Raw genomic sequence first — 72,089 nt, forward strand, 5'->3', positions numbered from 1 at the left:
AGTCTATACTGAGACCATAGCAGGTGGGCACTCCGTACAGATGTTATGATTGATCATCGTAGTAAAAAACTGTAATAGAGAACGTAAAAGCAACATCAACATGGCACTTTGTACATTAGCAATATTTACACAACATAATAAACAAAATACAAGTGCGCACAAAAATGGCAAGTTTAACAATAAGGCCGCTTACATGGCTGCTTACAGAACATACAAGTGGTACATATTGGTTTCATTACCATTGTCACTGGGTGTTAAAGAAGCTAAGAATTGTTTTCGATTTCTGATTCAAACTAAGACAGTGACTCAGTGTTGATTGATGATTGATATTTGGGGTTTAAGGCCCCAAAACAACCATAAGATTGTGAGAGACGCCGTAGTGGAGGGCTCCGGAAATTTGGACCACCTGCGGTCCTTTAACGTGCACCCAAATCTGAGCACACGGGCCTACAACATTTCCGCCTCCATCGAAAATGCTGCCGCCGCAGCCGGGATTCGATCCAGCGACCTGCGGGTCAGCAGCTGAGTACCTTAGCCACTAGACCACCGCGGCGGGGCAGTGACTCAGTGTTGGTGATGTGAGGGGCTAACATGTTCAATCCGCGAATAGCAACCGAAAAAAAAAAGAATATTTAAACACATCAGTGTTGCATTTGTATTGTACTAATGTCTGTGTATGTTTGTGTCTTGTGGATCGGGTTTGTGAATAAGACACGTAATTTCAAATGTTTACTTTAAAGTATTTGTGCAGGAGTCGGTAAAGAAATTTTAGGCGTGCCTGTTCTGCTCGTACTTCTAGTGTAGGAAGTTCAGAAAAAGTTAGCAGACTAGTGGGCGAGTGTTCACGTTTATATTTGTTCTGGAATAATCTTGTGGCTTTCCTTTCTACTGCTTCAATTTTCGTTATGCTTGTGCGGGTGTGAGGAAACCACACTGTACTTCCGTATTTGAGGTAGTCCTTACCAATGATTGGTAGGTTAGGAGTTTTGTTGGCAATGTTGCCATTTTAAGTGATCTGCGAAGAAAAAATAATTTTTGCATGGCAGATGAAGTAATGTTTCTAATGTGCTCGTCCCACCTTAAGTCGGACGTAATTGTTAAGCCTAGGTAATTATGTTTGTGTCAGAGCAGTGCCATTTATAGTGTAGCAAAAGTTTGATGGCTCTCTCTTCCTCGTTATCGTCATGCAAGCTGATTTTTTTTTTACAGTGATTGTCATCTGCCAGTTTGAACACCATTGAGAAATAGCAGAGAGTGATTTGTTGAGCGAATAGTGATCTTGGTCATTTCTAGTTTCTCTATAGATGATACAGTCATCCGCGAATAACTTTATTTTACAGTCGATATTAGGAGATATTTCATTGATATACACGAGAAATAACAAGGGCCCGAGCACGGAACCCTGGGGCACTCTTGACGTAACCAGTACAATATTTGATGCAATGTTTCGACAACAACAAACTGAGACATATTAGACAAAAACTCGCGCACCCAAGCAACAATTTCTCCGTCCCCGATAATGTTTTGTAGTTAAGCGATTAGCTTGGTGTGATCAACGCAATCAAACGCTTTTGAAAAGTCAAGTAAGATTATGTCCGTTTAGCTGCGATTGTCAATACCTAGCGCAAGATGGTGTATGACCCCAGTCAGCTGTGTTGTGGTCGATAAACCTCATACGAAATCCATGCTGGTTGGGGGACGGGATGCCCTCGTTTTCGGAAAAAAAAATTGGTAAATGTTTTAAGACTATATGCTCGAGTAGTTTGCATACCATGCTCGTTAAAGAAATCGGTCTGAAATTGGATTCAATGAATTTATCTCTCGTTCTATAAATTGGAATAATTTTAGCTATTTTCAATCTTCTGGTAGTTTTGATGTTGAAAGTGATTTACGGAAAATACTGCTGAGATATCTGCTACACCATTTTGCGTACCTCTTCAGAAATTGGTTAGGTATATTACCCGCACCACACCCTTTCATAGTATCTAGAGGAAGCAGAAGATTAAGAACACTAGTGTCTGTGATAACGAAAGGGTCCATCACAGACACCGCGCGTTGAACCGATTCCGGCTTGACGCCATTATCTCTTGTAAAAACTGGAGGAAAGATATGGTTATATCTGTTGGCTTTATCAAAGTTTTCAAGCGACGATAGTTTACGGTGAGCGTGTTCTTTCGGCGAAAGTGGTTCCAAAAGTTTTGTGGTTTACTTTTGAGAAAGCTAAGGAGTACAGTATTGAAATAGTGTTGCTTTGCTTCCTTGGATTTTTGTTTAAAGTTTCACGTAAACTATCACATAAACTGTGACACATTGGCACGTAAGCTTAACTGTACCTAAATCAGAGTTACCATGCGCAACCATGTGTTTGAATTTAAGAACGATCTAAAGAGCCCAGACATTGAAAGTCTATTCAGGTGGCATGCCCTATATATATTGTCATATAACTTCACTAACATTTCATATTTTTTACATTGTTTTCAGCGTTTGTGTGGCATTTTTAGTAACCTACGGAAAGCAGAAGCTATTTTTGTCTGAAAAAAAAAACATGCCTGTCCCATTAACCAGGCCTTTGTTGTAGCACTGTCATGAACGGAATCTATTGATGAAAGCTTTGTGCTGAACTTTTATATAAGATTTTCACTGATGCAAGAACATGTGCGTACAAGTGGTAAACGCAGTTTAGTGCAAAGCGCCATTAGTCACTAAGCTTTCCTGACTAGACTTATCGACTGTCGCATACTTCATGGTGAAAAGAATGAGAAAAAAATCATGCGTATAAGGTGTGAATGGTGGTACTGAATTAAGTGCACAGATATGCGGGCTTTCTACGATCTTTCTTTCTGTCTTTTTTGTAGTATTCAGACGAAAAAGATGTAAATAAGTAGTTCAGTCATACTGCCGCACTTCGTAGCAGGCGGAACACAAGCTAACCACGTACAAACAACACAGCAAAGGCGTGTTTTAGTGTGAATTCCTATGGCAGGGCAAGAATCCCTATGAAAGGCAGAATGCGGTTTACTCGCAGGTAATGTTAAGGTTGAAAAGGCGTCGTGCATCGTTTCAGTAGAGAAGAGCACAGCTATTAACAGTAAACTGTAGTCAAAGCATTTTATCTGCCATTAATCAACTCGACGGCACGCAACGAAGCGCCGCTGCGTGTTTTTGTATACGTGCCGCCGACTGCTGATCCGCACTTTCGCGGGGGACGGTGCTGCCACCAATTCGCAATGCCCAAGGCCTATATGTGGCGCGCCGTGCAATAAAAGATGGCTGTGGAAGGGTGATCAACCCATGAACTCGCATAGAAAAAGATAAGACGCACGGACGTACTCCCCGAGCCGCTTTCACTGGATTAACGCTTGATCGTCAAATGAATGTATATTGAAGCGAAGTACTTTCCCGACCAATAGGAACTGCTGAATGTTCGCTACCTCGATTCTCGCCGCAGTGCAAAGGGTGGCGATGTCAGCTGATAGAACGTGTATACACGATGCTGTGCGTAATCCTGGGCGTGCTACAGAAAACTGCCTGAACCAGAATTCATGTATGAACTGAATGACACTCCGAGATCATTTGTGCGAGCCTGTCTGGTGGGTTCGCCACAGTAGTAGGCCGCTAGCGAATAGGGTTTAACGTAGCGATGGTTTACAAATATATTACGCCATTGCTACCAGCACTGTAAGCATGATGTAGCTGCTTCTTCAACGGAACACAGGCATTCAACTTCCCATTGAGTAGCACTTCTGCCACAGCCATGATCAGACTTTGATAGTGCGCAATTCCCTGCACCTAGATGTTGCAGGTTTCATCAGCGCGATGGAAACAAGGATATCGACACGAATACACGCGTACGCTTTCGCAACGTCGAAATTGCGAAAATTGGTCGAACAACAACGTCGTTCGGACGGCACCAGTGAAGTGCAGGAGAAGTAACGTGGACTGTAGTTGTAACTGCATATTTCAGTGCTCTAACCATTTCGCTTCGCTGGTCGAGCTCGAGCATGTTGACGGCATGCGGCGCTTTGTAATATCCACTGTAACTGGGATACATTGAATGCGCAAAAAAAATATGCTTTTATTTTGAGCTCACTGAAAGACTTTATACAATAAATACAATCACAGTGACTTACGAGCGCGAAAAACATTAATGCTTGACGGGACGTGAAGTACAACTCTCTGCTCGTGAGCCCGCAGTTGATTGTTCATCTTTACTGTCACTCTCAGCGCGTTGACAACCACGTACGTCCAGTGTAAAATCCTTGATGTCAAGGCGGGTTTTTTTCAACATCACTGCTGAAAGTAATCTCAGGAATTCTTTCCGTCAAACGACTTCGATAGCACCAACTACGCGTCATTCGCCACGCACAACACTCCCACGGCGTCACTGACCACGTTTATCTGGGGATGCGGAGAGTTCATTTCGCTCCCAGAACCGGCCAGTAAGGAATCGCTTGCAGTAGGCTGGTATCTATCAACGAATGTAAAAAAAAACAAATACAAACGCTGCAGCGTAGGCCAAAGTTTGGAAGCGCAAATCGCGTGCCTGCGCTACTTTCCGCGTACATTGAATGTTATGAGGTTCATGCGCTACAAAAGCATTGACGAAAGCTATACACACGTAAAACAAGGCACGTTTTAACTGAAATAGTTATGTGTTAGCATTTACCTATCAAAAGTGACTGCAGAAAATATAGCGAAGCTGATATGTAAACTTTGCGGGCGATAATCGAAAGCACGTGTTGCCACGTATTGTCACGAAAACTTCGCGTCTCGCAAGAACGAATCAGGTTTATCGTGCCACAGACGGTCCGGTATATTCACCGACACACAAAACATACGAAGTGGGTTGTGTTCGTTTCTTGCTAACACGTTAACACTGAGGCTAGCACCGCCCAGCAAGGCAGTATTGGGAGGGTCACATACTAATCATCCATGAGAGGACACTCCTGAATTCCGCTAGGCGGCGCGACAGTCTATGAAAATTGCGAATAGCCCGATCTCGCAGTGAAAAGAGTGCTCGTGCTTTGCTAGCGTGGCGTCGCTGCACCTGGCGTGCTTGCGCGTCAACGTTATGTCGGAGTATATTGGGCTCTTCATAATGCACTCGGCACCATTTCTTTAGCTTCACATATACCAAATTTGGTATTACGGGACGTGAATGGACGACTAAGATATGCAACTGGTGCAAACATGATAATCATGAGACGCTTGTCGTGTAACAAAATGACCACATGGCACGCTCATGATGCTCTCGCGGTTGATTTGCTGGCTTCACAAATACCAACTTTGGTGTTACTTGATGTCAATGAATGACGAAGATACAAGTCTAGTGCAAACATGATAATCACAACATGCATGACAACATACCACGCTCGTGATGCGCGCTCGCGACCGTTTTGCTAGCTTCACATATACCAAATTCGTGATTCGACGACGAATCTAAATGACTAGTCTAAATACGATAATAATCTTATGCGTGTCATGTAAAACATGAATACATGCTACGCTCATAGCAAGCTCGCGGCCGTTTTGCTAGCTCAACATATACCAAATTTCGTATTACGTGACATGAGTAGACGACGAAGGTAAATGACACGTCCAAACATGATAATCATGGCATTCGTGTTATGTAAAACTTGACTACATACTACGCTCATAACACGCTCGTGGCCGTTTCACCAACTTCACATGTACCAAATTTGGTATCAGGTGACGGGAATAACTGACGAAGGTAAACTTAACGTCGAAACATAATAACCGTGGCATGAAAGTCATGTACAGTATAATTTACCGACGCTTCATAACGTTGTGCTCATTTTAAATTTACATACTAATCTTCCTCATTCGTGCTTCGCATAGCATCGATTCTCTCTATACGTGGTATCTGCCAATTTTTTTATCCCTCACCTCTACACCTTACCAGGCAACTGTAAGTTCAATAGATCACCTAACTGGACTAATATTTAGTTCTTGCATTTACATCTAATCGAACAACTGTTAGTCCCTGCAGCTGCACCTCACAGTACGAACGGCGAGTCCATACAAATGCTTCATTCATACGAGTGTTTTTTTTATCTCAAGTTTTTCGTTAATCCCTATGGATGATTTTTGTAGTTAGTCTCCGCAAAGCTATATACCTCTTCGCGGGGCTTTTCTTCCGTAGTCAGCAACAAATGCCCCTGAAAAGAACATACAAAAAATATGCAATCAGGCGCGTGTGTCCCAGCTTTCGAAGTCCATGCGACGAAGAAAGAAAAGCGAGACACTCAAACTCACTTTTTTCACAGCAGTTTCTTTCTTTCAACAAATTCACTGTTAAATAGGGGTTCAGCCACGTTGACCCATCTTGTGTAGTTCCTTTTTTCATCTGAAGCTGCTTCAAATGGAGTGGTATATGACTGGCACTGCATGATTCAGTGCACACAGCATTTTGCGCTGCGCACAACGGCTCCGTTCTGGAAATCACAAACATATTGTAAATAGTTAGTCAACTATGAAAGGTGAGAAAGACGCACGCACATGGCAAATACGAGCAACGTGAAGGGGAAACACACGTCTAAATCACGGCAGGTAAATAATTTCATCGTTAAGTCATACATCATCAAAGGCGCACTTCGACCCACATAACATGAGCGCTCAAGTAAGGAAGCAGCTGTCATCATGCCGAGGCGCCGCCAACGAGTCGGCGAGGTTTCTGCGAGTGACGTAGTACAACTCGAGCAGGCCCGTCAGCCATTCCTGGCGACAGCGAACCTCGAGCAGAAGAGCGAACGAACGCGGGGCCGCTGCCACGAACGCGCCAAGCTCTTTGTGAGTGAGTGACGAAAAAGCCGACAGTAATTGTGGCCAATTTTCCCAGAGTTCTGAACCACAGCTATACGGCAACTTAAAGCCCCCACCAGCCCATGCTGGTGCACTTCAAGCGCATGACATAAAAGTGTGTCCGTGGTGGGCCACAGCAATGCGTTCTGGACGAGCCGCAGCGTAGCACAGTCCTCTTCCCAATATCATGAGCCCAAAGCTGTTCATCGTGGCCAACACACAGAAAACGAGCGTCTGAGCGGCCGATGGCCATGACGGCAAATTTTTAGGGGGTCACAAAGCACAGGTTAGCTGACGCCTATGCCAGCCTTCACGGTTCATTTCGTGCGTGCTATATATACAACGAGATCGAAGCCGTTCTCGGCAAGCGCGACGTGTTTCTCGCACGTGGCAGTTGCGGCAAAATTAAGACTGAACACTTACTTGTGGATTGAGCGCCGATTTCTTTCCGTAGTCGCATGGAAACTATGCATCAGGCAGGGCAACAGTCTTATCGGCCATTATTCCCAGCAGGTGGTAAAGCAGTCCCCGGGACAAGGCCAATGATACACAGCATGACGTCCCGACGTGTTGACACCATCTCAACCCAACATGGGTGCACGAAACGAGAAAGTAGCGTCAAAATGTATTCGATTCATACGTGTATTTAGATAAAAGGCACCGCAGCGTAGTTCTTATATCGTCTAACTCTCAGAGTGCACCACAACTATCAACACACCGTCGTGAGCACAAGTGGATAGACTGACCTAAGTGCGAGGAGGATGGTTAGTTTCCTTGACTATGGTTTACAGATAGAACACATCTCTGCACACGGTTTCCATTTATCTCCCAGTTTATCCCTTCACATACAAACTGGTCTGCATATGTCACGCAGCCCTCAGTCGTTACTTCTTCAACGGCCGATGCGTTCATCGCTCGCGCAAAATTGGGATCCGTTACGCCGATCTCGCGTAATTTGGCCTGAGTGTGTTTACAAGTTTCCTTTGCCAGTCTTGACAGTCCATTCGCTTTTCTCAACTGAGTTGTTGGGTGCGCACAAAGGTGTCCATGTATTCAAAGGTTACGAAAGTGGCTATTCGTAGCTCTCGAGGTACACCATAAAGCACCCAAAAAAGAGCTCGATAAAAGCGCTCTACAGTGATCGTTCCAGAGCTGCTAAAGCCCAAAAATGGTCGCCCGGGCCAGACTGATAAGCACACAACTACGTGTGTATCGGGCGGTCGTATTGCAGGATCAGTAGTAATGATACAGGTATAGAGACCAGAGTCGGACGAGAAGGTGGCGTGCGTCATGAGGCAGCCGGGATAATTGATGAGGCCCATGAAACGCCTGTGAAGAGTCATGTCTTCCGACCAAGTTGAGGCGCCGTCACGGCGGTACAGTAGCCACGAATTGCCTTGGGCATTTTGCGGAATCAACCAGGCGTACAGGCAGGCCAATTTCTGCAGGAACTCGCCCTCCCTGTTGATATTGCAGCGATAAATAGACTCGCAGATGGCAGTAGCCAACTGTTCTGGTGCGGTGCATTCTAGCCGAGGAAGCCACGGAAGGTCAAAATCATCGAGAGAACGTAGTTGTGTCACTGAAAGTCCACACAGAAGTTGATGCAACGCCCTTGGTTCGGTGTTGGCCATCGCAAAGCCTGCCAAGACACACAGTCGAAAGAACACTGCATGGACGCTGATCGGTTGACCGGTGCTTAGTAAACGCTGCTCAGCGTCAATGGCAGAGCTGCTGCTCGTCTGGAAGAAATAAGCATACTCGCTTGAGGCATTGATACATCCTCCCAGAGGCTGCTTTGGCCACCGGTACAGGTAGAAAGTAAATGCAGCCAAGCAACAGAGTCAGCCAGATTTCTTCGCTGCACCGTTGCAAGTTCAAGCTGCCTTCCGTTAGAAAGACCATCTGCTTATTAGTAAAGCACATACAAGATACAGCACCTTTTTGCCGACAACCAAAGCAATTCTTTACGATTAAAGCAGGCTTATCAATCGCTTGATGCTATATTCTTCAGAAGAAAACAGTAAAATGAGCTCGACGGAAAAATATGACACAGAAAAAAAATTGCATGCGCGAATGCGCGTTCCCAGGGAACGCTTTGGTACAGCGAAGCTGCGACAGAATATTCCTGAAAGTAACACCGCATGATGAATACATACCTAGCAGATAATAATGCATGGCTGATCATAATCCATACCCTCGCTGATATTTACAGTGCTAAATTCGGCAGCTGCCACGCACCTTGATAATCGACGGTTTGTGAAGCATGCAGAGGCATGTGACTGTGTTGTATTTAGCTAAATAATATGAAACACGCCAAATATACGTTAAACTGTACGCACAGACAAGTGTTGTATACGTTTTAGTTGCATATGTTTTATGCAACAAGATGTTTACACTTGCGTAGTGATGCAAACAGCAACATGACTGTTAACAACGTCAGAAGCTCTAAGCTGACTTTTAACGCTTGTGCTCGCGATGATACTGGTCCTGGACAATGCTTTAAACCAACTTTAGTGAATGGCGATTGCCGAAAATTCACGTCAGCTTGTCGAAGAAGTTATATTATCGGGTTACATATGTATCGGTTATAAAATTAGATAGTCCTGCTGACCCGCAGGTCACGGGAACAAACCCTGGCTTTGGCAGCTTGATTTTCGATGGAGGTGAAGATGCCGTAGCCCCGTGTGCTCAGATTTTGGTGCACGTTAAAGAACCCAAGGTGTTTGTAATTTCTGCAGCCCTCCATTGCGGCGTTTCTCATAATTATATGGCAGTTTGGGACGTGAAACCCCACATATAAATCATCAAATAAAATTGCATAGTCAGAACTGCAACCGAAGTTATTGTGTCCCCGACACTACGCCTGATTGTGTCTTACACCACTGAAGTCATACAGATGAAGAGCACAATACGCGAATAGGCTTCAGCTGTAACCAAAGATCCAGGAGCACTAGTGGAGATAGCCATGCATTTAGCCATACGTAATACAAAGTTTACGCACTTCGACAGTGACTCCCGTGCAGAAAACAGGGCCTGCTCCACAAAATTTCTATTCGAAAAAGCATGAAGGCTAATCAACAACGTATAGATACCAACTCTGTAGAGATCAAATGGTCTCCAACATATACAGGCGGAAATGTAGGCGTACCATGCAACTTCGTCTCTCAAACATCTTCAAAAATTTACCGTATTATCAACTTGTATTATTAAACTCAGCTGGAAACTTGAAATCTCATTGAGGTAGCACGTAGAGAAGCGCGAGGATTAGCCAGGTGCACCCCCGAACACAACTATGTCCTTATGCCTATGAATTTGGGGATCATCTCCTTATATACAATGAACTTTGCCAACGAACTGTTTCTATTGGCCGCGGTAACGCTTTCGCCCCTGCCACACTGTGAGCTCAGTTTATAACTCTAAAGCTATTAGAAAGACACTCGTACCGCTAACCCGTACTATGTAATAAGTTGAGTCCAGGCTATGGCATAGAATTCGAACGCCTCACATAAGGTGATTTGATATCCTTATAGCATATGTTACGGCGTTGCAGATTAGAACACAGGGACTTCACCAAAGAAGAAATAGGATGAGAAACACTACACAGCAACTCATTGAAAGTCAACTCAAGAAAATCTCGTGGACCCACGACGTGTTTGTTGAGATTAGCCTACCTGTCTCAGAACGGGAAGGACCCGAATCAATCCTTGGTTGAGCCTCAGGGCCGAATAAAGTTTCACCATACCATACCACATAAATTGTATGGGAATAAAAACGAGGGTGCGGGTTGAGTGTGACCATTAGTAAGAATAACGGCCAGGGTTGACTAAACAAACGATAATGTGGAATTGTGTTGGCTAAACTATAGCTATTGTCAGCATAAATTATTTATGAGCTAGGGTTGTCGTATGTCTTTTCAGTGATGCAGTAACAAAACGTTTCGTGTAGAATAGCCGTAAAAATTGTAGACGTTCACTGAAAGTTGTATGCTTCATTCGAACATTGTTTTCGCGCCGCACGTGTATGGCGTCTTTCATCTTCTTTCTAGCACTCTATAGCGTCTCGTACGGCGCTATGGCAAGTAAACTACACCACCAGATAAATGTTTTATTTCCCTTGAGGTTTTCGCGAAATATTGCTATTAAAAGTAACTTGAAGTGTGCAGTAAAATTAAAGAAATTTTACAGTGAGTGTAAGTAATCGTAGCGCCACCACACGGCATTCAACAAAAACGTGAAGTACGGCCTGCAACATATTCGCGAACATAATCATTCGAAAGGAGGTTTCACATTTTACGTTAGTTGATATAGGTAGCAGTTGAGGCTAGTTTTAGGAAATAAATAAAAACAGTTTATTTATTTCAAGCGCACGAGAATGGAATAAAACCCGCCATTAATAGGTGTGAATCGAACCCCGGCATTTTAAAGTTTAAATCGGACATTCTGCCACTGCACTACTTTGATGGAACTGCGCGCAAGTCTTAAATGACGACACAAATATCAGGCTACCAATAGCACCACTCCAAGTGGCTTGATGTTTTCTGCCTTTGCTTTTTGTACAATGTTCTGCGGCCGTTACAAGCACTCCCTTTTCCTTACACTCTAGTCAGAGGAAGTAGGTCTGTTTCAATGTCACTACTTTTATGAACTAACGTGTCGAGCTATCAGTATACACTATACCTAGTGCTATTGAAATAATAAAAAACTATTCATAATAAGTTACAAAAAATTACGTTAACATGAGTGACCTAAGGTAGACCGGTATAGATGAATATACACGTTTCAAATTTTTCTTTGTTAGTACGCCTTTAGCAGTGAGCCGAAGACACTTTTAATAGGGGGAAACGCACAGGCAAAGCCGACCAGCTGTCAAGCGGAGTGAGCACGAGCAGCAACAACACTCTTCCTTCTCTTCTTTCACTGGAACTCCTGCCTGTGCTATATATCAATGCTGCAAATCACTCCCCCCCCCCCCCCCCCACCCCTACAAAAAGGAGCCATCCTGGCGACCTATGGACCGCGTTGTATGGGTGGGTTGTAGTGTGGTTTCAATCGATTGACATTAACAGTCTCGCGACCATGACGGCGCCGGTCTGTCAATAGTTGAACTGGCTCAACTATATAGTTAACCGGTGAGGACTGACGTAGGACTCGGTAGGGACCTTCGTACTTCGGCAGTAGCTTGGTGGAAAGACCAGGAGCAGATGAAAGAACGCAAAGCCATACCAACGTGCCAGGCGAATATGACTGGGGAGGCAGGTTTTCCTCGTGACCGTCCTTCCGGTGCGCTTGATCTTGTGTGGTTAAGGAGTGTGCGAGTTGCCTGCAATCTTCCGCATAGTGGCGCCTTCGGATAGAGATGTGCATTCTGAAGCGTCAGGATGGTACAAGAGAATGGTGTCCATGAATGAGGAAGGTTCGCGCCCGTAGACGAGGAAGAACAGAGAGAATCCTGTCGTAGACTGAGAGGCGCTATTGTAAGCGTAAGTAACAAAGGGGAGTATGCAGTCCCAGTTGGTGTGGTCAGCGGACACGTACATGGACAGCATGTCGCCCAGTGTGCGGTTAAACCGTTCGGTCATTCCATACGTTTGCAGATGGTACGTGCTGGTTGTCCGATGCCCAACGTTGCATTCACGAAGAAGGGCTTGTACGACTTCGGAAAAAAACGTACGCCCGCGGTCGCTGAGTAGCTCACGAGGCGCGCCATGGCGAAGAACAAGATTGTGAAGGATAAACAAGCCAACTTCACGTGATGTGGCCTCTGGCAGGGCAGCAGTTTCAGCATAGCATGTCAAGTGATCGATAGCGACAACCACCCAGCGGTTCCCGTCAGGAGTGTAGAAAAGGGGATCGTACAAGTCGATGCCGATGCGGTCAAGAGGTCGGGATGGGCAAGGCAATGGCTGCAGTTGTCCATTGGCTATGTTCAGTGGGCTTTTTCGGCGTTGAAATTTGGAACACGAGCGGACGTACTGTCGGATAAATCAATACATTCCGCGTCAATAGTACCGCAGTCGGAGGCGTGCATACGTTTTTATCACACCGGCGTGGCCAAATTGAGGATCCGCGTGAAAGGAGTCACAAATAGCAGCACGTAGGTAGCGAGGAATCGATTGATATGTTGGGTTTAACGTCCCAAAACCACCATATGATTATGAGAGATGCCGTAGTGGAGGGCTCCGGAAATTTCGACCACCTGAGGTTCTTTAACGTGCACCCAAATCTGATCACATGGACTACAACATTTCCGCCTCCATCGGAAATGCAGCCGCCGCCGACGGGTTTCGAATCCGCGACATGCGGGTCAGCAGCCAAGTGCCTTAGCCAATAGACCACCGCGGCGGGGCAGGTAGCGAGGAATCACAAGCAACCACTTGCGGCCGTCGGAAAGGTAGTTGCGACGGTACAGGAGTCCATCGCGGATGGCGAAATGTCGAGCTGTACGTCGTAGTGAACTATTGGCGGTACCTTGGGGCAACTGAGACAGTACCTCTATCATAGAGATTATCCAAGCGTCTTGCCGCTGCTCGGAGTGCACGTCAGTGAACGAAAGTGCCACAGCATCGAGACTGGAAACAGACGCACTTCTATGTTCAAGGGGAAATGGAGAGCGGGAAAGAGCGTCAGCATCTGAATGTATGTGGCCCGACCTGTAGACGACATGAATGTCATAGTCTTGGAGACGCAATGCCCAACGAACCAGACAGCCAGACGGGTCTTTTAGTGATGATAACCTGCAGAGGGCGTGTTGATCAGTCACGACGTCAAACGGACGGCCATAGACGTAGGGTCAAAATTTTGTGATTGCCCAAACGATAACCAGACATTCCTTTTCTGTGACCGAATAATTCTCTTCAGCCCTAGTAGGAGTGCGACTGGCATAAGAAACCACGTACTCGTCGAAGGCAGACTTGCGTTGAGCAAGATTAGCGCAAGGGCGACTCCACTAGCGTCGGTGTGGATTTCAGTAGGGGCATTTGGGTCAAAGTGACGGAGAATCAATGGAGATGTCAGCAAATGACGTAGTTTCACAAATGCGTCATCGTAAGCGGAATACCACGCCGAAATTTCTTCAATGTCAGAAAGTAGCCGTGTTAAAGGGGCTATTACAGTTGCGAAATTACGGACGAATGGACGAAAGTATGAACATAAGCCGATAAAGCTCCGGAGTTTCTTTAGTATCGACGGCTTAGGAAACTGGGCGACAGCACGGAGTTTCGCAGTGTCAGGTAGAACACCATCCTTGCTTACAACATGCCCTAAGATGGGGAGCTTCCGGGCGGCGAAATGGCACTTTTGCAAATTTAGTTGGAGGCCAGCATGTGTGAGGCATTCCGGGACACTTGCGAGGCGCAGGAAATGGGTATCAAAGTCTTTTGAAAAAATGACGACGTCTTCTATAAAGCAAAATTACGTCTGCCATTTGAGGCCTCGAAGTATGTTGTCCATCCGACACTCGAAGGTGGCAGGGGTGTTGCAAAGACCGAACGACATCACGTTGAACTCGTAACTGCCGTCCGGAGTTACAAATGCAGTCTTGGCGCGGTCAGATTCATCCATGGGTACTTGCCAGTATCCTGATCGAAGATCCAGTGAGGAAAAGAACTCTGCTTCTTGCAAACAGTCGAGAGCGTCGTCAATTCTTGCCTCCCGAAGTTCTTGCCTCTGGAACTGCGATGGTCAGTTTTCCGTTTGGGCAGGTGTTGCATGCCGAAGCATCGGTGAAGGCGAATGTCGGCGTGGGGAGGGTGATCGGTGCTGGTTGAAGGCATGGCGGCTCGGTGGAGGGGTATCCGAAGCAGCATCGAAAGGCAGCGTCTGTGGTGGCTCTTTGTGGGTGTAGCCGTAGGTTTCATCAAAGGTAACTGGATGAGGAACGTGCCGGCGACAGAACTGCTCTATATGGCTAGGCAGACGACAGTAGTAGCAGATGGGTCTGTTATCCGGTGTGCGCCAAGGATTGTTGGAAGCGTTGAACGACGGTGGGAAAGGGGAACATGCGAACCTGCCGGTACGCGTGTTCCGTAGAAGGCGTTCATGTGGTGGGCAGAGTTGACGACGTTTGACGGCGCATGTGCTGGCCTTCGCGCGATGTCAGCGTAAGTCAGGGGAGCGGACACAGTCAGTGGCTGGTACGTGGGCGGGAGTGCCTCGCAGACTTGTTTGGCACAGCGACGAGGTCAGCCCGTGAGTTTTGCTGGGAAGCAAGGGCGCTAGAGACAACTGGCGAGCCACTTCCTTTAGGATGAATTGTTGATTTTGCGGCGTCAATACCGTCTGTTCTGGTGAAATTGCACCAACGGTCATTGGTGAAGTGGTGGTCATGTCGAAAGTAGGGCGTCACGTTGAAATGCGCTGTCTTCGCAACTCATCGTAGTTTTGACAGTGCTGAATAACTTCCGCAACTGTTCGCGGGTCTTTCGCCACCAGCATGTGGAAGGCATCATCTTCGATACCCTTCATAATATGTTGGCAGTTTCAGACATGTCGGCATTGTAGCGACGTCAGAGGCCCACAAATTCTTCGAGGTAGGACGTGAAACCCTCTCCAGACAGTTGGGCGCGATCTTGCAAGCGCTGTTCTACGGGGAGCTTGTGCACTGTTGGTCGGCCAAACCCGTCCGCGATGTCTTGAAAGTGGCCTGTCGGTAAGCTCAGCTTCATGGTTTTTGAACCAGAGAATTCAACTGGTCCAACTTGCCATCTTGCTCCGCTACTCCTCTCAGGTAAAAGTGGACGCGGCCAAGTTTGTCGTTTTTGTCCCACCTATTATTGACGCTTACTCTCTCGTACGAAGACAAACAGTCCTTGACGTCCTGCTCATCGGTGCCGCTGAACATGACTGAGTCTCGCTCTTTCGGGACACCGGGACAGCGGTCAGGGGGAGATGTAGGAATGGTCTGCTGTGCAACGTCGGTGGACATCGTTGACGGTGAAGGTAGAGTTCGGTTGCGGAGTTCCAGGATGGGAAATGGATCCAGCACCTCCAGCACTTGTTAGTACGCCTTCAGCAGTGAGTCGAAGACACTTTCGTTGGGGGAAACGCAGAGGTAAAGTCAACCAGCTGTCAAGCGGAGCGAGCGTGAGCAAAAAATAAACACTGTTCCTTCTCTTCTTTCACTGGCGCTCCTGCCTGTGCCATATATCAATGCTACAACCTTCAATACTTTTGCAATTTCCTTACAGCATGCGAATGTTGCAGCTGTGCTAGCAACTTGTGCGCGCCGTGTAAAGTTTTTCAGAGTGGGAGTGATAGTAGAGTGTGTTCTTTTTTTAGCTGCCTTTATTGGATAGTTTGTTGTACAAACAACGGCTGTATTGAGCCTTGAACGTAGGTGATTGAGCTGGCTAGGTTTTCTGTTCTCCCTGCTGTCGTACTCCGCCACATGTATATGTTACGTCCCCGTGCACCTGTTTGTGGTCGCATCGTTTCACAGGACTCGCACATGCAGAGACGTGCGTCAGACCATTAGTAACATGGGCTTTTACCATGACGCATCGATGCACGAATGAGTATCTTTCACTCAGCCGCACTTGCCAAGGAGTTGCGTACTGCCCACAGACCGGTGTTCACCGTTTACGCTAAGCTGCAGGAGCTCAAGCTGCCACGAGGCCAGAAATGGAGACCTGGAAGTGTTTTAAGCTGCGACAACATGGCCCATGCCTGTAGCATTTACGTATTTAGGCATCACACACTACGCAGCAGTTAAGGCTGCGTTGTGTGTGGTGCTTGGTTTCTCTTTAGCCTATACACTCTAACACAGCGTCGCATTGAGTAATAAAAAAATCCCGTGGAATCCAGCCCACAGTGTACATTGATGGCAGTGCGATCAATAGCTAACGGTAAGCGTCCAACGTAGTTTGTCGACTTCTGAATGACTGTTGTTCAGCGCCGTACGCATTCTTCTTCAGTGTTGCGAGACTGAAGGTAGCGCAAGAATATAAATTGATTGATTGATATGCGGGTTTTAACATCCCAAAACCACTATATGATTATGAGAGACGCTGTAGGGGAGTGCTCCGGAAATTCAGAACACCTGGAGTTCTTTAACATGCACCAAAATCTGAGCACACGGCCCTACAACATTTCCGCCTCCATCGGAAATGCAGCCGCAGCCGCCGGGATTCGATCCCACGACTTGCGGGTCAGCAGCCGAGTACCTCAGCCACTAGACCACCACGGCGGGGCGCAAGAATATAAAGCGATTAGCCTAAAGCTTGCCTTTCCATTCGTTGCAGGCATGCAGCTTCAAGTTAAAGGGGCTGGCTTTCTCAACGCTATAAAAAGAAAGGCTGTATTTTGGTAGTATTCCTGGCGCACAACTATAATCTATGTCAAGGGTTGGCAACCCACGACCGACAAGCTACATAAGGCCCTCGGCATGACGTATGTATTCCCCCTCCTCTCAACCCATGAGTAACCGATGACCACCTTTAGGGCTTCCTACATCTGTCCGTGAAAAATCTTAATTTGCGAAATAAATACGAGTGTTCAGCACTTAAAGTCGGATTTAAATAACTTCCTTTTTTTGCTGTCACGTGTAACCTCTTTTCACATCGTTTCCATTACAGTTTCGTAGAACATTCTTGTCTATTAGCCGAACTTTTTTCTCTTTGCCCGCAAAGCCCCCCTTCATTCTGATTGATCGTGCTGGCCAACGCTGTGTCGGCTTCATGCAACTCGACGCCTGACTGAAAAGGTTGCCGACCCTGATCTATGTCAAGTGTCTCTCTTTGCGTTATCGGGCCATGGCCTGAAACATCAGCATTACGAACGGCCCGTGCGCTGTTAGCGTGGCACAGCACACTTCTTTGGTGATAGCGTGAAGTTTTGAACAAAACCAACACAACTGCGTAAGATCCTGTTTATTGTGTGATGGGAAAGAAAGAAAAAAAAGACGCCTTCCCAAACAGTGCAAACTGTCCGTCAAGTAAGCGCACGAAAAAGGGAATGCTAACGGCGCAAATTGTTTTTTTTTTCAGTGAAGTAGTAACGCAACGTTACTGCACCACTGAAAGGAGTGGGGTGGATGAGTGATTCGTCGTCGCCGTCTGGGCGTTTATCACTGGACATTTTTTTTTTACCTCCCTAAAAATACGAGATGACTCATTGGCTATGATTGTATAAGCCTGATGTAATTGTGACACGATTGATTGAACCTGCATGATGGGAGGTGAAAATGTATACAGTCGAATTCTTTTGAAGAGCGAACACGGAAGCGTGTGTCTTTCACAGCTCCCAGCGCTGCTTAGCGGTGGCCGCGAGAAGCATCACTCATGCGCAGTGCGGCCGGCCTGCCGAATTTTGCCGTCGCGCGCGCGCAAAAGTAGGGAAGCCGCTTGCTTCAAAGTGGCAACCATGTCGAACTTTCAATTACGTTCCACACGATTCACGAATAAACTTTAAAATATGTTATGTTTTGAAGAAAATTGTTCACTTGAGTTTTCGCCGACGCACATTTTGTGTTTTAGTATGACGTGGCGCCGGCTCACACTGCACAAGTTATGAACAGGCACATAGAAAATCGCCGGATCGCAGTGCTCTTCTAGCAAGCATGATCACTTGTGGAAATAAGTGAGAATACGCGCAAATCCGCCATCGTACGACTCCCCGTTTAAGCGGTGACTCAAGGTTCGCCAATAGTGGCAGAATCTTGATTGATATGGGGGGTTTAGCATCCCATAACCATCATATGAGTATGAGAGACGCCGTAGTGAAGGGTCTGGAAATTTCGAACAGCTGGTGTTTTTTATAGTGCCCCTAAATTTGAGCACACGGGCATATAGCATTTTCGCCTCCATCGAAAATACAGCGGCTGCTGCCGATATAGATTCCGCGACCTGTGGTTCAGCAGCCGAATATCTTAGCCACTAGACCACCGGGGCGGGGCCTGGCAGAATCTTCGAGCATTTCACAACATTGTTGTGGCGCTGTATTCCTCACTACTTTCCAGAATGGCAGCAGTGATTTTCGTTTTAAATGTGGTCATGTCAATAAACTAATGTAACATCGAGCAAAACTATTCCACATGACTGGTACAGCTTCCTTAAACGTATCAGTCTTTTATAAAACGCGCACTAAATAACAGTTTGGGTGCTGTGTTCCTTTGCCTGTTCGTTGTACGACTGCACCGACGTAGAAAGAAAAGACGAAAACGAAGTGACACGGCAGGCATAACAGACACGCCATTTGAACTGAAAGCACCGAAATTTTAGTTGTCATTATAATACGATCCCCATGGATGCTGAAATGGAGCTAGCAGACGACACACAAGCACCACGGTGACGTGTTATGCGCGAAGGGAAGCTACCCGTCTCTCGCATGTGCGCAGATACTGTGACGTATTGGGTAACGACGCTAGCAGTAGCAAAAGCCTCGCTCTGCTGTGCTCACTCTCAAAAAGACTGCGGCTATAAGTATCAATGAACTGGTCCCTGACCGTTACGAAGTGTGGCCTACGAAACCCACTTGGGCTTCCGCAGTGGACCACACAGTCGTCAGCTGTGTTTAGGTATACGTGAGCTAACCGAGCCATTAACCCGTGAAGAGTATAGCGCCCCTATTAAGTAGTGGTAGTTGTACTACGACAAGCGCACGGGGGTCGCTATCCCTTGTGCGATAACAAGCACTACTAAAGCAAACGCAACGAAAGCAAGCTGTCCGTTATCAAGCTGGCGTTCCTTCCTCTTGGGTTGCTTTATTTCATTTTGTTTTTGTGTTTTACCTTACTTCTCAGTGCTTATCGCATACTTTATCGAAGGGAGAAGAAAAACATGCTCTCTGGGGCGAGTTCATTCCATGTGTTGGTCGTAAAGACGCAGGACTCGGCACCTCTAGCGCGCCAACGCAGTCTCGCTCGCCTGCGCAGAATAATGGTGGGGCCGTACACTTCACGTCGGTCGCCCGTACTTTCCCTGGGTGGCGGAGCTAGTACAGACGATCCACTTGCCACCGCTGCAGCCATCGGTAAGCGCATTCCCCAAACTCATTGCTAAGAGAGGATTTCGCTAAATCATCTGCTCATGAAGCCGTATGCCTGGATGACTCTAATTGTAAAGCTGAGGTATCCATGCAGTCGTCCGTGCGTGGCTTCGTTCTTATCCGTGCGTGGCTTCGACTAGCATGAACTGAGGTCAGTGCCACCAAGCGTTGAAAATGATATGGGCGCTCCAGATAGAGATAGACGTAGCACGCGTCGGGTTCAGTAGTAAATTTGTGTTTCCAGTCTGCCTGACGGGCGGGTCGAATTCGCTCACTTCAGATCCCGTTTTCGGCACGTTTCGCTTGTGGCTACGTTATCGCGCACACCCATGGCGTTTGTTGTTGTATACTTATCTAGACAATGGACTATTTTTGCGTGTCACAGCTTACGCACCTTATGAGCTTAAATTCGCAGGTGCTGGTGAAGACGAATCGTATGTATGAAAAGCCGAGCAAATGTACGTTCATAACGTTTGTAAATTTTCAAAATAGATCTCAAATTCAGTGGTGTTGTTAATCTTCGTATTTTCAATAATTTTCAGAGAGTGCAAATTGAATGGTGTTCGGGGATCGAATCCTGGCTGCGGCGGCTGCATTTCCTATGGAGGCGGAAATGTTGTAGGCCCGTGTGCTCTGAATTGGGTGCACGTTAAAGGACCCCAGGTGGTCGAAAGTTCCGGAGTTCTCCACTACGGTTTCTCTCATAATCATATGGTGCTTTTGGGACGTTAAACCCCACATATCAATCATCATCATCACTTGAATGGTTCTAGCAATTTATAGTCTGCCTTTATGCTCAGTTCGCGCTGCACATATGATGCGATGTAGGAGAGCAACATTAGGGCGGGTAATAATATTTGGGGTTTAACGTTCCAGATGTCAGATTCATTTATGGAATGAGATGCACTTCAAGCTTTTAGGTGATAACTACGCACACAAATTGCTTTGTCTGCGTTGCATTGATGTGTCTTTCTTGCTGAAAACACGCACAAACATTGCGTTCCAAGATATGTTCTGTGCAGCGTGTATCGAACATAAATGCACACTTCAAATTGTAAAAACAGTTCTAATCACGCTGTCTTAAAATTATTCAATCAGAACATGAACAATGCCACCGAATTTCAGATTTGCATTTTTGATGGAGGCAAGAATGCTGTAGGCCTGTGTGCTCAGGTTCGGGTGCACATTAAAAAATCACAGGTGGTCGATAGTTCCGGTGCCCTCCACTACAGCAGCTCTCATAATCAGGTTATGCTTTTTTAATGTTTAATTTCACATATCAATCCATTGCATTTCAGATTTATTTATTGTACGACTTTTACAAACGCCATGAACGTGCGTTTGCTCTGCTTTTTATACATGTGATTCTTTGCTGGGAGGTGGTCGAAATTTCCGGAGCCCTCCCCTACGGCGTCTCTCATAATAATATGGTGCTTTTGGCACGTTAAGCCCCACGTATCAATCAATTCTTGCTGGGAATTCAAACTCGCGAGGTGCGTAAGCTGCCGCACGTAATGGTTCATTGTCGATGCAAGTATCGAACAACAAACGCCATGGGCGCATGCGATAACGTAGCCACGAACGGAACAAGGCGAAAGCGGCATGCGAAGTGAGTGCATTCGAACTACCGGTCCGGCAGACTGGAAACCGAAATTTACTAGTGAAACAGACGCACGTTACATCTATTGGTAACTGGTGCAGGTACAATATTTTCAACACTTGGCTCCACTTCCGTCCAAGTGAGTCGAAGCCACGCATCGGAGCGTTCGAGTTTACGGTTCTCACGGCTGGACGTGGTGTCTTCGACTTGTGCGACCGAGGAGGGTCCGTGACGTGCATATGTATTTTGACAGCGCGCCGATACTACGGCAAGGGGCACCGAGGACTTCAGCTCTTGAAACTATTAAATGCGCCGTTCGCAGCAGTTGTGAATGATTCTTTGGGGAGAAATGTTGGTTGGGAATTTCGCTGTCGTGGTCGTTTGTTTTCTGATATGTGGCTGCCAAAAAGTGTTTCTTTCTTCGTTGCATTTACATCTTGTAATGTTGTCTTTCTCACTCAAAAAAAAAAGCAATTCCTCAGGGAGGACAGCTGCAGCAATCAAAACAAGAATCAGATATTCGAGTCCCCGTCTGTTTACAAGTATCAGCGTGAAAGAGCGCGCGAAAACGTTTCTGCGCGTTCTTTCACGCTGAGATATGAACAGCCACCCATAACTTCAACTATGATAGCCTGCGCACGAACAAAGTTGCAGTTAAAGGAAGTCGCAAAAAAATTACTTTTTGGGGAATTCGCTTGTCGTCATTTAGTTTTTTTCTTTAGAAATTAATTCTTTCATATGGTGAGAACACAGAAACATTGCCTCTCACGCACGCTAGTAATAGATTTGGGCGATAGTATCCACTACCGCATCTACAGTCATTGTTGAAGACTATGGTTGTAGACACGCCAAAGACCTGACTTCAGCCGAAGAAAGGCGTAAAATTTCTTGGCGTAAAATATTTCAGTTTTTTTTTCACCGTAGCATTCAATAATAGAACAATCTGCCTCGTGCAGTGGTGTCGACTGATGATACAGAGCTGACAAGTGTGCTATGACAGCATACTTGTGCTTGCACCTGGTATATATTGTGATGTGCTGAATTATACATACTCCTGCAGTGATCACTCCTCGCGTCTTTATTATTGGTATGCTTATTTTTAGTCTGATAAGGTTTTGCTAATATTTTTGCAATAATATCTACTATGGTTTTGTTGGCTCTTCACACGTTTGGATTGCAATCTTTAATGGTGTTTTTTTCTCTGCCAATTCCCACTAGAAAAGATACTTCAGGCGATTGTAGCATCATAATAAACAAACCGAATAACAAATAAACAAAAGATAATACAAACAGTGACATGACGATGAAAAGGACCTACCAACTAAAGTATATGCTGTAGCGTACGCATGTAAGTAATCCATTTTCGAGTAAAATTAAGTTATAAACAGGATACGGTGTACCATTTATGACAACCGATGATGTTAGAAATGTCATACGAGATATGCCGCAAAAAACGCGTGAATACGACGGAATAAAAGGAAATTTTGTGAACAATAGCGGAGAATTCAAATTCAACAAGTTTGCCACTGCTTCCATGCCATGTCCTAAGACTAATCGAATGTGCTGTTGACTGAAAAAAAAACGCTAATGTTATATTACTAGAAATGAACTAACACCTCAGAAAAAATGAAACGCATAAGATTACTTTCAGTATTCCCTAAAATAATCGCAACGCGCCGTTCACATGTGCGGCGGCACCATGAGGGTCCACTGCAGTATAGGTGAAAATCGAACAGGGGCTCGCCATCGACTTAAGCCAACGTCGATGGACAGGCTGGTACTGAAGAAGCACGCACTGACGCTTCACAACCCTTGCATCTTGTTCTTATTCTTTTTCACGTCGATTTCAGGCGTAGCTCACTGGCTAATTTTCTTAGTGGTGGTCCACGCCGAGAACTATTGGCCAGAGGTAATTTAAGCCGTTTTCTACCAAATCGTTCTGTTGTTCTCATACTGTCTGTAGTGCATCACAGGCTTATGTTACATGATTCACTGCAACAAGTTACGACATAGCGCATTGACTGCTCACCATTTCCGCCACCTTGAAGCCTTCGTTCGTGCTAGTTGGTGTACGCAACGCATGCCCCTTGCAAGAGAGGCATGGTTTGTGTGCACAGGAATATCGGAAGAATATGGGGAAACGGTATGTATATTAAAATAAGCCATGTATTTTCTGCAGTTGGGCAGCATTAATAATTGCGAACAAAGCACTGGAATAATGAAAACGAGCTGTTTACGAACCAAAGGCTTCCCGGAAATATCAAGCAATGAACTGGGTGCGACCACATGTGATGCACAGTGTCCTTTTTGTCGCAGAGGTGCTGACCCGCGGTGGCAACGCAGCCGATGCGGCAGTGGCAGCTGCGGCCGCGCTCCAGGTGATCAAGCCGTACGCGACGGGCATCGGAGGTGACTGCTTCGCCCTCTTCTACGACGCCAACACGCGCACTGTGCGCTGCATCGACGGAAGGTGAGCGCAGGCCACGATATTTCTTACACAAGAACACTGCTCATGTACGGCAGCACTTGAAACATCTTGAAATGTTGCTCTGTATTATTTCTCGGGGCTGCCTATACGCGCAACGCCCAGCGTTGCTAGCGCAATATTAACAAGTAACGAGCTCGTATGTTTATCCATCTTTTGTGCTCTTCAAGTGTCGTCTTTTTATACGGAGTCATGAAGGTTAATAGGGGTGTAGAAATATTTTCTTCTCCTTAACCTCCCATCGTTCTCGCGATTAGGCGTTCTGCCTATTGAAGTGTGTATCCCTATATAAGGAGGGGCCAAGCCTGTCTCCCATTCGTGGGACCCATGTAAAGTTATCTCCCTTAAAATCAAGTGGTCAATACTGGCCTACTACAAATCTAAAAGCACTCAAGACAGAGTTAAAATATCAACAAGGTCTAAATTAACAGAAGTAGCCAAGAAATAATCGAAGTACACTTAAAACTGCAAAAATAGAAGCTCAGTAAACGAGCAGCTGGCTCCCGCACCACTCAAGGGAGCTCCTGACCATAGAGTTTCCAACAATACTTACTAGAGGGAACTCTGGCCTTAATGTCTAAGGGAGCGGCAACGCACGGCGCTTCAGCAAGCATGGGAATGATGGGTAGTACACACATTTGTCTAATATTCGTACTTCTGGCCTGCTTTTGGATCCATGTGGGTTCGTGTAGCTTGGAGCTGTTTTCTTACGAAACAGGCATTATCAAATGTTCAGCGGTTGCGCTTCCCTATTTTATTTTTTTAGACTTACTTTCCAAATTGGCTCACAAATTTCAAAAGGGTTGAATCTTTCTTTCAAAACAAAACCGAAACACAGCAATAAACGAAGCCGCAAGTACGATTCGCTGCCCGCAAGTAAAAAGGCTAGGCAAATGTGTGTACTACCTATCATTCTCATGGTCGCTGAACGATCGCAGCGCCAGAGTGCCCCCTAATTGATTTTGAGAAACTCTATGCTCCTGACCACCTCACCAAGCGCACGATTGCTGCTCCCACCGGTGCTACTCCGGCGCCTTCGTCGCTGCACCCACGAAGTAAGGAAATCAAGAGAGGCCCTGAATTTGTGTTTGTGAAGCCTCCACATCCGAATAAAACCCCTTTACATACAAAACATGTGCATCACCGCCTCCTATCGGAGACACAGCTAGAGATTGGCAATTTGCGTCGCTTCAATTGCGAGGGCGTGCGCTCATCTACCGAGTCAAGAAACTTTCGCGGTCTTCTTTTTTTCGCTACGCAAGCGGCGCAGGTAATTCGCGCGTGCTGTTACTTCTGTCGTTTTTTGCGTGCGTGCGTGCGCGCGCGCGCGCGCGCGTGTGTGTGTGTGTGTGTGTGTGTGTGTGTGTGTGTGTGTGTGTTTGTTTGCCATAGAGAAATCATCTCGTGTGACTAATGAACATTCTCATTAACGAAGAGTGCTCATGCAGTGGTCCGAGCCCCGCAGCCCTGACCCGGGAGCTGTTTGTGGCAGGGGCTGACTCTGGCATGGAGGCTACAGTTCCTGGTGCCGTCAAGGGATGGTTCGACACCCTACGGCATTGCGGCAGTGGACGGGTACTCTGTTCTCTTTCACAGAGCGCGATATGCTCTGAAGTTAAGGATAGCGCGGCACTGAATAAGGATTGCGCGGCACTGAATAGACGAGGAAGGGACAGAGAGAACACACACATGCACGCTTGTGTGTGTTCCCTCTGTCACGTCTTTGTCAATTTAGTGCCGCGCTTACCTTTATGAACATGCTATACAGCAAGAAAGACAACAAGCCACCCTTGCTAAGGATACGTTGCTATAACATGCATTGTTTGGTAAACGGATGCCTCTTTAGGCTACAGTTTACTTCCTCAAAACCACTCTCGCTGCACTGCTGCCGTAGTAGCTAAAATTTTAGGAGTTACCTTCAGGAATACAGATCTGCAAAAACTTCCTTCCCTGTTAATTGTAATCTCCCCACAGCATTATAGCAAGAATCAGTTGCTAGCAGCTCTAAGAGGAAGTGACTGAGTGTGGTACATATAAACGCCATTTCTGAAGTTATCATACACCATAAACTAGGAGTGATAACTTGGATTGGGTACGATAATCGTGTGGAAAGAGTTGTTCACTCGACCAGAGTACGCTGTCCTTTCATTTTTAAAGACGATAGTCTTTCTTAGGGACCTTTGACGGAAACATTTTGGTCTGTCTATCTCTCTGCACATTCGTCTGTTTGTCCGCCCTTAACGATATCCAAACGGCACCAAACGATACCCCAAAGCCGACCCCATCTGCAGCGCCCACCAATATTGCTCAACACTCATTGTTCATACTTGTGCGATTGTCCATAAAAAACCAATTATTGCTCATATATGAGACACCATAACAAGTTTATATTCTGTGTGTGTGCCTTTTTACTAGAAATGGCATACATCAGTATTTATAAGGACCGTAGCGTTTATGACGCTGCGCTAACAAAGCAAAGCTTGCACAAAAATGCGTTTCCAACGCTTTGCTAAGACGACACGGTGGCGGCACTTACCCGTCGCCTTGCGTTCTACATTTTATCGCCTCCAAGACGGGCGCGCGTGCCGCGCGCTTTCTATCACAAGATAAGTGCCAGATAGCGCTCGTATATCAATCACGTGTGACGTGATTTCATGCGCTCGTTCGCCTTCGCTGCACGGTCGAGGCACTCTAACGCAGCGCCTTCAGAATACCATTCGCCGTTTTTTTTTTCTTGCGCCGAACATCAAATAAGCGTTTTGTTCTCTCTCTCCCCACGCAAGACTATCGTCTTTTGACGACATTTGCAGTGTATCATGCAGATCCGATGCCATTTTTTTCAGAGATTCGAGGCATTATCATTCTATTTATGCTCACTAATTTATGTATGCATAATTTGTACTATTCTTTTTGAACCAGCAGTGAGTTATTTTTAAATTTCAGCGCATTTTTTTGGCTACCAATACTCACATGACTATACTAAAACCCAGCATCGACATCATGGCCGCACTCTACCCACTTCATAATTATTATTTCTGTGGTCGCACGCACTTTGAAATGAGTAGATTCATCAACTACGAAAGTAAGTAAAGAAATCAAGCTGATTGACCCTTTTAAGCTCTGGACAGAGGCGGTTGGGTAAAAAGGGTAGATTGCAGCGCTTTTTCCGAAGTGCCTGTTGTCGCTTTTAGATTTCTGAAAAGGTGCCACTGGCTGTTATTAGCGAGCAATAAAGCCTGAACAATTTTGCCAGCGAAACGCAATTTTGGAAGCATTCAACTGCCTTATATTTGCGGGACGTCGAGAACGAGCGAGCCTTGTCGTCCCAACTATCGATCAAGTTCGCTTCGTGGTTGCGCAAGTTTTGTTCGCAATTAGAGCACCTGTAGTGCAGGTACGTTATCAAATTCGCAAGAACTAACACCGCTGCCATCACCGTCGTGAGCAGTGACGTCATTGTGCTCTTCAGCTAGTTGCACTCATCGAAGGTTTGTAATTTTGCTCGTGAATTCTGTTGAACTCCATTGCTCCGCAATTATTGCCAAAGGTTGATTTTCGAAATGCTCAAAGAAAGCATAGCGATTCCTCTTTGAATGAAAGACAGCGATTTTCCCATTTGACTCTACTGTCTGTGTCCGCTGATTAAAACGTTAAATAAATTGTTGCATTTATTTATTGCCACAGTTGCTGTGTAGTGTCATCTAAAGATGTACCACACCACAGAAAAAGTAATTATGAAGGCGATGAGCAAATATTCCACCTGTCTTATTTTAGGTGGCTTTCGTACACACTTCTTGGGGCACCAATTGGAGGCGAAAATGATTGGGGCCCGTGTGCTTATAGGGAGGGCCACGTTGAAGAGCCGCAGGTGGTTGATATTTCCGCAGCCCGCCACTCCGGCCTCTCTCAAATGATACTATTGTACGTGGACGTTAACCCCCAACAATTATTATTTTTCAAAACACCCTCTACATATAATGATCAATAAGAAGTTGAACACTAAAACTTCTTTTTCAAAGCTGCTATAGCGAAGTTGGCAAATGCAAGAGTGTTTATGACACTAAAGCGGCAAGTCTTTGGTACCTGAATACGGCACAAAATCACTGTATTACAAGCAATCGTATAATAAACATGGATAAGGTGATGGAGTGAGTAAGCGCGACTTGACAGGGCTGTATAAATCACTGAAAAGAACACAGTGCTAGTTACAAGTGATATGGTGTAACAGGTCGTCTTGCTCGCGTTAGTGCGTATGGTGAGGGAAAAACCTCACCAGCCCTATAGCGGTGTCACACGGGCATTTTTAATCGCGATCAGTGTAGATCCGGATTAGGTGCTACTACACGGTCTTTTTTAATCATAATCAGGCGCGATCGAGGTCAAGACTATTGCGATCCGCGCATCGCAATCTGGCTGAGAGATCGCGATTGCGCTGTCGCCTGCATCCCCTGGCTGAGCTTGTTGAGGGCACTATAAACAAGAAAATCGAGCATAGTACAATCAAAACACATTAAAACAGATAGGTGTTTTTGAAAAAAAAAGGAATCTTTAACTGATTTAAACTAGAACAATATCTGAAAATTGCATATGTTAATATTCTTGTAGACCGCATGTAGTTATGAGAGAAGCAGACGACTGTAGTTTTCCGCGCGTAGTTCAACTCTCGCTCCGCCGGGGCAGTTTGAGCATCTCGAAGCGAACTGATTATGAGTGTCCCCAGTCTTTCTACTTCGTCGCAACGTACGCGCATTTCGTGGTCGAATAAATAGACATTCACGGTAATTGACTGCTAGCAGGACCGACGAGAAGACTTGATGCACCAGAACTGAAACTCTGGTGCGTATAACCAAATCGATGCTTCGCTGTGACCTTGACGGCTACGAGCGGGGGCCATCAAAAATAAAAGAGAAGATTAAAACTCTCGCACAGCAATAGAGGCAAGTGCAAGAGAAACTCTATCGTATGATGGATTTGTTAAGTGATTTTTGTAGGGACACGCAATGTTTTTTGCCGTTCGAGCAGTTGTTGCACGAATAACATCGCTGATAAAGCTCTATAGAAATATCGTACGCTGAGTGTTATCAATGACATGTCTTACGGCACGCAAGCGCTCCCTGGTGCATTTAATATGACCCAAGCTCGAACCGGTTTAGCTTGAGCCGTGTAGCATAGGTCATATCGTTGATTATGATCAAGAAAACCGATATAAACGACCCAAATCACGAATGAAAGTGCCTGTGTGACACTGGTATTAAACAAATCATTCCTGAAGCAATGCTCTAAATATTGTTTCACCCTTCCTCTTGCTTAATTTCTATTTCACGACACCCTGTTTTCATTTTTTTTGGCTGACTTGCCTGATGCCAATTTTCAAGAGACCTTGCCTGACTTCTTTTATATTGTTACGATTTGGCAGTACCGACCAGTGTTACTTAAGCCGCCACAGGTGCTGCTCGGATTGACACTGACAACGGTGCGGTGGCCGTCGAGCCTGTTGGTTCTTATCACGATCTCCTAGCATCACTCCAATGCAAAAAAACTAAACAGAGGTTGGACGCGCGTTCAGGTGTCCATGAGCGAGGTCCTGGCACCAGCTGTTCGTCTCGCTCGTGATGGTTTCCCGGTGGGCGTGGTGAACGCGGCCCAATGGGCCACCTACGAGTCCAAGTTGGGCTCCCTAGTTGGGGGAGGCCACTTTTTACCTGTGCCCCAGGCGGGACAACTGCTGCGCAACGAGCCACTCGCCGACGTCCTAGAGGTGAGCGTCTCGATAAGTGCGCACGAAGCCGCATCATGCATAAGGTCGTGGGGACTGTCTCGGAGGCTCTCAACTTTTTTCTCGCCTCAACTACTCTGCGTGAATCCGGAGTGCTGGCACTCATAGGTGCATATTGCTGCTGCGCATTGGCACAAATGATTTCATCGAGAGAAGTCACAGCCAATCATATTTATCTGGGGCCAAATTGACGAAAACCCACGTACATAATTGCACTTGCCCAATGGACACCCAGTGTCACTAATGGTATGCGCCCCAGATTGTGATTGGCTGAACTTTCTTACGAAACCTTTTCGCCTAAGCCATTTTTGTGGACATGGGTTTTGATTTTAGCAGAAGTAAAGCAGCACTCTGAAAAACGTGAAATATACGTCGACACCGGAAGTACAGATCAACAAATTGCGGATGAAGATATTTCCATCGAACGCAAATTTTGAATTTACACCTTATACTGCTTGCGAAGAGCTTATATTACCGGGGTATTGGGCTTTCCGTGGCTAAAAGGCATCGTGACAGTATAGCAACCACCAAATATATAGCATAAGCTCGGTTGGAATTATGCACTGTGGCGTGAGCTTCACGTCGCGCTTTTTTCTCTTTAGTGCACGTCATGATATGCTGCGATTGTGGCATGGACAAATAAAATCGTGCAGTTACCAACGGTTAAGCAGGCGTAGAAACGCGAAGCGATGCAGGCAAAGCTCTGAGCGTCAGGCCAGCCAACTTTATCTGATTTGGGCAGACTTCACAATCAAATGAACGTGAAGCTTGAAAAAAAAAAAAACCGCCATGGTGGTCTGGCTAAGGCGCTGGGCTGCTGACCCGCAAGTCGCGAAATCTAATCTCAGGCGTGGCGGCCACATTTTTGATGGAGGTGTATGCTTGAGGCCCTTGTGCTTAGACTTATGTGCACGTTAACCCCCCCCCCCCCCGGTAGTCGATCTTTCCGGAGCCCTTCACTACAGCGTCTCTCATACTCATAGGGTGGTTTGAGATGTTAAACCCCAACTATCAATTGAAAGAAAACGAAAGATGCCTATAGCTATAATATTCGAGTTTAGGTCTACCCGCACGAAGCGGGCAACTGGCGGGAAAAATGTAATAAGCCAAGTTATAATAATTTGTGTTTTTAAATCTACGCAACCACAATTTGTGCGCATAATTCTGCTGTTGTGAAGACGGAGTAAAAAGTGATAAACTAACAACAAATGCTATGCACGGTTTAGTAAACAATATGGATTCTGGGAAACTAACATGACAGGCGATTGTAAATGAAGCCCAGGGGATTCAAATTAGTCTGGAGTTCTTCACTGCGGCATGTCTCATAACTTTATTCTTAGCTTTTTATTTCTCATGCACTAGCACAGGGATCAATGCAAGTGCACTGATTCTATGCTAGTAAGTTTAGTACCTTATTTTCACCTCCGTATCTGTTGCGATGTTGGATCGGTTTTGTAACAAATAAGTGTGCCCTTTTTTATCAGAGTTTACCAAAAGTCATGTGCTACGTTACTAATCAGGTAGTTAGTAGGGAATATGACTATATGGGCACAATGTTGGTAATTCATCTTGAAATACATGTGCCGACTAGTACTATATATGCATCGATCTCCAAGATATATGGGCTATAAGTACTTCTGGCGTCCCTTAGCAAGAAACGTCGCGCAGTTTAAACTTGTTACGTCTGTGTTCTCCTCTCATAGCTGACACTGTGCACAAGATTACCCGAAATAGGGTCACAATCTGACCAGTATTTACAATGAGATAAAAGAATGGAATAAAACAAAGACAATAATAATGGTTAGTACGTCTTTTCTAACAAACATCATTTACCTACTTGTGGTTAGTACTGGCTAAGATAGACGGTAGCAGTTACCAACTACTGTTAGTAAGGGTAAGCGTAGTAATAGTTAGAAGTTCTTGCAGTAAGTAACTGCCCTCACTAACGCAATAATAACATATGAGACAGACGTTAACTGTACCCGACGTTAACAAATACTTTTAAGAGTTACGGTGTAAATAAGAGTCACACCGTAGTTGTAGACTGTAGATTAATTTTGATCACCTGGGGTTCTTGAACGCGCAACTAAATATAACAATGTATCTACTCTCCATCTGCGTTTAGTCTTTAGTTTTAGCTGGCTCTACGTTTTGAGACCCATTAAGTCTCTTGTTCCGAGGGTGACTGTCAGGTCGGCTGAGCTTGGCTGCCTTCATTTAAATGCGGCCACTGTGACCGTGAACCAAAACCGCACCCTCGAGCATAGCAGCCTGCGACATCTTAACCCGCTAAAATACAAGGTTGGTGCCTAAATTGTACCGAAATATATATGCAGCCGCGTAATAAGCTATTTGTTTATTATTGCTGGAGCGTCAACCGCACACTTTTCCAGGCCCGGCAAAGTGATAGATAAGCGGGTAAACTGCTATCATCAGTGTAAGTACCGTTTTAACATAACAGCAAGGGGTTTTACGCGCTCAAAGCATCGTATAAGGGGTTCTTGCTGTTTGCGATATTGTAGATATTATTGAGGTTCTATCGTTATATGTAAAGCCGATAGTAAATAGTTTGTGTTGATAAGTTCCCTCGTTTTTTTCCCCTGTGGCCTTCAAGTGCCACGTGCTGTCCTAGTAACAATAAGGATGAAAGCACCACTGATGTCACAAATTAATGAGACGTGTGTTTGGGTTCGAACCATTTTTTGTAACTAGCATGGGGCTCTTCGCAAACGTCTCCTTGGCACCGCCATGAACTTATACAGGGCGTCGCTAAATAGGCGTGGCTTTGCTAGAAATGTGGTGCCCAGGCTGTGACGCCATCCTCTGTATTCCCGCGTGCAGCCTATCATGACAGCGTTTTTGTTCTCCCGTTAAAAAGTTAATGGGCCTCGTGGGATATGTTTTTGCGCGTTTCGCGCCCGTTCCCTCCACGGCGCGCAGCACCAAGTTGTGCGTGGTGAGCGCTTTTGCGAGAAAATGGGAATGCGAAATGAGCCCCGCTCACTGTCTTGCGTCTGCAGACCAATGATAAATGCTGATGAATATTTCGAGTGAAGTAGTTTACTTGGCGGGGACTTGTGCGCCACTAACCATGGACGTTTACTACGAAAAAGAGGCACTACACAGTGGCGCCAGTCTCTCAAAAATCTCGGTCTGTCGGAAATACGACAATTCTCACGCTCTGGCAGAGCGTGTCTCTATACCTGGAATCAAAAGCGTAGCTGACGTAAGCTAGCCGTGATAGCTCCGAGGCTGTGACATTGCACTGCTAGCAAAAGGGTGCGGCATATACTTCTGGCCACGGCGGTCACATTTAAATGCTGGCGAAATGCCATACCAACCGTTTACTCAGTTTTTGGCGTAGGTGACGCAGGGGGCCATAGCTATCCCAGAATTTTCCTGTATGGCAGACCTCATTACTATATCGCTGTTTGGGCGCATACAAACTAACAATTTTACTTTAAATTTGTAACAGCGGATACTCGCACTATATATAGTGCGATGTGCGCTTGTGCCAACTAACGCCAACGTGGCAATGGTTGTCGTCATGATCTCTCGTCGTTACGAATGACTGTTGTGAATGAAGCCGCCACTATTATAATATTGATACATTCTACTTTTTGAACAATAAATGTCACTGGTTTTTATTTCGCAGTTTATTAGTGAGTCAAATAATTTTATCCCGGCTACTGTAAGGGTGAAAAGCAGCCGACCTTGTAAGGAAGCATAACCTGCACAGTTAAACTAGAGACAGAGCACGATGTGTATCAGCAATCGTGAACTCCTTTTTTTTTTCATTTCGAAGTGCAAAACTTCTACGGTTCAGTAGGCATTGGAAGCACTCCTGAATATATTCGCACCTAACGCAGCGACTGGGCCAAGAAGGCCCGGATGCCTTCTACAAGGGTCCCGTGGCCGAAGCAGTAGCTGCGGCCGTTAAAAGTGCGGGAGGCGTCCTGGAAGCAGCTGATCTCCTCCGACACTTCGCCGAGGGTGGCGATGGCCTGGTCCTTCCTGTGAGCACGACGTATCGCGGTACCCGGGTGCACACGGTGCCGTTTCCCAGCCATGGCAGCGTGCTCCTCGAAGCACTCAACATACTCGAGCCGTTCGAGCTGTGCGGTATGGAGCAGGGCACGTACGCGCACCTTTTTGTCGAGGCTCTGCGACTGGCGTTCGCGGACGGACTCGCATGGGTGGCTCACGAGGGACCGGCGCGGGATGGCAGAATGGCTTCCAAGGAGCACGCCAAGAACCGCCACGTGGACGTCGAGCGGTGAGTAACGGCTGCTATCATCAACAGCTACCGTTCTTTACTGCCGACTCGAAGGTCGCGAGACCGAATACCGGTCACGGCAGCCGCATTGTCGATGTAAACAAAAATGCTTGAGGCTCGTGTACTCATAGCTGAAGGTACATGTTTAAAAAACCATGAAGGTAAAAAATTCTGGAGTCCTCCACCGCAGCGCTCCTCGTAATCATATCGTACGTTGTTTTGAAATAAAGATTTTGTCAAAAACAAGATATTTTCATTATGTTAAAGACATCTTAGTCGAAATCAAAAACAAATGCGAAAGGGCATTGTATGTAGATCGTATAGGCAAGGTGACCACTTGATTCCAGGAGAATGCAGGTGCGTGGGGTGCCGATTAAATTGTGAAGCTTGTATGAATAACATGACGCCGCAGCAAGCACAGGAGCGCATTGATTGGCGAGACATATGTGAGAGGCAATGTGCTGCAGTGTGCGTAGTCAGCCTGATGGTGGCGATGATGTGCGTCGAAAAATAACCGGGAGACATATCACTTCTTTTCTTCATGAACATTCTATTCTGTGACTCGCTCATCATGGTGTAAGGTGAGGTTTTTCGACTATAACTCACCTTGTCGAAGCAGTTCATGTCTTCGCCTCCGCTATAAATGACTGAAGTCGAATTGATACATTGTTTTTGGACTTCACCAAGGCGTTCAATAAAATCTTCAAACAAAACTATAAAATAATGTTCGCGGAATACTAAAAAAATAATTAACTTTGTAATTGGCTGCAAGCACACCTGACATCTCGGTAGCAGTGTGTTGTGTACAATGAAATTTTTTCCAAATTTGTACCAGTTGTATTAGGGGTTTCTTACGGTTCTGTACTGAAACCCTTGCTTTTCTTGCGTTTTATAAATGACATTTATTACAGTTTTATTTCAAGAGATCGATTGTATGCTGATGACTGCGTTTTATATTATATTGTTGATTAATGATATTGTGCTAAATTTACCCGTAAAAATAAAGCTTTTCGCGGATGATTCTGAACTATATTAGGAAATTCATAGTTACAACTAGTGACCAAGAATCTTTGAATGCTGCATTGGCAATGCTACAAACTTGGTGTGAAAAAAAATGGCAAATGATAATCAGTTATAAAAAAGCAGTAGCAATGCGAGATATGCGTAAGAAACAACCACTTTTGTTTACCTATAACATCAATGGTCATGCGTTATCCAAAGTCACTAAACACAAATATTTAGGATTATTACTCACATCAGACTTCGTATGGAATGAACACATAGAATATGTTGAAAGGAAAGCAATGAAAACGCTTGGCTACTTGCGAAGAAGGCTTGTGAACGCCACACCACACATCAAACTTCTCGCATACAATACCTTGATTAGACCAGTATTAGAATGTGGAGCTGCTGTGTGGGATCCCTTTACTCAGTCCAATATTAAAAGAAAGCTAGAAATGGTTCAAACGAAGTTTGTCTGATTTGTGTTTGATTGTTATAGTAGGCGCACATCACCTTCACTTTTTCTAAAAGCAGAGCTGAAAAAACTACAGAAGCGAAGAATGGAGAGGCTGAAGCTGTTTTACTTCATGTTTAACAACAAAATTGGAATCAATAAAACAGTGCACATTACACAAACAAGTGAAGGTGCTGTGCACTTATATCATTGAAAGAAAGTTTTATATTACGTAAACCACACAGACACATTCAAGTATTCCTTCTTTCAAAGAACTACCCGTGAGGGGAATTGCCTATCGCCCGGTACTGTAGAGTGTCCAACAGTTGATTTATTTCTACATGTTCTCAACAATCACTAACAAATTGTTTTTTTTGTATAGTCATTGCAGCCTATAGTTAACATAGCTGGAATGTTTTCATTTGTTTTTCACAAATCGCTGCAAAAGTGTTGAACTGTATGTTTTTTTTTTGCATTGTACATGATGTTGTGTGATGTTGATAATGTTTTTGCAGTAAATAGTTCTGTATGCTCATTCGTAACTAAGATTTGGTAAATAGGTTAGCAGCATGTAATAAATAAATAAATAAATAATAAATAAATAAATAACTCCCATGATGACCAAGTAAATCTGAATGCTTACCTGAATCATATTTATTTATTTATTTATTTATTTACATTACCCTCAGGGCCCATAAAGGCATTACAGAGGGGGTGGGTAATATAACGAAAATGCAGAAATAACAACACAATAATACAACCAAATAATTAGAATACATGTTCAAACAATATTCAGTTATTAGAGGCTTAAGATATGATCGGTTAGTGCAGTCTTGAAGGATGACACGTCCTCAATGGAGGCGATGGAGGGGGGAAGGTGGTTCCACTCGGCACTGGTCTTTGGCAGAAAGGAGTCTGAAAAAACGTTAGTACAGCAGAAAGGAATAAAAACTTGATACTGATGATCAAGACGTGGCGATATGTATGAAGGTTGCGAGATGAGTTCCTGTTTAAGTGAATTATTTTGGTAAAGGATTTTGTGAAAAAGGCATAGACGAGAAATTTTTCTTCGAATTTGCAAATCAATCAGTCCAAGGTTTGATTTCATTAGTGAAACGCTAGATGTGCGGGTATAGTTTGAATTAATAAAACGTGCTGACCGATTTTGAACCGACTCAACAATTCCTGATAATGTTTTTTGACCGGGGTCCCACACAGGTGACGCATACTCAAGCTTAGGTCTAATGAGCGTTTTGTACAGCATTAATTTTAAATGGTAGGGGGCTTTACAAAAATTTCTGCATAGGTAGCCGAGAGATCTGTTGGAATTGTTAGTGATGTATTCGATGTGCGCATGCCAAGAAAGATTATTGGTTAGCTGAATTCCGAGATATTTATATGAGGTTACGTAATCAAGATTGATGTTATTGACAGTATAGCCGAAAGAAGCGGATGAGCCAGAGCGACGTGAAAAAGACATGATTTTGCAGTTAATGGGATTTAGGAACATTAGCCATTGTGAGCACCACTTAGATATGTTATCTAGGTCTGACTGAAGAATAACGTTATCATGCTGATTAGTTATTTTACGATATAGAACACAATCGTTGGCAAAAAGTTTTATAGAGCTAATAATAACAGTAGGTAAGTCATTAATATAAATTAAAAATAGCAAAAAATAGCAATAGCAATAGCGAAAATAGCATATACTGAAGTAATGCGATGCGTGGCAGATGTGTGTTAATTATGCTGAAAGTCTTCTATTGACCATTACAAATACAGAGTCTCCAATGATATTTCACTACACAGCAGACGGTAACTAGCTTTTACGTGCTTCCGAATTCAAGTACTTAGGTGTTCAAATCAGTCAAGATTTACGTTGAAGTTACCACACAAACCATATTGATAATATCGCCAAGGCTAAATTACATTATTTGAAGTAATTCTTCTACGGACATTAAACTTTGAGCATACAGGTCTCTTGTTTTACATCTGCTTGAATTGAAACCATGGTATGGAACCAATTTACCGCTGTTATAAATAAACGGGAAAGGGTGCAAAATAAAGCAGTCAGGTGTATCTTCAACCAGTATGGTAAAACATCTGTTACTGAACTGAAGGGTTGAGCAGGTTTATGGACACTGTCGGACCGAAATAGAACTGCATGCCTTCGTTTTATGTTTAGAGTTGTGAAAGGCAAACTAAAAAGCAACACTCATGAATACGCCCCTCTTTCTTAAGGCTACGCCACAAGACACAGAAATCCGTTTACGTTACTTCCTTTTCAAACAAAAACAATATTTTCAAGTATTAAATTTTACTTTCGCATGGTTTTTGAGTGGAACGAGCTTGATGGTTGATGGGTTGGCAAGGACGACGTGTATAAGATTGAGATGCTCATCGAAAATAGTGTCTGAAATATAGTTTTTCGCCGGGTACATTTTACTTTCTACTTTATCGTTATTTGTATATCATTGTTTTACGAGTCAAGTCTTTTTCAAAGTTTTATTGTTTTCTCATAGGTATTTTGATATGTACTTGTGTTAATCCACCCTGCTACGGCCCCTACTTGGGGCTAACAGTGTTGTAAATAAATAAATAAATAAATAAATAAAATTTAAGCAAGCCCCGCCGCAGTGGTCTAGTGGCTAGGGTACTCGGTTGCTGACCGGCATGACGTGGGATCAAATCCCGGCTGTGGCGGCTGCATTTTCGATGGAGGCGAAAATGCTGTAGGCCCGTGTGCTCAGATTTGGGTGCACGTTAAAGAACCCCTGGGGGTCAAAATTTCCGGAGCCTTCCATTACTCATAAGCATATGGTTCTCATAAGCATATAATTGTTTAGGAACGTTAAATCCCACATATCTATCTATCTATCTAAAATTTAATTAACTTTATTCTTTCCTTGAACGTAAAGCACTATTTCTTCATACCTATAAGCAATAATAAAGTCCTTATTTGCACTTCAGTCAATTGATTCATTTTCGATTCACTCTTTATTCACTTGTTTGCCTTTAATGTATGCTATCGTATTGTAGTTACGACCAGATTACAATTTTGAGGTATTTTGTTTGATCCTGATTGCGGCAGCCATACGTTATTACGTACAGTACAATAGATAAACGCTTAGTGAAATTTTACAGGTGCTTAATTCATGTAGTATCCTGTACACGGCGTGAAACATAATTATTCATTATGTTTGCGCTTAAGATATGCAGATTTTAGTCGTAAAGTGCATGCGCGGAACGGTCGGAAGAAGCATCGGATGCGTAGTGGCAAAAGAAGGCACGCAGAGAATGTGACGATAGTTGTTGCCAGACAGCCTCGCACAATGCAATTTTTATAATATACAAATGAATGGTACGTTACGCTTTGAAATAAAAAGCGTTTTTTATATGAGTTGGCACATGGTAAAAGCCAGTAGTTGTACGAGTGCTTGTACGAGTGAGATATGTTTTCTGTTGCACTGTATTCTGAATGGCAGTTAGAATACTGTCATCAGGATCCTCCCGTGAGCTTACAGCGAATGCAATGCTGCTCGCGAAAGCACATGAAGAAATGCCAGTGCTCTTTGAAATGAGAAACAATGCATAAAACGTCACAATCGGCAGCCTCTGTATTTTGTTGGCAATCGAAAACAGTCACACAAGCTTTTGCAATTATATGGCATTGAAATTCGTATTAAAGGACCACAAAACTACATCCCACCATTTTTTTAACTTTCCAGTTAAGCACGCAGGCCGAGTTCGGATCGCCGTGATGGTCAGCAATGCCAAACGCTACGGCTCGCGGGCGCTCCAAATTTTTCTAGAAGCAGTCCTGTCTCCTCTCCGCACTTCTCGGCACTCGTTATTCCCTTAGTGTTCGCCGTGACGTCAGCGTGTTGTCTGCTCGTCATCCACAGTACCAGGTTGTCTGCCCGCAGCTGCATGCTCTCACCGCCTTGCGAGAAAAAGCGCTCGGCTGCAGGAGCAGAGACGTGCTGACGAACGAAGGAAACAGCGAAACGAGCGAGGGCTTCATCAAACGCGTGCCACTTTGCTATTATGGCATAGTTTTAAAAACATTTTCATGGTTGCGTGCTCGTTGTAGACCCGTGCGTAACGAGAGCACCACAACTAAACTACCTGCAGTTGGTTTAAGGTACCTTTAACTACTTGAAACTCATCAGCTTTCTTTGAGCTGACAGATGCGGCTTGGGGGCCCTTTGAGGTTTATAAATTAGCACGGCATACTAAATTGCCCATCATGCACTTTCTAAAGCATTGCCATGAAAAGAATTACGTTGAAGGATTAGCCGTCAGTGCAGACTTTGCTGATAAGAGAAGAATTGAGAGTTATCAGTTATCACACACTAATGAAACATATGCTTAATCCACAAAGCTCTCACGCAGTGTAGGGGCAATAATTTTTTTAATACGAAAGTGTTCATGCCAGGTATACCACGGTTCCGCTGACGTATTTTCATCCCGTAAATGAGATTTGAATGTAAATGTATCGGCAGAAATAAACAGAAATTATATTATCTACTAAGAAACGGCAAAGAAAAATCGTAGAAAAAAATCACCGCACAGGCACTCCGTACAAATGGCTATACAGCGAAGCTGAAACGAGTGGCCCCGGCGTCTATAGCAGTGTATTCAACCCAACGCTGCACTGAAGCCTTTCACAACTTTTCATTACATGTTCGTGCTTCTTAATGAAGTTAGGTACACGTTTGGCTTGGGTTTACCACAGTGTTCATTTCACATGCCGCACATTGTGCTTCGCATGATCTCGGTAATGGAGGAGTGTGGGGATTGATAAAATGCATTTCGCAATGCGTTAATTACAGTGTTTACAGTGGTTGTTGTCAAGGTTGCCACTGGTGGCTACCTCGCGCCAAATTGGCAAATTTGAGAGGCCCGTGGCGACCTAAAGTTATAAGTGACGACATGGCGAATTTTCGGTGATGTGCGGCTTACTTCTCGACGGAGTAATGCATTTTACACACATTGTCTTCAAAACAAATGGGTAAAATAGTGTTTTTTTTTAATTTTTATAGTTTGAAACTCATCCGTAGAAGGCACACTTTAAGCGTAATTTATTGCGCCTGTCCCGTTTCATATGTGTATCTTCTCAATTTATCAAAATTCTGGAGGCACTGGCACACTGGTGCATCCTCCAGCGACCTCCTAGCACTTTATAGGTAAGCGGACTTTATCGCGTGCCGCGACATGTTGGTGTGTACTAAGTTCTTCAGGTGCTTCAAGAGCTTTAGGCTTCTTTAGAGTGTGGCTTCTGTAGTGTATAGGTGACGGTTAACGGCATGTTTCAACCACATCTCCAACTGTCCTGAATAGCTTGCAGACTTCTTCACAGTAGTAGTACTCCCTAACTTGGTTTGGATTCGTTATTACCATTCTTTTTGGGCTTCTCAAGAAGTCGACTTCATTTCACAGTTTCAAGAAACTGCACTGAGCCGATTGTGTAGAGTATGCTTGACCGCACTAAAAAAAGAAAAAAACGTGTTGCGGGTATTGCGATGGTTATGCAGTACTTGAAAATTTATAACCAGTGTTCTGTGATTAAGTTGTTCGATTATTAAACGCATAATTCCACTGCAATAATGTTCACCGAAATTGCACGAAGGCCACGCTAGCGGTCCCTCTCTTGTTATAGCGACGGTTTGCCCTGTATTCGCTACAACTGAAACTATCACAAACTTTTCTTATGAGGCGCTAGCATTCAGGGACGCTGCTGGTGCATGCATGCCCTTTATCAGTGCCCTCACTATGATGCGGGGGATGCCACTACAAACCTATTGAGCCTTCCCATGGTGAAGCGGGCGATGCGACTGGCGGGAAAAAAAACGTCAGTGTAATTTATGGTTATGTATGGTACTGTACTTAACGCGACAATACATAATTAACAATTTTGTTACTACGTACAGCGCGCAAGTGCAGAGTGTCGACTTTTTTGGTGAAATGTGAAGAAAAATGGCGACTTTTCGCGTGTTCTCACTCGTCGATTGGCTAATGTCACTTAGAAGTCAGTGGCAACCCAGATTGTTCTGGAACCACAGGTGGTCATAGGCATCACAACCGAAGCCAACGAGCCACTACTCCCACCGAAAGCGGCGCTCCAGGGAACGTGTACGCACAATCGTCACGTTGACGCTGTTGTGCACGCAACGCAACGGCGTTTTTAGACTCGGTGGCGTGGTTTCGGTGGCGTGGTTCCGCTCGGCGGCGTCGTTCTGCCTGCCACCGGCGCTTGCATTCGCGTTCGCGATTTAGCGCGGCTGGGAATGACGCCAGATCATCAGTTCGCAGTTGCTGCCGGCACTCGGCCTCTTGGGCCTGTTTTTTGCCCGGACCACATCGGCCCGGTGAGTGCGAGCTTTCTGACGTTTCTACTGTCAGCGCCTCTTTCTAGAGTTGTCCGTGGCTTACTCAAGTGGAAGGCTTCAGTAGGAACTGATGCAAGCCTGCTGTTACGCCTGCGAGTCCACACCGAGCGTCAATGCCTCTGCAAAAGGCAATCTGTGTCAAGGCCAGCAATCGAGCCCGCCTGACGCGATCAACTCAACGACGTCATCAAGTGGCGGCGCCGGTCGGCCCACGAGACCATTGACGCAATCGGCGCCTTCCAGTCTGGCGAGTCTTACGCAATGCGTGGGAACGTCACTGATCCTTGGCTGCAACTACGCGCAGCAATCGGCGCCTTCCAGTCTGGTGAGTCTTACGCATTGCGTGGCAACATCCCTCGTCCTTGGTGCAACCACGCGCGGTGGCGGGCCTCATTGGAGGATTCTGACATCACGGCCAGCGGCGCTTCTGGTTCGACGTTTGGTTACTCAAAAGATCCACCCGGTGCCTATAAAAAAAGCCCTGCGGTGCGTCGCCAGCAGTAGACATATGTGTCAGAGAAAACATCTCGGCTCTTCGAGTCCCTAAGCTGTCAGCCCCAGCGCCGAATTTGTAACGCCTCTATTTCTATGCTGTACATAAACCTTGCCTTAACCCACCGTCGTCTCGTCCGCTCGTCTATCAGCTCTGCGCAGAAGCAGTCGCGAGCTGAGTAACATACGCTACCAACGGCTGGTGACCGTGTCGCCGGAGTTCGGAGCAGTGGCGTCTTCGGGACCATGTTGGCGTCTCGCCCTTTTAACAGTGGATGGCAGCTGCGGGATTGGCCAGCGTCAGCGACATCGATGCGGTGAGTGCCTGATGTTTTTCCCTCAGTTCACCAGACTACGCTAGCACAGGTTACAGTAGTTTAGCGAAGGGCTGTTTGAAGCATTAGAGTGAGCTTTGATCGTTTCAAGCGAAGTCGAAGTGCTTTGAAACCAAAGTTAATGCGGAGGGTGTAAACACGGCAGTGTTAAAAAGTGCTTGCACGTCTTGCTAGTAGACTTATAGGGGGTATGGGAAGTCGATTATTAATCAGGGCAAAGAGCAAGCGGCTAGTGTGAACAATGGAGAGCCTTAAAGTGAAGGAACTCATCGAAATTTGTGAGGAACTTGACCTTATTTTGGGCCATGCGAAACGAAAGCAAGCGATACTTGAGATCATGAGGGATGCAGGAGTGACGACTGAGGAAGTCGTTGAGGCCTGGGTGGATATTAAAGCAAGCCGCGAGGAGGCTGAAAGGCGAGAAGTAGAAGTTCGCGAACGCGAAGAAGCTGAAAGATGAGAAGTTGGCGAATGTGAAGAAGCTGAAAGGCGAGAACGCCGTGAGGAGGCCAAGAGACAGGAGCGCCTTGAGTTGAAACGAATAGAATTGGCAATCCTAGAGTATTCGCAGGCGCCTAGCGTAGCTTCTGCGACGTTTCTGGTCAGCGGTCAAAAAATTCGCGACCAACTGCCACCGTTCGTAGTAGGCGATGTATCTCGTCAAGTTTGAACATGTCTGTGAGCGAAATGCTTTGGAGCAGTCTCTTTGGGCGCAGAACCTGTTAGCTCTTTTTCCCGGCGAAGTGTCCGACGTGATAACGTGCTTGCCGAGAGAAGTGTTTGAGAGCTATGACGAGGTTAAGGAAAGGCTCTTGAGACGCTATAAGTTGTCACCCGAGGCTTTCAGGCAAAGGTTCCGGTATGCTAAAAATGGGAATGAGTCACACGTTGACTTCGCGTTTTGTCTTAAAGCCAATTTAATTGAATAACTCAAGGGCGAAGGTGTTTATGACTATCGCGATAAAGTGTTAAAATGTATTGCATTGGAGCAATTCTACCGCTGCATCGTGGAGGATGTCAAGCTTTGGCTGCAGGATAAACTTGGTGAAGTACAGCTAAACATGGCGGCAGAGTTAGCTGAGGAGTATTATACTCGCCGAAAGTTGCATAGCAGGGCAGTGCGCGTTAAAAAGGATGAAAGGAAAGAGGGCTTTTCAAAGAAACCTCATCAACGGAAAACCGCTTCACAGCGTAATTTCAGGAAGGACCCGTCTCTTACGAAGGACGCTGTAGGGGAAGGGCAAACGGAAGCGCAGCAATTGAGTGAGGTTCCTAAACAACGCACTGATACCACACGGGTGTTTAAATCACGGAAGCCGCTGATCTGCTACAACTTCAGAACGGAAGAGCACATCGCGATAAACTGTAAGCAAAAGTTTGCTTTCGTAACTATCCGAGAATCGGAAAAGAACATGCGGTTGTTAGCGCCGTATCTCCAAGAAATTAGTGTGGATGGGAAAACATGTCGAGCACTTCGAGACTCAGCGGCAATCATGGACGTTGTCCATCCTTCGTTGGTGTCCCCGGATGACTTTACAGGAGAATTCGCGTGGATCAGACAAATCGCCGAGGAGCAGAGTGCTTGATTACAAATCGCTACGGTTGTCATTGAAGGCCCGTTTGGTAAGCTTCGCACCGAAGCGACTGTGTCTGCCGAAGATTCCTCATCGTTTTCCTTGTCTATTTTCTAATAACTCAGAGCAGCTTCTCAAAGAGCAGGGTAAATCGATCTTCTCTCACTTAGCGTACATGGCCCTCACGTGATCGCAAGCGCGGAAACTTTCGCAGGAGCATTATCTTGTTCAATGTGGTGAAGCACCAAGTTCAAAACTGCTGATCTGTGTGACCTTGGCGGCGAGTCGACGAAACCTCAGACAGGAAATTTTCCGTGTGAGTCATTTGAGCAGTCACTCGAGCAGCCCGTCGCCGAAGCGACTGGCGCGGTCTGTGTCGGTGGAGGAGACGACATGGCGCCATTTAGTCAGAGCGAGAGGGGTTCAACGCTCTCACCTGTAGGGGAAAGTTTGAGTGAGCTGACACTCTCGCCTGCAGCGGGAAGTCGGAGTGAGCTGTCGAAAGTTGATCTTAAAACGCTCCTTCAAGAGCAGCGTGAGGACCTCTCGATTAAAGCGCTAACGGAAAGCGGAAAGTTGGGAACCAAGAAAAAGGATGTTTCTTTTCATGAGGAATCGGGACTCCCACATTGTAGTTACACAGATGTGCAACGTCGCAAGTATGAGCAGTTCTTGGTACCACATAGGTGTCGTCGCCTAAAATTGGCCAGTTACTTAGGTGGAGCATGATACTCCAACAGCGCAACTTTGACGTTCGTTACAAAAAAAACGAAAGCTAAACGCTAATGCAGACACATTGAGCCGTGCGGTTTAGCTCCTTTCGGTCTTTTGCTGGCAAGTCGGGGCAAAATTTTGTCCTCATCATGGCCTTAGCTGAGCGCTCTCCTCCAGAATGATTTCAAGGGGCCAACTTTATGTTGTATTTTATTTCGTTACGTTGTTGTAACTGTAAAAATTTTAGTTCTCATTTTAAGAGTGTTATGTCCCACATGTGCCTCTTGGTGTAGAGAGAACAAAATTCCGATAGACACGTAGCTAGGAATATGTTGTACTATACTTTGTCTGGTGTTCTGTCGGGTTACCGAGGGCACTTGCTTGTGTCCTGTGTTGTATGTTATCGAACCGTTCTCGACAGGTTGCAGAACCATCGACAAGTGCTAAGATCAAAAATCGTCAGAAGAGACGAGCGAAGCTGGCCGACAAGTTGTGGCGACACGCCAGCAGAGTTGGCATCCGTCCTGAAGAGTGGGATGTGTTCACGGGACGTAGTCTGGAGCTACATTCACCCCATGGCCCTGGAGGTGAACCTGGAGGGACCTGGCGAATGAGCGCGCCCGACATCCGAGCCTCGTGGAAGCAGCTCGTCTTCCCGGCGTATTGTCTGGCGGCGGGGGTGCTGTTATGCCTGTGGGTCCACACCGAACGTCAATGTCTCTGCAAAAGACAATCAGTGTCAAGGCCAGCCATCGAGCCCGCCTGACGCGATCAACTCAATGACGTCATCAAGTGGCGACGCCGGTCTGTCACGCAACGCACCGCGAGCTCCCTCAGCCCGCGAGCTTGTTGAAGCAATCGGCGCCTTCCCGTCTGGCGAGTTTTACGCAATGCGTGGGAACGTCACTCGTCCTTGGCTGCAACTACGCGCAGCAATCGGCGCCTTCCAGTCTGGCGAGTCTTACGCATTGCGTGGCAACATCCCTCGTCCTTGGTGCAACCACGCGCGGTGGCGGGCCTCAGTGGAGGATTCTGACATCACGGCCAGCGGCGCTTCTGGTTGAACATTTGGTTACTCAAAGGATCTACCCGGTGCCTATAGAAAAAAGCCCTGCGCCGCGTCGCCAGCAGTAGACCTATGTGTCAGAGAAGATATCTCGGCTCTTCAAGTCCCTAAGCTGTCAGCCCCAGCGCCGAATTCGTAGCTCCTCTATTTCGATACTGTACATAAATCTTGCCTTAACTCACTGTCGTCTCGTCCGCTTGTCTATTAGCTCTGCGCATACGCAGTCGCGAGCTGAGTAACACACGCTACCAACGGCTTGTGACCGTGTCGGCGGAGTTCGGAGCAGTGGCACCTTTGGGACCGTGTTGGCGTCTGTCACACAAGTCCCGTTAAATAGGGAGGCGATCGCCGGGCTAATTCTAAGAGCCGAAGTATCGGCCTCCCCGAACCGCTCCACGACAGCGTGGACAATTTAGGAGTGGTCCTTATTGGCGCGCCAGCAGACGCCGGCTGTGGCCCAAAGAACAAGTCAGAGCCGAGAGTTGATAAACAAAACAAATATTATATTCTCAAAAATGGCAGATCGAAAACAACACACAAGAATGCACACTCCACAATAGTTACATACAATACGTCACCAATCAAACAACGTACTACACAGTGCAATCAGCCACACTCAAAACAACGGACACAGACAACGATACGCACTACAATGCAGTCGCATGCATTGAACAACCAAGACACTTAAAGACTAAAGAGATAGAAAATCTATTCAGTCCAAAGTCCTTGGAACAAAAGTCTGGATGATACTCTTCCGAGAATCACTCACTCAAAGTCCAGCGTTGTTTTCATTCCGCGCCCTCGAAGTTTCTCTTCCAGGAAACCTCGCGCCTTCAATTGGCCACTCTCCAAGCTTCAAACTTCTTCGCCCGAACACGTCGGCTTCACACACGCAGCTGTCGCCACGCGTCTTCGCTCGATAGCGGTAAACACACTCTCTTGCCTGTAGCTCGAGCCTTCACCCCTCAGGTGGAAATCTTCTTCATCTCCTGCTTCGTCCGTACGGACAAAACATTCGCCGACTACACGGCTGAATCCCTACGCACTCTGGCGCTACTTCCGTCTTCTCCTGATCTCTCGTCTCCGCTGCTCGGTTAAATACCTTCCGCGCGACATTCCAGAAAGTTCTCCTCCTTTCGTCGGCGCGATGCGCAGCGGAGGCTGGGGAGAGGCGCCAGACTGTACGGGGGCCGTCCTCGACAGATGACCCAACTCGGCATACACGCCCCTTTTCTTCTGGAAATTTCTAGCGCTTGCCCGGCCGCCGCTGTGGGGTGAGGAGGTTCATCGGCGAAGCCATGCTTCCGAGAGGAGAGGCGTCGCGCGCCCGGGGAGCCTTGGATGCTTGTTTTCTCTTTTCTTTTTTTTTTCGTTGACCTCGCCGCGTCTCTCTGGGCGCGTTATCGCAAGAATTTGGCGGCGCGCCCGTTTTTAGCGCTCGTTCTGTGACAGCGTCTCGTCTTCGTAACAGTGCTCAGCGTCCCGGCTGCGACGAGATGAATGGCGTCATTCACAACGGAACCAATGGCGCGCATACTTCGGTACGACACTGAGAACGACGTAACTGATAGTACAGCTAATGAAGAATGCTCATGACAACGCTGCAGGACAGATTAGGGGGCGAAGCTCTTCTTAGTATAATCCTTGTACTGCGTGTGGAGTAACCGAGAAAAGAAGAGACAAGAAAAAAAGGAAAGCAGTATCTCACGAAGAGTACAATAGACGGCACTGTCTCATAGAAGTACAGAAAAACTGCAGTTGAGTTAGAATATTCTAATTGGCGCTGTATTGCTACTCTTCATTAGGCTGCTGCGCGGGTTGTACGTGGGTGCACGAGGAAGGCATGCTTCCCTCAGTCTCCTGCATAAACGCCATACTTAGTGAATCGTTGGTGGGGCATCAACGAAGCACAGCGGCGGGCGCATTGAAGACGCTTGCGCTCGGTATCGTTGGCTCGCGTCTCCTCGGTGTTGCCCATGCGACGTCTGCATTCTCGAGCGCGATCGGACTAATGAACGCATGCGCGGACAAATATATGGATGGACGGACGGACGAACGTACGCACAAACGAACGGACAGGCGCACAGACAGACGTGCAGACCGACGGATGGACGGACAGATGGACAGAAGCACGTATGGACGTACGGACGCTTCACCCCACTCATGATCATTCACTCTATAGGATATGCTGGGATTTTTTTCGTTTCTCATATAGCTATATACAAAGTTTCATCACCTACCGACCAACCTATGACTCTTGGTTCTGCAGCGTGTGGCCGAACCGACTCAGGCAAGAAGCGGTGTTTGGCACGAAGCGATGTTCAGCCTGCTAACGGTGAACTATTCATATATACATTTACCGGTGGCGGTATTGAGAGATTGGTGACTTCAGCATGCTATTGTGATAACTTACGAAGTGGCGCCATCCGTAGGAAATGCCTTAAAAGTCCTTACTCCGCGCGTAGCGATGCGCGCGCGCACCCAACAGGGCGTGGTTGCTCGTGTGCGCGGGCTTATCTCGGGATCAGGATAGTTTGTACGTCTCGGGCTTTCACTGCAAGTGTGCGTTGAAATTACAGAGACTTGCTTGCTACAGCGGCTACGCTTCCAAAAGAGAGAGCTGCTCGTACACTAGTAACGATTTCGACGGTTAATTTGCACTCATCATGTATTTACTTCCGTGCGTGCTTCTTTGCGTTTGAGCCGATGGCTCTAAGTGTCGGCCTGATGCTAGCTCACACCCCACCTGTGTATGTTCTTTTCAGCATCCATTTGCTTGAGGAATGTGCCGCAAGTTTCGAGTGCCTTGCCATTGTTCGCGTGTCACTACAATTTGTTGCTATAGCATTCATTCCTTTCGACCTTATCATCAAGCACTGCACAATGAACGCTCAACTATCTTTGTGAAGACATGCTTCACTTTCGTAATATGTCGAATCCTATCCCATGCCGCATGTTGTTTACGCTTGCATTCTATGACATTTCTGCCACGTGACTTAGAGCTACACTTTTCATGTTGCATATTACACAAACGACATGTGTTACAAAGATTTTAAAGCTCCGTCTTGTTTAAAGGCCAATTTTCAATCAAGAAGAACTCCAGCAAGAGAGCTGCGTTCATTATACATACACAATTCACACTCCAAAGCATTGAACTTGGCACTGAGAGTTCGTATAATCATAACACTGATCAGCCGAACTGCCGACGGGAAGCGCATGTGATTGATCAGTCTGTGTGATTCTGGTCTTTATCCGTTACCCGCGCTTCAGCGGGGGCGTCGATGTCTGAATAAGACGCGCTACTGTCTCCACAGCGCCTTGCAATGGAGTGAAGTGGACTGGCCATGTGCTCCGGAGCAGTCGCACACAGTCTTTCTGGTAACAGCCGACGAGCGAGGAAACGCCTGCTCCTTCATCAACAGCAACTTCCTGGGCTTCGGATGCGCAATTGTTGAGCAGTACGGATTCAGTGTCCATGTAAGTACTAAACAAGCTATTTTGTCGTTTTGGTATGCGCCGTAACTTTCAGCCATATTTTTCTTGAAAGAGCTATTAGTGCTCGCCACCGCATTATTAATATGCCCCTTCGTTAGCCTCTCGCTACGAAATACATTTTAATAAAGAAATGCAATCTTTATCACGTTCCCTAGAAGATTACTGCCAGTATGCTGTTTTCTGCTGGCGATGAATTCGACTGGTGAAGATTAGGAGGTGGAAATACAGAAGCACACATGATGATAAAATGGAAAAAAAAATTGCCGTGGATAGTATCTGCTTCACGTCTTCTCAATACGCCCACTGTTTTCTTAACAATTGATGCACCGTGCTGCAAACCATCCAGCACCCTTGAAGTGCTTTAGAGCGGCCAAGACACCCTTGTGTCAAACAAAATTTTGCTGAATTTTAGGTATCCTTTTGGTTTTCGAGGGGGGGGGGGGGGTAAGAGATTGAAAAAAAAAATGGGGCATCTGCTGCACACTAGTAATTCGAAGATGAAAGAAACAGGGGGCTGGTGGTGTTTTTTTCTGTATTTTTTTCACCTTCCCCGCAGTATACCAACCTTGCTATACTATACACGGTTATGCTGTGTCTACCCCCCCCCCCCCCCCACCTTTCTGCTTTTTCCACTGTAACCTTCACTTCCGTTTCCCACCCTCTTGCTGGGCTATATATACCGGGCTATGAATGGAGGAAAGCGTGAGTTTAAGGGCTGCCCCGCCGTGGTGGTCTAGTGGCTAAGGTACTCGGCTGCTAACCCGCAGGGCGCGGGATCAAATCCCGGCTGCGGCGGCTGCATTTCCGCTGGAGGCGGAAATGTTGTATGCCCGTGTGCTCAGATTGGAGGGCACGTTTAAGAACCCCAGCTGGTTGAAATTTCCGGAGCCCTCCATTACGGCGTCTCTCATAATAATATGGTGGTTTTAGGACGTTAAACCTCACATATCAAATCTATCAATTAAATTTAAGGGCTGGTGTTTTTACTCGTTGTACACAATATTAGTGAAAACTAACAAACAATGATGCCAGAAAAAGTATAGGGGACGTTATTAGTAGTTGTAATGTTATTATGATGAAATAAATGTGGACGAAAAGATTAGATGCCACCGACAGAGACAGAAACCTTCGAATAACGCGTCCGATGCTCTACCACTGGCATACGGTGGTGGTCGTAGTCGTCCCTCTGTTCACTTTCTAAGGTATACACCTACATTTATGGTATATATGGGCCGGTTTGATCTCTGCCAGTGGCAAGCAATTTTTTGTCCACTTTTTTTTCTCACATTGACGTTACAATTATTTACAATAACATTTTCAATAATCTCGTAGGTATTGTTGTCTGCTGTCTCCCATTAATATTGTGTCTGAACGCGAAAACTAACTCTTAAATTTACACTTCTTTCCTTCATTCATAGCGAGGGTTTCGTTCTGCCAGACCTAATGCTTTGAGGCAGTATGCGAGGGAATAATGGTCAGCTGCCAGCCCATAGTAAGATAACGTTCTACGTGACGCCAACATACAAAAAGAAAGGTTGCCACACTCACTGTCATGGTTACTGGAGGCGCTGACTGACGCTCCCACGTTAAATGCGCATATACCCTATAAAGTGGACGGATAGGTGACTGCTTCCATAGCTCAGTGAAAGAGCATCGGACACGCTATTCGAAGGTCGCAGGTTTGGATCCTACCGGTGTAATGCACTTTTTTCGTCCACTCTTTTATCCTCGCATTTACGTTACAATTACTTCATATAACACCTCCTATACATTCCTTTGAAGCACTGCCTGTTCTCATTAGTACTGTGTCTAACAAATAGAATGAGCCCTTCATTATACACCTCTTTTTTATTTATTGTTAAATAACCTAGAGCGAAAAAATCATCACAATCACTGAATGACAGGTCAGAATATCATGGCTACATGTACGAGTGTGTAGGTGCATGGTTAGCGACATTGCTTCATATGATGTTCGTCTTTGGTATGTTTTAGTGTGCATTTCGCGGTGTTCTATAGAGTCGATGTTCTCTGACCGATATTCTTTCTTTTATTTTTCACACTGATAAAAAATTAGCATATTGGAAGCTCTCGTAGTTAAGTGCTTTGATTGAACACAATACGTAGATTTCGGAATGCACGGAAAGAAACTAGGCCCTTTAAAACCCCCTAAAATGGTTTTACACATTTCAATTATTATTTATTAGGAAGTTGCCCAGTTAACATGCCAATGTACCACTCCATTTGACCGAGCTTTGTATCATTGCAGGGACCTCCCACTCAAGGGCAAAGTTTTTTGACTATTATATTACCCGAGCAAGTCTTGTACAAACGCACCACAACTGTGTACATGATGAAAAGAGAGAAAAATGGAGTTGTGTAGCGCCCCTTAGCCGCGTTGCTCGCGAAACAAGCAGGCGCGCAACGGAGCATCACTTCGCGGGGTTGCATGTTAGAACTGAAATCGAAATTAAAAATCTAATTGAACAGCAATTGGGGTTTTGCTTCGTCCCAAAGCTACAATTTGATTGGGCGATGCCGTAGTGTGAGAGGGGGGAGGGGAGCCAGAAATTGTGACTGCCCGAGGTTCTTCCGTGCTTCTAAAGTAAGATACATGGACCCCTCACATTTCGCCTCAATTTTAATGCGACCTCTGCTGGCGGAATTCGATTCCGTGACCTTCGAGTGAGCATTATGACCACTAGACTATCGAGCGTGTGGTTACACGTACCACGTACATGGTATTTGTGCCAAGCCTTTTTATGGTGCCCGAACGGTTCAAATGATGGGGCCTGTAGGCAAAATTATAGAATGAATTTCGGGAGAAATAGATTGATTACTGAACAGTGGGACCATACCGTATACAGTGCAGACAGTAGAGGCCGCGTGACCTGCGTAAGGTGAGGAAACAAGTGCAGTGCGTTAAAGTTTGTATATCAAAACGTGCTACAGCTGCGGGCACGCTACTGTTGTGTGAGCCAAATACTCTAGCTAGAATCGCAATCTTTTGCTACTGCCTTTCGAATAATGTAGCGGTTACATGTAATTGATTATAGAAAAAAAAAGCATAAAGTTGAATAAATGTCCATTTCATTGAAAAAATGTTAATCTAATGATGCCAAAAACGTAACAGAATGCAAGTAATCGATTATATTTAATCGATTACATACAACTTGGTGTACGTGGTTGCTTCGTTGTTCTCGATGTGTTTTTCTCTTTGATGTTATTCTGTTTCCCAATATTCTCTCTTCTTGTGCATTGTAGCCAATCGGATATGCACCTACTTAATATGTGCACATGTCTACTCGTTCGTTCTCTCTTTCTCTTTTACGGTGGATATATTTTTGCGTTTACAAAAATGTGGTAACCTCATATGCCGAACTGTGCCCGAATCGTACAGGTAGCGATGGGGCACTCTAGTCCAAAAGCTTTGACACAATTCTGCTTGTCTAAAACAAACCTATACACACAGGAAAGGAGGTATATAGCAACCTTGCTTAGGTCTCACTGCACAGTTAAAAGCCCAAGCACATAATCTCGTTTACTGCTTGCATCATCGGACTGCTTGGGAACCGGTATGACGCCACGTGGATACCGGACAGCTTAGTCCGGTCCATGGGACTAAATGTAATTGTTACGTGGGCATGAGCACCCATCACATGCAGCCACGGTTATTGCAAAATACTTAACCTCGGCACACTTCGTGTGCGTGGAAAATACCTTTATTCCCGAGTTCATTTGACGCTTTTTTGTAGCACATGGCAGGACAGACACCGAATTGCATGTATGATGAAGTTCACATCGTCGTACTGCAGTGCCGTGGCCGCGGGTTCAGCACCGTGGCGGGTCACCCGAACTGTGCGGGCCCCTCAAAGAAGCCCTACCACACACTGATGCCAGTGCTTGTGACGGACGACGCAAGTGGTGACTGGTTAGCCGCACTGGGCACCATGGGCGGATACACGCAGCCACAGGTCGACCTGCAGATCTTCCTCGCCATGCTAGAAGGCGGCCTCGATCCACAGTCGGCGCTGGATGCACCCAGGCTGTACATCGGCGATGCCAGAACCTTAAGGGTGGAGTGAGTTTGTCGAAAGTTTTGACATACCCCCACTTCATGCCCTCCTCCATTTTTTACACTTCCTTGAGTGAATGTCGAGGTGAGTGCAGTGCTAGCTGCAAGTTGGTAGAAACGTTTTAGCATACAACCTCATCCTATGTGCGGAGGGATCAGACAAGCATCCTGTGTCTGAGTGGGTTTTTGCCCTTAAAGACAAAGTCGAATGGCTGTTTTGCTTGCTAGGTAGACATCGTAATCCTGAATCAAGGAGGACTAAAAAATTGCTGGAGTGGAAATGATTGCGCAGAAGTGAAGCCGTTCCTCTGGCAAGATGGTAATTGTGGCAGCCATCTTACCAGGGGCATGATAAAGTATCACCGTTCAGCGATTAAAAACGAAGCGTTTCCCTCGCACGCCCAACGAGTTTAATGCGGGAACTTTTTTGGGCCACATAGTGGTCCAAGTGCGTCTTAAAGTTACTAGTTTTCCGTAATGAGCCTCTAATTGGAGGCAAAGTTCTTTGAAGATTCAGTCATCCATACTTGTTTCTGTGTGTTATTTCGTCGGGAACAACTATCCTTTAATATAGAACTAACGTAGCATTTACATAACGTATCAAAGCCACTTGATCATTAAGTGGGCACTATCAGAAAATAGCATGTTTCCGCCATCTTGGCAGTGGCAAAAGGCGGCTTCACTTCTGCTGGCAAGGCATTGCAGGAGCTTCCACTGCAGCAATTTTTCTTTAATCCTTCTTGTGCTGAATGCACTGCCCCAAAACAAAGCATGGGCTCACCCCTGGATGCGTTGCGATTCAAGTTTCAGCGACAAGTGTCGTTTAATTTTTTTTTCCGAGACAAGAGCCGGGTAGTTAAACACTGTGGTATAGCTTAGCACGCATGGTGTCGCGTGACTATGCTCGAGTGCGTAGGTGCGACTTCCGGCCACGGCAGTGGCATTTTGATGGGGCCGAAATGAAAAATAAATGAATCCTAAATAAATTAACAATGAATTCACCTGAAATGAATGAAAATAATTTAACCTTGAAGAACTGCGTAGTTTAAAACCTGTTTTCATCTTCGTTGCATCACTTACAGTTCAACAGTTGCTTCCTTTACTATATTTATTTCAATAAAAAATATTTGAATTTATAGATTACCAATACTGAAGTCTCACTGTGCATTGAATGCTCGAGTAGTTGGTATTTGATATCAGTACTCTGTAAGACTAACACTAGCTAACTGAAAAGATTACACAAGAAAATATACTTAAACCTGTGATTGAATAGCCACAATAATTGATTGTAGATGTAATAGGCAGCCGCGCGCCTTCCGTGCGAATATCGCTCATTGGCGACTTCGTCTTTCTTCCTCCTGTGCGAGCGAAGTTCTCTGGTGCTTCTCACCAACTCTGTCTATGTCCAGGTCAAATAAGTATTATTCTTCAAAAAAGCTGAATAAAATAATATATTTGATGCTGTACAACTATGGTGTCATGTAGTTAAGCTACCATATAGTTCACAATGTCTCTGGTGTCATATAAAAAAAAAACTTTGTGTAACCACTGTGAACTAAAAAAAAATATTAAATCAGTGAATATTATGTACACAAGATTGATTTCAGATAGATATTGTCACGTGGTTGTGACAGGAAATAGGGTAAAACACAGCTGGTAGAGATTATACTATTTATAGGACTATCTTGTGCCCAATAAGAGCAACAACACTTAACGCGCAGCGAAACAGGCAAGCGAAGACTTCGGTAATCTTCTTATCTGTGGAATGCATCGGTTGTTTTACATGCTCGCGTTAGATGTAGGGTAAACTTGGTTACTCGTGACCTTAGCGTAATCTTGACAGAATGATCTTAAGCAAAATCTGCAAAAGTTGTGGCATAGCATGCGTTAAGCAGCGGTAGTAGTTTTTGTGGGTGAAATCTGATCACATCAAAAGTGAATATGCAAGTTTGACAATATATACCAAAAGAAAAAGGCGAAAAACGACATGAAACAGGGCCTGCCTTCAGCATCAAAAATCGTGGTGTCTGCCACAATATGTTTAGAGCATGTTACCAAAAAAAAGATAGTTTAGCATTTTTTGAGGATGCAATATAGCCATACACTTGATGAACTGATCACGTTCCTGACGCTTGCCCCCCCCCCCTTTTTTTTTTCTTTAAGTGACCCATTATATCTGGAAGAAGGGTTTCCTGAGGAAGTAGCCGAAAGTCTCCGCCGCAGAGGTCATCGCATCGAGCCGCACTTTCTGAGTTCCTCTCCTGGAAGCAGCAGAAGCATGGCGCACATCGTCACACGTGGCAGCTGGTGGGACCGGGTTAGTAGGGTAAGCGCAAATTCAGCTATTCTTGTGCGCTTGGTAAATAAGGTCTGGCCACAAGTTCTTGAATGAAAATTTTGAATGTGTAGCAGGCCTTTGAACCGAAACAGTGATATAATGAATTATTACTATCCTGTCTTAACAAAACACAGATCCGGATTTCCCGTTGTGCTCTACATCCGTTAACTGTTAATTGTAGCTAGCTTTGATCCCTGCATCGAAGTATAAAAATGTGCTTGTGTTCAGGCTTCATCTTTGCTTAAAATGGATATTCTCGTTCATTGTTATTCCGTAAATATCCATGCTGTTCTAAACCACCCGGCTAAGGCTAGCTTTTCGTTACAATGTATATTAGCACCGAAATGCGAAGGACATGATGACCCTAAGGCGAGACGCAAAAGGGGTCCTGCGACGCTTTGAGAGGATGTGATAAAATTCTGTTCATCGGTAGTCAAGACTCGTGCGAACATGTGAGCCAAACATTTTAGTCTGGAACGTGGCAGGGGACTTGTTTACCCGAAATCAAATGCTTCAGACAGTCGAAATACACTAGCATTGCCTGATTTGAGACAATGTTCACTACATAATCACGGCAGCCGCTGCGATGTGTCGTGACTGCCCCAGCATCTTGCAGCATCGCGTAGCGCGGGTGTGTCAGGCGCCCAGTCACATGTGGTCTTGTCTGATTTTTGGTTAAACTTATATTCTTAGAGAAGGACAGAGAGATAGAGAGAGGTGGTAAGTTTGTGTGAACTCTACAATCGGCGGCCTACCGCTCGTAAGTAGGTTACTCGGCAAAAAAATTGTAAAATTTGAGATTTCTCTCTGCATTCCTTACTGAATTTCCTCTACGCGGTTCACTTTCAAACCTTCATACACATGCCTTTTCCTCTACCCCTCATTCTCCTCGAAAAAAGCTTTAATAAACGGCTTCGTGTTGTGGAGGGCCGCATCGTCTGTAGAAAGACCTAATACGTCTCGCATGACCTGAACATTACATAAATCGCTCTACCAGTTATCTCGTGACCGTGTCATTGCAGAGGTCAGTGTACGATGGCCCACCCATACTGTGGTTCGGCTGCGAGCCCCGGAGCGACGGCATTGCAGCCGCGGCACCGCATCAGGACAAGCACTGAAGACCTTGGAGTGCACGTGAAAGCTTGACCTCAAGCGAGCCATTGCAGTCACGGCCACATTTGCTGCAGAGCTTAATGCACGTACGAATGGTATCGGTATACCGTGAGGTAGCTAATTGTACCGTCGGCAACACGGCGTGGCTGAAGACAACGAACACACTCAACCCATACCGCACAAGAACAGCTTTATTTCAGTGAGTGTCGTATTTATATATGTCAGAGGTGGCGCTACCTCCTGATAATAGTTGAACATAACTACTGAGCGGTTATTGCAACCGCTCAGTAGAACAAAACTGGAAGCTGTTTTCGGATAAAATGCAAGAATTGACTGACAAGTATGTTCCAATAGTAACTATTCAAAGCAAACAGTCAGCGCCATCGTTCTCTAACTCAATTAAAAAAATAAGTAGAAAGAAAAGATTGTTTAGGAAATCAATGGCCAGAAATGATCAACTCACGTGGCAAGCATACCATAGTGCAGTAAAAAAGCTTTCAAGAACTATTCTCGCTGCTAAACGAACCTTCTTCGAGATAACACCAACAAATATGTTAACAAAATAACCCCAAGCAATTTTGGAAGGCCGTCAACCTATCTCCACCAATCAAGATAACAGTCTATGATGACAAGAACGCTGAACTAACCAATAGTGGCACTGCAAACACAGTGAACAAGGCGTTTTCTTCAGTGTTCACAACAGAAGCAGATATGAACCCCTCCCTCTCCTCACATCCAGTAATTTCAGAACCGTTGCCCCCGATTTTAATCACGCCCAGCGGAATTCTTCACATGAATGAAAATATGAAACTATCCTCCGCCACCGGACCGGACGAAATGATCTCCAAAATCTTGAAAAATGGTAAATTTCCTGTTAGTGCCATTTTGCCTTGCTTTTCGCTCAATCCTTGTCATCTAGCTGTGTTGTCATCAAATGGAAACAAGGAAAGATTATTCCCACATATAAAAGTGGTAACAAATCATCACCTTTGAACTTCCGCCCCATCTCAATTACTTACGTTCCATCAAAAATTATGAAACACATAATTTTAACAAATATCATAAACCACCTTGAGCGCAATAACTTCATTTCCATCGCACAGCACGGGTTTCGTAAAGGGCTATCGTGCGAAACACAACTTGCCGCCTTCACACGTTAATCTCGACAGCAATATTCAAACCAATGTAATTTTTCTCGATTTCTAAAAAGCGTTCAACAAGGTACCCCATCGCCGTCAAATGTACAAACTGGCACGGCTAAATCTAGATTCATTTGCAGTCAACTGAATAGAAAACTTCCTCAGAACAAGAAAGCAATTTGTCGTAGTAAATGCCACGAAATCTAACACAACCCCTGTTCTTTCCGGCGTGCCACAAGGTACGGTACTTGGCCCACTGCTGTTTTTTATTTATATCAATGGTCTGCCTGCCGACATTACTAACAACATACGTCTCTTTGCAGATGATTTTGTGCTGTATGCCAAAATTACTTGTAACCAAGACAACTTACGTTGCAATCCAATTTAACTAATATTGAAAACGGTGTAAAGTTGGCAAATGTCATTAAACGGTTTCAAGTGCAAATTAATGCCTTTTTTACGACGTGCGAGTACACTATCTTTTAATTACAATATATCAGGGTCGTCTTTACAATCCGCAAAGTCTTATAAGTACTTAGGTGTTCATATCGCGAATGATCTCTCCTGGACCGGCCCTGCCGCGGTGGTCTAGTGGCTAAAGTACTCGGATGCTGACCCGCCGGTCTCGAGTTTGAATCCCGGCTGCGGCGGCTGCATTTCCGATGGAGGCAGAAATGTTGCAGGCCTGTGTGCTCAGATTTGGGTGCACGTTAAAGAACCGCGGGCATTAAGAACCGCGTTAAAGAACCGCGGGCACGTTAAAGAACCGCGGGCACGTTAAGTAGCGCGGGCATTATAACGGTCTCCTTTGTGTCAATATTTGCGATTTCCCGCTTTGAAGCAAGGTAGAGATAAATGCAGCAACACTTAGAGACCTTATAGCCTCTGTATGGTTCCATGCAGAGACACGAAAATGTACGCACAAGTGGGCAGCGAAGCACCAAGCTGCAATTAATAGCCATCAGCGAAAATTCCACCCGTCTCCACGAAGTGAATGATGACGAGTGGGTAAACAAGGTCTAAGGTCCAAATTGTCTATACGTTGGAGTCGCCGACTAGTCTAAAGATCGCACACCTGAATGGACAGACGGATCCATGTGTACACAGATGGATATACTGATGGTGCAGGTGTGTTTTTTTTCACAACTGTGTAGTAGGTGGTGTCATTACAAGTGTGGATGCCGGTACATAGTAGGACATGCTAGTCCCTATAATGCTTCACCCCTAAAAATGCAGTAAATTCTTGGTAATAGAAGCATGCGATCCGATTACCTCCCGCATATGAGCTGCACTGCTCTGCCAAACTGATGTGGTTGGGTTTATGCAAATCACTGTTTCATAGACCGAGTCAAAATCATTTTTATTTATTCTTGAAGCACTGCAAATTGTAACAAAGAAAGTGTCATAATAAATGACTTCATCTGCATCATTTTCTGAAAGACTAGAATGTTTTTAGCGTCCTGCTTTGAAAAAATAGTTCACAGGATCTTTCTTATTTCTTGCTTATTTAATTTTTCTCTAGTATTTTCTCGGAAATTGCATGCACAAGTAAGCGTAAAGTGCTCTTGACACATGGTTATAAAAAGTAAGAACACGCTAAACGACGTTCGCTAACCAGTAACGTAGATCGGCACATTTTTATGCACAAACCTTGGAAATCAATGTAGGCAACCCCCGTGGTTAGGCTGCCACCAAGCCAGTGGCATGATGCGAGCTTCGTGTCCGCGTCTTCAGTTGTCACCCCCATCGAAACGACGACAGCGCATCATCGGCGTAGGTAAACAAGACCGAACGAAGCCTATTTATTTTCGACGATTATATTCGTAAGATTTAAGATAAGCATAAAAAACTGTTTCTCATTAAATTTTTGGCACTCAGAAGCATGCATAGTGCGAACGCGTAGAAAATTGGAAAGTGACGCACTTTAGGTGGCAGCGCAGACCAGAAAACAAAGAGTCACGCAGCTCTGTTTGTGAAAGGCATGTGGATATATTCAGAGTTTCTTAAAATTAACTAGAGGAGACTCTGTCGCTGCGATCGTTCAGCGACTATGGGAATGATGGGTAGCACACACATTCGCCTAGTATTCGTACTTGCGGGCGGCGAATCGTATTTGCGGCTTTGTTTATTGGTGTTTTTTCGTTTTGTTTTGAAAGAAAGATTCAATATTTTTGAACTCCGTGACCCGATTTGGAAAGGTAAGTCTAAAAGAATAAGGTGGTGAAGTGCAACCGCTGCGCATTTGCTGATTTTTGTTTCGTGAGAAAACAGTTCCACGCCACACGAACACACACGGATCCAAAAGCAGGCCAGAATTACGAAGATTAGACAAATTTGTTTACTATACCTATCATTCCCATGTTCGCTGAAGGGCCATGCGTTGCAGCTCACATAGATACTGGCGGCAGAGTTCCCTCTAGTGCATATTAAGAAACTCTATTGATATGTTGATACCAATTACAAAAAGTTAACCAAATACTGTCAATGAGGTGTTCCTAAATCTTGAACTACACAAGTGCAGGGACGTTAGTGGTATACCTTCTACCAGCGAAGGTTTCGTGCCGTTTGATGTGAATATCTGAAGGCAGCGCTGGAGTGCTTCAGTGCTTCGGTCATCTGAGTTGTGGCTACGCGTAGTTCGTACCTTCTTTGTACATGAACGGTGATGCACGCATATTGTTCACTGTTGTACATGCTAAAATGTTACTTACATGGCCTCTACTTTGTGTAAACATCGATCGATTGGCTCGCAAGAAAACCATTTATCGCTACAAGCTTGTGGGATCAGCGTTGTCATTTTGGTGGGCCTGTACGCGGCATCCTAACTTACTAAAGTAAGTGTGCAAGAAACTTATTAGCTTGTAGTAAGTAGTTTAACACAATATACAATATGGAAACGAGAGAAATTGACAAAAGGGGCTGCTGCACTGAGCGGGCGCAGCCATGAGGTAGAAGCTGACAACTATGGTGTCGTCTGCTATGCAAAATGCCAGCAACCATATCAAAACGCTGTTGTACTCTTGAAAACCATGTGTTGCATAGCAATAAATTACACAAACAATATTTTCGTAGTTATTTGTTCGAAGAACCTATTTGAGAGTAAAAGATTATAAAAACATTTTCAGTTATAAGCAAAATAGTAATATTCCATTTTTTTTTACAACTGCCGACAAAATCCAGACGGCGCCATCATCGCGTCCAATTTTTCTCCCCACAAGGCTCTATGGGTATGTCACTCCCTTGCTGCCGCCACAAGCCGTCGAAACTGGAATATAGGTAGGAACGGAATATAGGTGGACACTCTAAACTTTGAATCTCCGAAAAAGAAATCTTCAAAAATCGCAAGGTATCATGGTGCACCGTTATCTTGGTAAATACGCAACAGAACCAGCTGCACTGTAGTGACATTAATTTTTTATTTATTTATTCACCTAATATTTATTTATTTATACTCATTTTAACATACTGCAGCCTGGATACAGAACACAAAAGAAAATGCAATACAAGACATGGAGGTACAGAGCATGAAGATCAGTGGTTACTGATGTACAAAATGAATTCGTCACGTGATAAAAATTTCATATGGCTGGGCAACGCACTCCATAATTCAATGATGCGGACAATACAACTGCATATATACGAGTTTGTTCGGCGATTGAAACGAGACATGTTGAACTCATGATGATGTCTGGTGGAAGTTAGTTTTGCAGGTGTTATATGTAGTCTTCAAATCTTAAAGTCTGCAATTGTAAAATATTCCAATATTACTATTTCATATATACCTGAAAATGTTTTTATCATCTTTTACTCTGAAATAGGTTTTTCGAAGAAATAATAATATAATTTGCTGCTGTGCATGCAATAAAATAGTTTTCAAAAGCACAAGGGCGTTTTTATTTGGACAATAATCTTATGTAGTTAAACGCCAGAAGGTCACAAAGTGTTGTTACTAGAACTTGTCCGAACTAGAGCCCGACGACGTCTGTTGTTCACGAGTAACATCTCAGAGTGCATCGTCCTCCCTTCTATTCAATGTGTTACGGATGCAGGATTTGTGGAAGGACAGGATTACGCCACCTCAGCGCAAAGCCCTTCCGCTTCATAGATCGGCGCACCCACGTTGGCGATCCCTAGAATTGCACCCTCGCGAGCCCAGAGTTGCACGCTATCTCAAGAGCTTTCACGTGGATAGCCTCAGTTGTTGCAGGTTGCGACCTCGCTTGCAGCTTCCCAAACAAATTTGGCGAGTAGCATTTCTAGCTCGGGATACAATGCAGTCCATCCCCGGAACATTTTTTTTTTTTTGGTTTTGCTGCAGAATGTGATGCGCTGCTTTTGGCTTCTCCACTATTGGATGCTTTTTTCCGATGCACTGAATTCCCGTTGTGCCAACGGGTTTTTGTGCACTTTGGCATACTCGATACCATTTTTCCTAAAGCGTATCGTAAACTGCCATTGAGTACCACTCATTTCTGAAGAAAATGGAAAACAAAAACAGCAAACTGACAAAGATTAACCGAAGCAAAATTGCGTTGCTAATCCACTGAGGTAACCTTTATAGTGACTATACTGTAGGCTTTGCATAGGCTTGTCAACGGCACCGCTGCTGATGTGCTCACGACTGCAATGAATACTTTTTAGTTCAGCTCCCCATTGTTGTGAGACTTCCACATTTTTCCCGCCAATTATTAGCATATAAAACATTTTCTTTAAACAATTCAATCTATATTTCGGCTTTTGCGGTAGGCGTGCCTTAGCGCGACGTGAAGCGCGTCCGGAGGCTCTTGGCGTATGGCTTCTCTGTCTGAAGCACTTCTCCACGTTTCTTTTTGGGCGGTACCTCGGCATCTCTTTCAAGCAAAATGGCCACGTGCTCGGCCACAAAAGCTTCGGCCGACGACAGCGCTAGCACTGCATCCGCCCAGGCGACCAGACGACCGCGACTAGTCGACACTCTTGCAGCCTTTTTTATACGTGGCAGCTTGATAATTAACCTGCGCAGCAAGTAGGACAGCCACTCCACATTGGTGTGCGGTTCATAGTGTTCCAAGTTGTGCCTGCAAGATAAAAAAGAGAGAGGGAAGGGGGTAATAATGAAAGGCGTCAGATGTCAATGATGTAATATTGAACTTTGAAAAATGGAGCTCACGAAAATCTTTTTTTTTAGGAGCAGAAAAAGGGAAGCTTTCAACTTACGCATGCATTTTGTCATTTTTAGATTCGAAGAAGCTTTTGACAACATCACCTAATCTACTACTTAACGACAGTTACTGCTCATCACGAGTCTCCATTGTCCAAGAAAGCAAGGATAGATAGTTACGTGATCGCTTAGGCTATTAGGAATTCCCTTGGAACAGAAGAGGCGGAAAAAGTGAAGAATTCTGTGTCGTCATTTGAAGAACTGAAAGCGAAATTGACCGGTGTTTGCAACGCCAACTTTTGTAAAGTGGTCGTAACGATGATTGTGTCATGTTTCTTCGTATAGAGAGTGCTCCTGCTCCATAGGTTAAAATCTCGGTCACAGTGCAGCTGAATAATTATGTTAGTGTTTCAGCTTGTTTAGTGAAGCTGTCATCTGGAAGCCATGCCAGACGTTTCCGAGGGGGATTGAATTTTCCTCAGCCTTCTACTGTTCACATGGTACTAATTACAAAACTTGCAGTCAAAACTTTTCATTGGCAGAAGCTTCGCGAAATAATTCTTTTCTCACTCTGATTAATGAAGTGTTGTTCGATCAAAGACAATGTCAGTTAAGATATTTTTCTGTAATACAGACATGCTCCAATGGACACTCATCAAAAACTGTGATGCGCTTAACAGTGAACGCAGCAACGAACAGCCTGTGGAACAATGTTTGCAAACTGAAAAATTATGCAGTGCAATATGACCCCCGACACACTACCAAAAAGAAGAAAAAAGCTGCCGCGCGCAAAGAAAGTACATTTAAAGGGGCCTTGAAATGCTTTTGACGGTTTTTCACAAACACATTGGGCTGGTGGACTAAGCCCCAAGGGTAATTTAAGGACCCATTGGAGCTGTCTGCGTAAACTGTGTAATTTATTACAACGCTTTAAAGCTGCGAATCGCTCTAGATGGCTGCAGATGGCTGCGACTCGTACAAACGCGTTTTCCACCACCCATATGACAAGCGACACGCTGGGCCCCACTGACGTCATTGTTTCCAGCTGATCTGAATCGCTGTGGAACGTGCAGCACAGACCGCTGGTATCAGATCGGTGGCGGGATTTACACGTATGCGGTCTCACGCCACCTCATAACGCAGGCGCCGTGAAGGCGGAGCTTAGCCCCGAGCGCTAAAAGGGAGAGTTGAGGGCAGTTGAGGGTGAAAGGCGGAGTGGAGGAGAAGGGTACTTTTTTACTACTCGTAGCTCCGTTTATATTGGGTACTCTTAATTGAACTATGGTGCCAATTATTTGCTCCAGTAGTGATCTAATCCAAAACAGAATACGAAAAAAAACTGTTGCAAGGACCCCTTAAAAAGTGAAGTGTGCGTGGTGTAGCGACATTACAAGTAAAGAGATGTTTCGGGCTTGTATTTCTGTCCCTCTTTTTTTTTTGCAGTACATTGGACAAAAATGTGTTTCACATCTTTTTACTATATGTTAAGGTAACACAAAAAGTTTACCGAAGGTATAAAAATATGTGTGTGATTGGATGTAAGAAACCTGAAATTTTCAATCCTACCACAAAAGTTTGATCAGACAGCCCTTCATTCCTTTCAAAGTGGGCCAATTTATTTTGCAGTTCCTGTTGTAAAATTACCAACTTACTCTGTCTCAGTAAGCACGTACATAGATTTCCAGCTTTCCTGAAATTATTTTCACTCCGTACACACCCCCACCACTGTGAATAGAAGGAACCATCAGCAGCACGCAAAACCATGGAGCTAGCGGTGGGGGCAAGTACTGTGCCGTCACGATTGGCATGGGGAGGCCTTGAGCTAGTCTAGATGGCGTTGCTTTTGCTCGGGAGGTGTCCGTTCTTCGGTGACCATTCGCTCACCCTCTGCATATGCTCTAACTATCCCTTCTCCGCGCATGAGCGCAAACGGGGTTGGGGAGAAGGCAGAAGGCTGCGTCCACTTCGTTTCTCTTCTCCCGTTTATCTCTCTACCACAGCTGTGCGCTCGTGCATAATGCTGCACTCACGGACCCAGTGGCTGTCTCTTAGCAGCGCAGGGTGTTCAATTGGCCGAAGACACATATTGATATACACAAATGCGAGGGAATAACATAAGCGGTACACAACGCCCCATACAAACGAAACATACACGGAACACATAAAAATAGAAACACGAGCGAACACCAGCGCTGCTTCGCATGCTCATATGGTTCCCTTTAGTGCGAGATGGTCTAATATTTGCCCTGTGTTATTTCTCTATACCATTTATGAAAATGCCACAGCGCAAAAGTTAATGCACGTGCAACTGGCTCCAATATTCGAGCTTATTTATAGTGAGCCAGTGCCACAAAAGTAGACGTAGTCGATAGTAACGTGAAATACATCCAGGTCCTTTTTATACTACAAACTCTGGAAACCAACATTTCGCCATGAATTTAGAACCCGCCCTCAATAAATTAGTCTCTAATCACAAACGTAGCCATTTTACTTTACACTGCAAAGCAATAAATGTGGGAGCAACAGTTAAGAATGTGAAATGAAATTATCCTAGCAGGTTTTGGTGAAAAACTATCAGTATAAAGAACGAGCTCGCGAAAGAAAGTGTGATGAGGCATGCACACGTGAAATAAAGAAATACTCCATGACCACGACAAAATGCTTTTAGAATGTTGTTGACGATAAGCGGCTGTCGTGGTCATATTTTAAGGTCATAAAGCGTAACCTGGTTTGAACATAATAGAACACACGCAACATCCCTTCGTGCTAGTGTAGCGACAGGGTGTGATACATCGCTAGTATCGACTAGCGATTCATCGAGCGCTCGCCTGATCCCTGCACCTTGGCACAAGCAAAGTAGACACAACCTGACGAGCTGGTAGAATGGGCGATTGTTTTCGCTGTAAGTTGTAATATAAAGACGGTAAGAAAAGGGGAAAGGGAAACAAAATAAGCGAATCTAGAGATAGAAGCTTTGACTATAGATCAGCGAAGAACTGATAAAAGCTACACTTTAGTTACAATATGGTGGCTGCAGGATTATGTGAGTGTAACATAATAAATTCCAGGGAAAGCAGCCGTCGTTTGCACGAAAACTTGCACCAGAACGTCGAGTGTGCACTTTAATTCCTGATGAATGATCCTGACCACTACAGACAACACAAATGGCCTTCCAAAAAGCGAGCGCTTGTTGCCTGATTGCCAAGTAAGTGGTGAGGCCTATGTCTGCCGCACACATTTACCGCCCCCTTACGCCATTTCCGCCGTCTCGTGAAGAGCCGTTAAACGAGCCTCTTAAGCTAAAGCCACTCATAGCTGAGTGCGAACCACTAGCTTTAAGGAATGTCTGTGAATAGCTCTTCAATTTCGTGCAAGTACTGCATTTCCGATGGAGGCGGAAATGTTGTAGGCCCGTGTGCTCAGATTTGGGTGCACGTTAAAGAACCCCAGGTGGTCTAAATTTCCGGAGCCCTCCACTACGGCGTCTCTCATAATCATATAGTGGTTTTGGGATGTTAAACCCCACATATCAATCAATCAATTTCGTGCAAGTAGAAGTAGATAGAATATATATATATATATATATATATATATATATATATACACATACATATTGCAGGCATGGTGGTTGAGTGGCTGTAGCGTTGCATATAGTCCAGTAGATCCTCCGTGAGCGGTCACAGCGTGGTTTACTTCGACGTTTTGGCCTAGCGTCTGGCCTTCATCCTGATGATATATATATATATATATATATATATATATATATATATATATATATATATATATATATATATATATATATATATATAAAGGCCACTTCACGCGTCAGGAAGCAGCACCCTCCGCCTCCAACAAGTTCTACTTGAGGTAGCGCGTATAAATGAAAAATGAAAAAAATGTAAAAGAATTACACCACCTCTGACTAAAGAGAACCATGCAAGGATGTGAAGCAGCGCTGGTGTTCACTTGTATTTCCATTTGTTGTTTTCATTTGTATGTTTTCGTGTATAGTTCATTCGTGTTTGGAGTTGTGTATATGTTGTGTGCCGAAAGTGAACGCCCAGATCTGCTAGGAGTGCTACGAGGAGAGAACCAGCAGTATTATATACGAGCGCACAGTTTTGACGTAGAGAAAAACGCCAGAGGAGAAATTAATTGGAGGCAACGCTGTACCACCTCCTCGCGCGAGCAGACGGCTTTCGGCGACCGTCCACTCCACCATTGCGCATGCGCAAACTCTCCGCCATTGCCTTGCGCTCGAGGAGAGGAAAGAGTGGGTGCACGTGCAGTAAGGGTAGTCACCCCATACACCGGAGTTAGCTCCGCCATTGGCTGCTTCGCATCTAGAAAATACGGATCGTGCTATCTGCTACTTCCCGTCCGAAGAAACACACCGATTTGATCCTTCACAGACAGGCTCGAGTCAAAGCAGTGCTCCAGCCACGTTGTCAATAAGAAAAGTTGGCTAAGAGATATGGGTAATGATATTGACTTAGAATGAAGTGAATGAATCTCTGGAAAATTGTGGCACATGTTGTTGACACCCAACCTGCACCCTTGCCAGTGTGCGAAACGCTGTCTCTGGCAACGGAAAAGAAGCAGAGCAGGTGGTTCTAGTAAGGTTGTTTGAGGGCGCTGTTTTTTTTTTCCCTGCGGCGAGTGCATTCAATTGTTACTTTTCATCTTTCGCGGGATTTCTTTATTAGCACAAAAAAGAGCATGCAATTCGTACCTTGTTGGAAGTAGCAGACAGTTATCATTTCAGCTGGTGTGTATCTGCCACATTGAGATTTCAATAAATTAGGTAAGTACTTTTTGAGTTACAAATATCAATATCATAATCGGCCTGATTACGCCCACTGCAGGGCAAAGGCTTCTCCTATGATCCGCGAATTAACACAGTCTTGTGCTTTCTGTTGCCACGTTATACCTGCGAACTTTTTATACTCATTGGCCCACCTAACTTTCTTTCTCTTCTTCATGCGTTTCTCTTCCCTGGGAATCCAGTGTGTTACCCTCAATGACCAGAGGTTATCCAGCCTACGTGCTGTGTGCCCGGCCCTTGTCTATTTCTTCTTCTTGATTTCAACTATAATATTCATAACCCCGGTTTGTTCCCTGACCCACTCTGCTCTCTTTTTGTATCTTAACGTTACACCTATCATTTTCATTTCCATCGCTCAATGCGTCATCCTCAAATTAAGTAGAACCGCTTTTATAAGCCTCCAGGTTTCTGCTTTGTATGTAAGTACTGGCAAGATGCAGTAGTTGTATACCTTCCTCTTGAGGGTTAGTGGCAGATTACCATTCATGATTTGAGAATGCTTGCCAAATGTGACCCACCCAATTTTTATTCTTCTAGTTATTTCACTCTTATGAATGGGCTTCACGATTACTACCTTTCCAAAATAGACATATTCCTTTACTACTTCCAGTGTCTCTCCACCTGCTGCAAAGTGCTGTTTTCTGCCGAGACTGTTGCACATTGAGTAGCTGTAATTCGTCGCCCGAGTTACTCATCAAGGCAATATCATTAGTGGATCGCAGATTACTAAGAAACCCTCCATTAACTCTTATTCCTAACTCCTCCAATCCAGGGTTCTGAACACATCCTGTAAACACGCGGTGAGATGAGGTAAGGTTCGTTCCTTGAAGTAGTGAAACTAATCTGAGCCGCATGAACCCCATTGAAGAATGTGCTCCTTCTTGAATGTGGTCTAGAACATAAAAAAATATGTGTATAGTATCATCCTCTGTTCAAAAAACAACAGGAATCATCAGATTTCTTGCACACAAGCACAATGGGAGAGTTGTATAGGTCATCATTGAAATACATCGTTGAGATATACAGCGACATTGCTAGAGAATGGGACGAACTATCTCCGCATTGCCTTTTTACCCAATTTAGTGACCTATGTCACTAGGCAAAATCATGAGCTATTCATACAGCAGAAGATTTTACAGCGGCCACAATTTCTCCGACAACACAAGTGGTGTCCTCGTGCTCACCGGTTCTTGTTCTTGGTGGGGTCGACGTCGTTCTGGGAACTCCCGGTGTCCTTCGCAAGCACCGTGTCACTCGACACTGCTGAGCTCACCACGTTCGCACCTGGGTGAGTAAAACAGGTAAACGATGGAAAAGGTTGCACGTTATGAAGGAAATTTACGCGTTTTAGAGGGAGTTCATGCAGTGAAAGTGAATATTGTTAATTTGCCTTTATAATTCGACCTCTCGTATGTGGTTTCCAGAGTGCATAAAAGAACGGAGGCTGTGATTACCAGCGGTAACTAAAACAGGCTTACCGATTACAATGACGCAGCATGCGTGCTTTTCAAACCGTGCTATATATTTAGGTTTCGTAACAACCTGGCATCGCTGAACTTTCTGTTTTAGTCCACTGCAGGACCAAGTCCTCCCCCGATCATCTTTGCTTCATCCTATCCTGAGCGAGCTTATTTCATTTCGTCCCTTTGAGATTTTTAATTTCATCACTCCATCCAGGTCTCCCCCTTCTTCGCCTGTGTTTCCCATACCTTGGGTAACAATTCTATTGCTATTACCATCGTCCTTCAATGGCCTTTCTGGTCCTGAAACTGTCCCCTGAATTTCACATATAGCGAGTGGCGGTGGCCAGGAGCACCGCACTCAAATAAAGGCTAAAGCTACTGTGTAAGCTCTCTACTGGAAAGAAGTTGCACATAAATCTGCCATTCTGTTCAACGGCTGTGCAGTGAAGCCACTCGTCGTGTGCGCACGAGACAAATACTGTGCAATGTTCCAGTGCGCGCGACATGCTGCAGAATTATTTGCATGCACTGAGCAAGCTTACCACTAAAGCAGTGAAGCTGTATATTTTTATAGGCTCTAACGAAGGGCGTCTGCGAACAATGCGAGAGGATGAACAACAGTTTTGTAGTGGTGGACCGAATCCACCATCACAGTTTTGAGATGCATGCTACAATCAAACAGCTCAAAAGTTTGCTTTTCTGCGTAGTAATTTGCAACAGAGAGCGGTGTGATTACTTTTGGCATGCACACGACCTTTTCTTCCTTGGATGGAAAGCAAGAAATAATAGTTTTGAAGGTCGTGTGAAGAAAACTTCATGCCCATATGGTCAACAATCATATTGCATTTTGGTCGCCGATGCCATCTTATCGGCGGCCATCAACAAAATAATATTGCGTGTGTGGTAACTCTGGTGTGCACTGATAAATTGTCATTTGTCATTAACTATCATTGACAACTGCTTCACTGTTCAAGAAAGTGGCGCAGAAAACTAGCTTCCAACTCATTTGTCACGGCCAGGTGAACAACTCCTTTCGGCAGTGCACATTTGAATAATCGAAGCGAAAGCCTTATATGTCTTATGAAACAGGATAACAGAATGTTCTTTGGCGGCAACACGAGCGCTACCAATACTTGTATGGGGTCATATAATGCACCCAAAGTAAGTTAAATTATGCCTAAATGCAATAAAATAGTGTCAAATGAATTGATAAAACAAGGAACACAAATTAATGCAAAACAACATAAATAATAAAACGATGCATATCAGCTTTCAAGTAATATTCATTAGGGCGAATTCAGTATGAAATAGGTTAACCGCGAACATAACGACCATAAAAAAAACCGAACTTTCATCGCAATGCATGCTGGCTTTCACCATTAGGTCATCATAGCATTCAATAAAAGAACCCTGTGAATCGGAATTTTAATCATGCTTCGGAACAGACACACGCTGAGAAGCTCTGCGACTTCTGATGGCAGTCACGATGAAAAAAAAAAAAAAAGCTAGTTGGCGCATGCAGACAACGCACAGGCGCTGCGCCGTCGAGCACGTAAAGTTGGCTTTGCTGCTTGGAGATTAACATTTGAGGTCATTTTGAACCACGTGACGGCGTTTGTCATATAACGGTGCAAGAAAAAGTTATGCGCAACTCTGCTACCTAAAGGGAGCATGTAGAGACCCAAAGCTCAAGTTTGCGCAGCGACCACCATGCCGCGCTGCGGCGCTGATGGCAAGCTCAGCAAAACTGGGGATACGCGCGGCAGAACGTGCAGGCGATTCTGCGTGTTTCTTCTAGCAAAAGCACGTGCGGCACGTGTTCTATAGTTAGTGTGCAGTACTCTGGCACCATGCCGTCTGCTTGGCGCGCTGGACCAAGACGCTTGCTATTCGACATTGCTTTTCCCCGATGGCAGAAGCAACCACTTGGAAGCTTAAGCAATGTCTGAAGTATTTTTCAGAGCCACGAGAGTGTAGACAGTACCAAGACGCTCCGTCCACCTGAAAAACTATCAGTTTCCGTACCAAAAAGAAACAAAACAAGCGTGTATCACCACAGTTAAAATAAATGTAAGTTCTAGCTCTGTTTCGCCTTTGGTTTTAATTGTCTAAATTAGCCTGAAATCGTTTTTTTTTTCGTCTATCTGAATCGGTACGTAGCACGGCGCGTTCATGCAACGACTGCGGTAATGATAGCACGCTGTCTTCTCGCATTGTGAAAGTCCAGTTACAATTCAAGGTTGAAACAATTGTGTGTTTTCATTCCTTGTGTTAGTGAGACGTAGCAGTAATTGTTGGATGTTCACACTCGCATGAATCAGACCGAAGCTAGCGTTACGTTCTTGGTTGCTTTCAACTGAACTATGCGCATTGTGAACGGTTCACTGCCTGAAATTCACGCTTTGGGAAGGCTGCATCATCACGATGGAATGAACGTCTGTGCATGAACATCGCCTTGCTGGTTTGTCCTATTTTTGTAGCTTCATTAGGGTGATACTTATTCGAGCCACTGAATCTAGCTGGCACATGATAC

General features: G+C 45.1%; 2 protein-coding genes across 3 annotated transcripts; one reads left to right on the forward strand and one right to left on the reverse strand.

Annotated features, from left to right (window-relative positions):
• Positions 1-4,341: 4,341 nt before the first annotated feature.
• On the reverse strand, positions 4,342-8,792 carry LOC119161705 (uncharacterized). The gene is made up of 4 exons (XM_037414235.2): positions 7,246-8,792; positions 6,277-6,455; positions 6,138-6,179; positions 4,342-4,468 (listed from the first exon to the last, which is right to left on the reverse strand). Exons 1-4 carry the CDS (start codon positions 7,293-7,295, stop codon positions 4,416-4,418), a joined length of 324 nt encoding a protein of 107 aa, XP_037270132.2. The 5' UTR covers positions 7,296-8,792; the 3' UTR covers positions 4,342-4,415.
• Positions 8,793-19,609: 10,817 nt separating this feature from the next.
• LOC119160913 (glutathione hydrolase-like YwrD proenzyme) lies at positions 19,610-59,557 on the forward strand. Of its 2 annotated transcripts, XM_075880452.1 has the most exons (10): positions 19,610-19,790; positions 21,507-21,629; positions 23,722-23,875; positions 25,339-25,465; positions 29,457-29,648; positions 33,536-33,942; positions 49,286-49,448; positions 53,279-53,544; positions 55,702-55,864; positions 56,899-59,557. In XM_075880452.1, the coding sequence occupies exons 1-10, from the start codon at positions 19,697-19,699 to the stop codon at positions 56,992-56,994; spliced, it is 1,785 nt and encodes a 594-aa protein (XP_075736567.1). In that variant the 5' UTR covers positions 19,610-19,696; the 3' UTR covers positions 56,995-59,557. The 2 variants fall into 2 exon arrangements, with proteins under 2 accessions (XP_075736567.1, XP_037269083.2); XM_037413186.2 differs by lacking the exon at positions 21,507-21,629 and having other exon boundaries at positions 19,611-19,790.
• Positions 59,558-72,089: the final 12,532 nt, after the last annotated feature.

The sequence above is a fragment of the Rhipicephalus microplus genome, chromosome X (genome assembly GCF_043290135.1).
Source record: "Rhipicephalus microplus isolate Deutch F79 chromosome X, USDA_Rmic, whole genome shotgun sequence".
Lineage (NCBI taxonomy): Eukaryota > Metazoa > Arthropoda > Arachnida > Ixodida > Ixodidae > Rhipicephalus > Rhipicephalus microplus.

Excerpts from the sequence above, each read along its gene's own strand:
- LOC119160913 (XM_075880452.1), top strand. The coding sequence starts at position 19,697 with ATGGTGGGGCCGTACACTTCACGTCGGTCGCCCGTACTTTCCCTGGGT. Across the intron at positions 19,791-21,506 it reads TGCCACCGCTGCAGCCATCG|GTACAATATTTTCAACACTT; the intron begins GTAAGCGCATTC and ends TAACTGGTGCAG. Across the intron at positions 33,943-49,285 it reads CGCCACGTGGACGTCGAGCG|CGCCTTGCAATGGAGTGAAG; the intron begins GTGAGTAACGGC and ends CTGTCTCCACAG.
- LOC119161705 (XM_037414235.2), bottom strand. The coding sequence starts at position 7,295 with ATGCATAGTTTCCATGCGACTACGGAAAGAAATCGGCGCTCAATCCAC. Across the intron at positions 6,180-6,276 it reads AAGAAACTGCTGTGAAAAAA|GGGCATTTGTTGCTGACTAC; the intron begins GTGAGTTTGAGT and ends TGTTCTTTTCAG. Across the intron at positions 4,469-6,137 it reads AAGAAAAGCCCCGCGAAGAG|ATACCAGCCTACTGCAAGCG; the intron begins GTATATAGCTTT and ends ATTCGTTGATAG.